Genomic DNA, 65,905 nt, shown 5'->3' with positions numbered 1-65,905 from the left:
TGCCCGGTATACCCTACACTGATGTTTTTTAAGGTTAAGTGCCACTGCCCGGCATACATTTGCCCGGTATACCCTACACTGATGTTTTTTTAAGGTCAAGTGCCACTTCCCGGTTTATACACGGAATTCTTTTCACGATCTCCCCCCCCCCTCACGCTCCTCCAACACGTATAGAATTGCTGGAACAGCAACCGATAATTGTCAACAGTACTGAGGTACTTGAAAATTTGAAAACTTGACTTGAAAACTTTAAAAACTTGAAACTTGAAAATTTGACTTCCAATGTTGGCCCTAAAATAAGGCGATATTTTGCTAAACTAAAGCTCTCACCAGCAACGTTTTCCCGATATTGAGCTCATTTTCCCCTTTCTAAATTTTTTAAGTCCGTTTGTATTGTGGAATCGTCCTGTCCCTAGTCGCTTGTAGAATATTCTGTCGTTCTCTACGTCTACTCTAATAAATAACAAATCTGACTCCAACTTTTAGTAAAAAATAACATTTTATTCAGATAATAATCACCGATTCCACAATACTTGTACCATAAAATAATCTTTGTGAAACGGCTAATAAATTTAGATACTAATTTAAATAAGTTTATTTTAAATTTCAGCTCATTAAGGTAATAGAATAAAATTGCCAAAAGAAGCAAAATTACAAAAAGAAACAACTCTTTTAGTTTTAAACTCTTAACTTTGAAGACAATCAAAATCAGCATAAAAATTAGAATTAAAAAAAGATATTTCAGGTAAATACCTTCAGGAATACAAATATATTTTGCACGAAAACGATGCGTTTAAGACTTTTATAAATTTTATCCTGATGACAACCAAAAATATAGTGGCATTAATGTAAAAAAACTGTACCGGTTAATAAAAATGCATCGACAACTTATTAGACTGTTCCGTTTTTATTTTACAAAAAGACTTATAGCTCGTATTTGAAATAGTTCATTAAAGTAACAATAATTTCTGATTTAATAACGTTCTCATTTCTGATCGGCTGGTTGATACATTTGATAGATTATCATATTTAGTTAGACATACTCCGAAACTTTTAGCAGTGTCTTCATTGCTTATCTGAAATAAATGGACATTTATCTTGTAAATAAATTCCTCCTGAAGAAGGTAAGTCAAGCGCTAGCAAAAATTAAATAAATCTTTTTCCCTAAAATCACTTTTCAAGGAATATATTCAAATTTTTAAACTTCTTTTTAGAAATGTCAACGAATTCTTTAATAGAATACCGGGTGTAAAATTTTTTTACATTCCACCTTGCGTGATACTCTTTTTTCTTCGTCAATCTGTGTGTACTCAAGTTTTGCGTGGAATATTAATACATTTATGAATATTTATTAAATTCTGAATGATGGCTATTTGATGAACCCTGGTTATACATAAATCTTTATAATGGATTTCAATTACTTCATACATAATTCGTTTCTTCATTGATTTTTGCGATCTTCTTTCATTTTTATTAAAGAATAATAAAAATAATCTCATTTTAATTAATTTTAAAAGAAATTCTGCATCAATGACAAATTTTGTAACTAAGTCGAATCATGTTAAAATGTTTTTTGAAACAGTTTAGAAATGCCCTCCTGCACTTTCATTACTGTATTAAATTAATGAAACAATTTTGCATGTTTGGTTACTTACATATATTTATTTCTCATATGATGAATAATCTAAATAAGATTTTCGATCTGTTTTTTGTGGGAGTGTTCAAAAACGTTATATATCATGTGAGGTGGCGTAAATGTTGTGACAAGCTCTTCAAGGGAAATTCGGGCGTATCACCAGTTTTATTATAACGCAGGAACACGTGACCGTAAATGTCGTCGTGCGCAGTGAAAGGCGCTTCCCTATTATGACCATACTAGAAAATAGTTCATGATAGGGAAGTGCCTCTATCTGCGCATGATGGCATTTCTGGTCATGGGTTTCTAAGGCGATTTTATTCCTGATTATGTGCCCTAACTCGCTTAGAAGTTTGTCGCAATATTTATGCGAAACCATGTGTATAATGCGTTTAAACGTGTACATTTTATTTTTTATTATAACAGTCGTTGAACAGCCGACCTAATTTTATGGGTTTACGACTACTAATGCTCAACTCCGTAGCCTTGTAATTTTGAACCCAATCCAAAAGACAAGGGAACTCCCGGATCGAGTATTGGGAGAAATTTGACTTCGTGGAGGACTTTTTGATGGAGCTAACCCACATTTGCGTTACATGGAGAGGAAGATCAAAGAACCTCCCACGGTTAGCCTAACGGCATCGGGACTCTTACCTATGATCCGTCTACCAGTGAGGATATTTCATGTCAGCACTGTGGTCGATGCAAGCCGGATGTGGAATTCGTATCGACTGGGTTTCGAACCCGGATTGCCTCATTGGAAGGCAAACGCTCCATCCCTTGAGCCATCGCGGCTCAAACTTGTACATTTGGTCCCTGCAGGTGGCCAGACGACCCGCGAAGCGGGTTTGCGACTTTTCACGACTACTGCATAGCATCTCCCTTTACTTCCAGAGATCGTCAGGACCCAGGACCCTCGGACGCGGAAACCACACAGCCGTTACCCAGAAGACGCGTTTGCGGTCCTGCGAACCTTGTACACTTTGATAATACTGCTGCTTAGAAAGAAAGAGCGCAGATTTGAAATCAGCGACGTGAAAATATCCAAGATCCTTTAAAAAGTCGCAACTCATAATTTTAAACATAAACGTTGATATGGTACTCTATACTGTAGTACCAATTATTAGTGACGGCCTTTATCGAGCAATAGCATATATGATACTCAAGTTATAACTCGAGAGGTGTGTGAAGAAGTAGTACAGCACATAATGGAGCTTTGGAATGAGTTTTCTATGTCACGAAAGAAATGGAAATAATTTTAGTATGTCTGCTGCCAATTATGCTTAAATGTTCTGGTTGTTGATGGTTTATGTGATTTTTAATGGCTGCCGGAGAGATTTGATATTATTACTAAAATTTAATACATACTGAGAGCTTTGACAATATCACAGACATCTCTTGAAAATAGTTGAAATTGAAATCAAAGTGCTACACACGGAAATTTTTCCTAAATCTTTTAATTTGAATTAGCAGCTCTTTTAACACGTTGAGCGCAGCGGCAGCCATCGGTGGCTGACACTGGACTTTCCATTTAGGCCGCATCAGCCACCGGTGGCTGACACTGAAATTTCATTTAGGCTGCGTCAACCACCGGTGGCTGACACTAACCTTTCACATAGGCCGCGAAAAANCCGGTGGCTGACACTGACCTTTCACATAGGCCGCGGAAAACAGCTGGCTGACAGCGTATAACATGATATAGAACTATAAAATTTACACTCTTTTATGGAGATGCAGAAAATTTATTCAAAATTTACTTAATTATTGTGATTCTTGGTTTAATAAATTCAATTTACAAGGCTTTTATCCACCACTATTTCTAAACAATTCGTAATAATTCACCAATTTTTTTCAGATAAGTCATGCTAAACCTTTTAAAAACTAGCAAAATCTGTCTAATATTTGCAAATTTAGTTTGTAGTTATTTACCGTTGTGGCCTGGCGGGTAAGGCGCGTAAAATTAGCGTGGTGCTCAACGTGTTAACAACGTTAAAAATTATAACTTTTATAAATTGAAGTATCATTCAGCTCGGAAAAAAAATCATGCGAAAAATGTCGTCAATTTCAGGAGAGAAACCTACTAAAAAGAAAAGATATCTCAAGCGCTAACTTTTCAAAGTTACGAAATTAAGATAAAAATATATTGATCTAAAAAATTTTAAAAAATAAAAAATTTTCAATGGGTATGCTCGAAAAAGTAATCAATAAAATATTGCTTATAACTTAAAAAATTCGAATTTATACAATCTCGGTTAATTTTTTTGTTATCATATTCCTTTTATATAAAATTTATCTTAAAATGTGTGGCATGAATTTCTAATAAAAGTTTTAAAGAAAGTCAATGAAAAGTGGGTGGTTTTCGAATAACAATATTAAACTCAAATAAACTATCGACTTTTCAAAATAAACCACAGACCTTTTTCTAATGACATTCTTTATAAGAAATTTTTACAACACATGCTAAGATGATCTTTATATAAAATTAACGTAATACCTGAAAATTTAACAGCGAATATATAAACTCGATTCTTATAAGTTACATCCAATATTTCGTTCATCATATTAAATTTTGTGCCGACCCGTATGCTTTTTAAAACTTTTTAAATTACTTTATTTCATACTTTTCCGTCTTAGCACCTTATATGGTCATGTGCTAAGACCTAACTAATTCTACAACTTTTAGAATTCATATTATGTAATGCAAATTAGGTCTTAGTATAAATCGCTCCTTATTTTTCCTAGCAACACGTTTTAAAAGCACAACTATAAACAAAATAAACACGTTGTTTCCAATAACTTCAGGAATGCTAATTCGGTGAAATAGTACTAATCCACATGCCATTCCCATTGGTGACTATATAGTAAAAAATAACACATTAAAGAACGTACGATCAAATTTTAAACAGAATCGCTCACAATATTCATATGAGAATGGGTGATAATAAACTTAATATGAAAAAAAAAATCATTTATCGAACATTTTTCCCCAACGGAAAAATTAAAAATTTTAAACGATGTTTCTGATCGAGGGCTGAAATTGCTCTTTGTAGTTAATGTCTGGATTTCAAAACCCTAACACTAACGGTTTTGGTGTTATAAAAGATTCAAAATAGCATTCCGGGACAAGGACACTTTACTGAAAACAACAAAACACAAATGAAAGTTGTGAAATAATGAAACAATGTTGGTAGTTTTAAATCAAGCAAATTGTGAAGGGTTGCAAGTTGCCGTATCTTAGTGCAGTATCTCAAATAAGTTCTAAAGAGCCTATCCGGTTATAAATCTTTACTTCAGAAAATCGCCGACTAGATTACTTCCTTTAAAATTAAATCACAGCCAACTGTTTGAAGACCCTCAAGTAAGTCAGAGTATTTCTTTTAAAGACTTGGAAAAGTATACCACAGCCGAGACCTTTCATCTATATTACATGTATCATATTATGAAGTAAAATTGTCCCAAATCAGAACGGAGCATTGTTACCAATGAGCATGAATGTGTATTATAAGGGCTGAATATCGTTTTTTCATGTATTCTACGAACTACGAATTCCTATAACAAAATTTTATTAATATACACCGCAGGTATGAACATAATCGACACTATTTCAAAATTCCTTTCATTTTAAAGACAAATTCAATAGGAATCAGGAACAAATTCTCGATTGAATTCAATGCACGAAAGTAATTTAAATTAAATTGTATAATTTTATGTTTGAAATATGAAATTTTATAAAATACTAGCTGACCCGGCAAACGTTGTNTTTAACCACTAAAACTGTGACAAGAGATTTTTATATATATAGATAAGCTTGAATAAATAATGTGATAAAAACTTCTTTCTCCCCAAAACTGATAAACCAACCTTTCTCCGTAGCAAACATTTAAAATATACGACTCTGTCAAATTCGGAGTTCAAAATTAGTATTGATTCAGTGGGATTTTAAAATGAATAATTCCAAATATACATAATATTGGTATATTCCTGAAATAAAATAATAATACAAACAGGGAAAAGTTTGGTAAATCAAATAAAGTATTGATTGGGTTGACATATGTAACCTATATAATAAACGACACTATATATTTTTATTATTTAAATACATATAGGAATTAATTTGTTTTCCTGGATATTGGTCTGTAATAGGTGAGACTTTTGCTTTTTTATTAAAATTGTGGCAGAAGTAAAATTTAATGAAGTAATATTTCTGAATTTTTGCTTAATAAAGCTCATTATTTTTATTTGAAAATTTGCGTATTATTTTATAAGTGATATGCTTAACTGTGAAAGCATCTTAAAACAAGTTAGTTTTGCTCGTCTGTAAAAACATAATCTTTTCGTAACTTTTTTAAATAATTTCTTTTTACTAATCATAAATAAATTTTGTATTATTGAAGATCACATACTAAAGTCATGATTGAATTCATTTTTACCAGAATAATGCTCATTTTTCCTCTATCACTGTTACAAAAAGATTGCCCTATATTTTTTTATTTTCTTTTTAAATTGAAATATTAATGAGAGTGTTAGAAAACTAAGATGATTTTGAGAGCATGATAATTTTGTATGACATTTAATGAATTAATACTTTTATTTCTAAATGTTTCACATTATTTATAACCTTCAAAAATTCTAACTCAATTAGAAAAAACTCAGACATTATTTATTATAAGGATTATTTGAAAAGTGTACTATAATTATTCAAATTTTGGTTCAAACATAGCAAAGGGAAATATCAAACTATTTTATTTTCATTTGCATAGTTAATGTAATAACTATTACCAAAAAGAAATAATTATAAACATATCGTATATAATTATAGTAAAATAACTATTGTGAGTTATTATAAATATTGAATTAAAATATATATTAAATTATAATAAATATTGAATTATAATAAATATTTTTTAACACTGCATTTCAACAAATCTTTTTGTACAAAAATACCTTAGAAGTATTACTTTTCATGATAAAATATTTATTTTAGATACCGATGAGAAAAAGTAAAACTGAAGAAATTCTCGCTCTCTTAAACACAATATATATTATCTTTACAGTTATGGATCAAAATTATTATTAAATATCGGGCATTTTTGTATTTTTATATTTGCTTCGATACCAATGAAAAAAAATAATAAAATTGAAGAAATTCTCGCTCTCTTAAACAAAATATATATTATCTTTTCAGTTATGGATCAAAATTATTATTAAATATCGGACATTTTTGCATTTTTATATTTGCTTCGATACCAATGAAAAAAAATGATAAAATTGAAGAAATTCTCGCTCTCTTAAACAAAATAAATATTATCTTTACAGTTATGGATCAAAATTATTATTAAATATCGGGCATTTTTGTATTTTTATATTTGCTTCGATACCAATGAAAAAAAATAATAAAATTGAAGAAATTCTCGCTCTCTTAAACAAAATGTATATTATCTTTACAGTTATGGATCAAAATTATTATTAAATATCGGGCATTTTTGTATTTTTATATTTGCTTCGATACCAATGAAAAAAAGAATAAAATTGAAGAAATTCTCGCTCTCTTAAACAAAATATATATTACCCTTCAAGTTATGAATCAGAATCGATATAAAATATTGGGCAAAAAATTGAAACAAAACTTATTGATTGTAACTTGTGTATTTCTATGCCATCATATGAGAGAGCCTGTTATCAAAAGCTATTTTCCCTTACAAGTGACCTATAAGTCGGGTTTCAGAGATTCCTAACCTAATAAATTAGGTATTTGCTGAAAGTAATTATAAGGTCCAGTAAGTTGAAGATATCTTTTAAATTTATTAGTCGATTTTAATTTTATTTTCTTCGTTGTTTTAAAAAAGTAACGATATATTTGATTGTTTCTAAAACTTAAAACACTATTTTTATTATTGTTATTAAGAAAGGTTATTTCCTTTAACGGTGTTAGTAGAAACTCTTACAACTCAGCCATTTTTGTAAATCGGAATAAAAAGAAAAAAGTTTGTTCCTATGCACTGAGATGAAAAAAGTTTGAATAAAACTACCAGAATATGGTAAAATCTACCGTGTTTCTGGCTTTATGAGATCATTGAAAAGTTCTGTGATTTTTACTGAAACGTTTGGGCAATAATTTTGATAAAATTAAATACAAAATATGGTTTTATAACAGATGATAAATTTGGTAAAGGTGGTAAAAAGGTGACATGATACCTTAGAGCATAGCATAAAAAAATCTGTTCGGTTAAATTTACTTTTAAGTTTTGTGTCTCTTACTAAATGTGTGTAATAAGAACCATAATTTCGAAAATCAAAATTTCCGGTAAACCGTTACCACGTGAACGGAGCAATTACCAATAAATGGTTTATTTATCGTATTTCATGCAGAATTTTTCTTTTTTACCAGAAATGCCATTCCTTCATAGTACGGTAATTTTACAAGAATTTGTTCCTTTACAAATGAAATCATTTTCAATGTTTTTACTATACAAACGTACAAATAACTCTTATTCAAACACACAATTTCGAATTTTGTTGTGAAAAATAATATTTATACTAATTAATAAATTGTTTTAGTAATAAACTAAATTTTGAGCTTTTTGTGGCTTTTAAACTCTTTTCGAAATAAACTAATAAACTATCATGTTTGTTTAGTAATACACTAACTTGTAAATAAGCTTTTTTAGTTTATTTACAATATCTTAATTTGTTAGTTATGGTTAAGATATTGTTAATAAGACTTCAGCAACATATTAGAGGTTTCATTATTTTCAGATTTGGGAGAACGTGTTTTGAAATTTATAATTTTTGCATAATTTTATGCTTTTATACATTAAACAAATGTGTGGCATAATAGGAAAAAAAGGAATTTTTTTTCAAAACGAAAGAAAAAACAAAAATAAAATTTAACAATAGTTATGTTTTTGATTAAAAAAAAGCTGTATTTTCTACCGAAAATTAAAAAATTTCGTAACACGCACTAGCAATAATTATTTTCAAGATTCTAGAATTTAATTTAAGATCAGTAGGCATAAAACTGTTTGCAAAATCATGCATATTTTTTTTATTAAAAACCGACTGATGAACGATTCTTATAATTTGGTACCTACAATTCCGTTTTAACACCAGGTAACTAAACATGGGTCGACTGTCAGTTTCAGACAGTTTTGTTACTAATCCAGATGGTGACCTAACAGTTTATCACTTTTATGTTTTAATAACAATGTTAAGAGTATTTCGGTTGGTGAAATACTCTTACATTTTTATTGAAGAGTATTAGTATTCACGCAACATAGTTTTTGGCATAAATAAAGGAAATATGTACAAAAAAAATGCTTGGAATGCCTATTCCATGAGTTGAATAATTAGATAATGGCTAACTCTGATTTATCTTTATTTAGGTATTTAATTTATTTTTCTTCAACTATGGTTCTCGACAAACGAACAAAGAAAAAACTACTGCATAAATGATTTATTTTATTTTTTTCCAGCCTAGAAAAATGTAAAAATTTTCAACCATTATGCTCTTTTTTTTTAAATTCATGCTTCTTTTGTATTACAAATGTAAAAATGTAATATCATGCAAAAAAAAAAAATTCTAATGAAAGGTGAATTTTATGTATATGTAACCCATTAATAGAGGATGGAATCTTCAAAATATATAATATATGCTTGATAAATAATAAATAATTCGAAATGTTTAGACTGTTTAAAATAAAATATTAATAACATCGCTTTAAGTAATTTGTTTTTAAATCACTTTTCTGCAAACTATTTGATTAGAAAAATAGTTATCCACTCACCGGAGCCGAGAAACCAAAGTGCAAAATGTAAAAATGCTACATATATTCTCATTTTCTGTTAAATTATGAATGCACTTTTTATAATCGTTAAAAATCCAATAAGTCAGCAATACTATTCAGAAAGATGAAACTTGTCACCCACTTTCTTACTGGGAGAAAGTTTTCCTCCCAAAGATGAAAAACACTCACTGAATTCATCAGATCTTTATCCTAAGGGAAAAAGGCACATTGATCTTTATGTATAGCGGTCAGCGCCCTCTCTTGGCGTTTTTATGCAGTAAAGACTGTTGAAGAGTGAGTTGACTTTAGAAGTAGCTCAGGGCTACTTTAGATGAGAGCATTTGTCGAGAACTTAAAAGCTACCAGTTGCGCATATTTCTTTTCTGCGCCTCTGGAAAACTTGAGGTATTGATTTTAACTGTTTTTAGTTATCAGCTAAACTAAAAATGCATAGTTCTAGTTGTCAGAAATAATAAAATAAACTTTTTTCAATTTTATCTCATAAAGAGTAAATTTAATGGACGTTTATAAATTTTGCATTAACTTATTCGTAATTTAGTAATGCAGTTTTACCAAATTCAAAAGATTTAGAATTTAATTTTCATGACAAGTATTAGTTTAGTGGAGAACGGATAATCATTGTTCCCCTGCCGTCTGGTTAATTATAGGAGGTGTTTGTGGTTTTCCTCACCATGTAAGGCAAGTTCGAGTTAGTTTCGCCTTCAAAGTAATCCACGAGGGTGAATTAGTCCTAATCCAGGAGTTCCTTTGTCTTCTGGTTTCGGCACAACATTACAAGGCTAAGGAATTGAACTCTGATGTAACCACGCTTAAAAGCCGTTGTTAAATTTAAATGAGTATTAGTTCGTATATTCGTTTTCAACAATTCATATATATTAACATTGAAACAATGCGTTTCGGGAAGGCATTCATACTTCTATAGATTATACAGGATCAAGGTAAGTAGACAAAAACGGATTTTAGCTTCTGCAAAATTGAATCCATATTCAACAGTGGATAAAAATCAAAGATTTGGTAATTTTCTAATGGTCAGAGATTTACAAATTGTTTGATTGACAAATTTTTTTTTAACATTTCAGCTTTAAGGGAAAAGAGTTGTGGAATTGCCCGGAATGCATTTCAAGAAAAAAAATAAGACAAGTTTTGATACAACATTGCCACAAATCGGAATATAGATGAGAGTTCCAGGCGTTTCATTTGTTCTATGACTTCTGAATGCAATAATTTTCACCCTTTTTCGCTATTCTCTTCATTGTTTCTGTCCACCAACACAATGAGGTGTTTTACAGACAACGCTAAGCACAACAAAATTACACGAGGAGCTCTGTGTTAGAATAACAATTTAGTGAATTTGAGTAAACGAGCGTTAAAGTTTATGCGTTCACTCAGCATGTTTGTCTTTAACATGTTTGTAAAGACGCAACTCTCAAAATTTTTAAGGATCTTTCGTCAAATATAGTTTTGTTTGAAAAGATTAAATAAACATACATTTAAGCACGCATAAACACACATTTAAGCATTTAAACTTACAATCATAGAATAAAATTTTAACAACCTTAATTTATGACAAACTGGTATCAAATATAATCTAACCTTGTTAGTCAAAAAACAGATCAAAACCGATTCAGAGGCTGCGATAGCTCATCTTTCACGGAGTAGACATTTTACCGATATGTATCGCGTTAATTGGCGAAAATTCGATGATTTTCGAATTTAATTCTCTTTATCGATTCGATTTCGATTCTTTTAAGTGAAACTAATCAAGCATTTGCACAAAATGGAAAATAAAAACAGGAACACTTCTCGTGGTTAGTCCAATGCCAATGGAGCTGTAATATGTTTTTACCAAAATATAATTTGCATCCTGTCTATGCTGGTGGCGAGCGAAATAAAGTCAAACTCTCTGTGATTCGTTCAAAAGTGCCTGTCTCCGCTGAGACCTGCAGATTTTTAAGTTGCCATTAGTTTTACTACACTACTGGCTTTTAAAATTGCTACACCAGGAAGGCGACACACTACGAACGTGAAATTTACAGGACGGATAAAACATGTTGTGGTGTGCAAATGATTAGCTTATCAGCCCATTCATGCAAAGCAGGCGGCGGTAGCGACACCTACAATGTATATAAAAGAAGAGATTTAACAGTAAGTTTCTCATACAGAAATTGAATTTGAGCGTTGTTCTTGGGTAAAAAAAATTTTTATACCTCATGTAAGGAGGAGAAATGCCTACCAGCACGTGTCTGAGTTCGATCGAGGTCGAATTGTGGCCTACCGGAATTGCGGTTCATCATACTGAAGTATTGCTGCTCGTGTTGGTCGAGATCCCAGGACTGTTAGCAGAATATAGAATATATGGGTTCATAAAAGTCATATTTCCATACTCCGTGCAGGATCTCAGTGGCCCCCCATCACTAACAGCCGAAAATACGGGCAGGTTATCCATGTGGCCTTAAGAGATCGTACAGCTACGTCACGAACCCTGAGTCAACAAATGGGGTCATTTGCGCGACAACAAGTGTCTGCACGAACAGTTCTATGACGTTTGAAACAGCATGGACTCTCAGAACGGTGACCATGGCTTCGGCTACCCTTGACACTGTATCAGGAGCGCCTCCAATGGTGTGATCAACGATGAACCTGGAGGCAGGAATGGCATGACGTGGTCAATCCAGGTTATGTATACAGCATCATTTTGGCCCATCCGTATTTGACGACATAGTGGATAACGCCCATTGGCAGTTTGCATTCGACATCGTCATACTGGCTCATCACTGGCTCATCACCTACTAGATGCCGTTGGATACACGTCACGATCACCTCTTGTTCGCATTGCCGGCACTTTGAACATCAGCCGTTACATTTCTGATGTGCTAGAGCCAGTTGCTCTGCCTTATCTTCGAGGCCTCCATAACGCTACGTTCCAGCAGGACAATACACGACCGCATGTTGCCCGCACTGTTCTCACTTTCCTTGACACAGAACATGTTCGCCTGTTGTCCTGGCCAGCGCGTTCTCCTGATCTCTCACCAATTGAAAACGTCTGGGCAATGGTTGCCGTATGACTGGCACGCCACCACTCGTCAGTCACTACGGCCGATGATTTGTGGCGCAATGTTGAAGCTGCATGGAATGCTGTACCCGTACATGCTATCCAATCTCTGTTCGACTCGATGCCTCGGAGAATACCTGCTGTTATTACTGCCAGGGGAGGCTGCTCTGAGCACTGATTCCTCAGGATCTATACATCCAAATATCCTAAAAATTTAATCACTTGTTCTTCCAACTATAATATATGTGCCCAATAAATATCATTCTGTTATTTGCATTCCTTCCTGGTGTAGCAATTTTAATGGCCAGTAGTGTAAATATATGAATATGCTTTAACACTTAATATTTTAAGCGTGCTCACTCATCTTAAAGATTATTAAGGAACTCCTTCTTTTATCAATTCAATTCAAGTTTTAAATTTTATAATTTTTAATTTAAAAATAATAATCGGAAAAATGGAAAAAAATTGGTAATAGGTATTATTGATATTATTTGAATGTTTTAACATGAACTAAATATACTAATAATATAGAAAAAATATAAAATTTATTATCAGAGCAATGTGTCTGAAACCCAATCTAATGCGACCAGAAACAAAACAAAATATATATACGTTGAAGCTATTTAAGGAATATTTTTTTCATAATTTTTTTAATTATTGATTTGTAAAAAAATACATAAATTCCTCCTTAATGCATGCAAGTTGCTGTTTCAAGTTTTTTATTTTTACCCATTTTTTTCTTCCATCTCCTTTACATTTTGTTGTTTGTTTTTTAAAATTTGCCTCGACCCATATCACCATGTCAAATGATACAGCACATACTAAACTTCTGAAAATATTTTATGCTTAATCTAATAACATAAATAGCTGTCCAATATCTAATAACCTAAATGAAATGCATGCCTGATTAATAATCATTTTTAAAAAAATTAGAATTACTGTAGCTTAATTAACTGTGTCGGTTTATGTCTTTCAGTTTTATACATGATTTCAGACCGATTTATTGATTATTTATTTTTTTACCCTGTACAAAGAATGGATTTATAGCTAATATGTGTTATAAATTCTTTCATAATAAACTTGAACTATAATATCTTTCTACAATAAGGTATTAAACTTGTTTGTTTATGAACATCTCTGTTCGTATTATGTACTCAAGAAGGTTTAATTGCTAAATAGTATGGTACTGTAGGATATAAATGCACTTTACTTGGTATTACCATTTATTAAAATTTCAACAAAATTTTACAATATCGACTCACTCCAAAATCTCTAACAATTTCGTGACACGACGTTTTTCGATATTCTATAATTACAAATGTTTTATAAAGTATTCTTGTAATGATGGATGACAAGAGTTGAGTAAATAGACTTCAAGCTACTGATAAATAAAAAACAAAGGAAAACTTTCTATTGTTCTTAGAATTTAAGATAATTCTTCAAAATTAACATATTATCCTACTAAAACACATCCACACAAAAAATAATTTTTAATTTTATTAAGAACAAATACTTAAAATTAAAAAATGGAAGGTTTTTAGCGTTGAATGATTTTATTTTAACACAAAACAGACATAAAGACATCAAAAACTTTCATTTCAAGCATGAAGATTAATCCATCTCAACTAAGACTCATGTCTTAAATTTCTAAAATTGTTTAAAGTACTCTTAATAGAATACCTCGTGTAAAAATCTTTTCCTTCCTAGATGCGTGCACAATTTTTTCATCTTGCTGGTTTGTTCTTGCGCTATATACTTGCGTGGAATATTAATACATTCATGAATATTTATTAAATTTCGAAAGGCTGTTTGATAAACGATGGTTACGCATACACAACGTAATAGCCGCCGAGTTCTTGACAAATTATTTTTCACTCTCTCGATCGATTCTTGAAAACTCTCATCTTATCAAAAAATTTCCACTCGAATGGAGAGATTTTTACAAAAAAAAATTTTTTTTTTCAACAGTACGTAAAATAAATTTCCACCAATTGCTTCAAGTTTGAGGAAAAGTTTGATGTTACTCAAAAGTTGAATATTTTCTTTTATAAGTTAATCCTTACTGGAATTTAAAAAAAAAAAAAATTCTCCAAATTTTAGGTTTTCATTTTAAGGCTTTATGTAATTTTAAAATAAAAGGAGCTATTAGTTTTTTATATTATAATAATAATTTAGTAAATTATAACTTAATTTGTATAGAATTGTTTTTGCTCTATTATTGTTGCTAATTAGGCTGGATTAGAGTCCTTATATTTAATTTATAGTTAGAAAGTTAGGACAATAGCTTCAAAAATTGGGCTTCTTAAAGATTTTTAGAATTGGCTACCACATTCTGAAACGCAATAAGAAATACAAAATCAAAGAAAATACAATAATCGGGAAGGAGTTCAAAATACAAACATTGAGAAAATACTTAAGATCTGAAGTTTCAAAGGAAAACAAAAATAATGATAACTAATCATAATGTAACATAAAATAAAGAACAGTATCTGGAAAATTATTCTTGACTGAAATTGAAATTAAACGAATTGTTGCTATAGTAATAGTTTTTAATGAGTCACAACCGAAAGACTTGAAACTGTGCCAAATTATTGATATACTGTTGCTTTTAATACTATAAATATTAAAATCTTGCTTTATACTTAGTTCGATTGCAAAATGTTTTCTTTAGATATAGCTTTTTAGCAAGAAAGCTAACTCTTTATGAAAAAAAAAGTATTCGGCATATAATGACATATATATATATATGTTATAACTTAATAAGAGGAAGAAATGGAGTTTTCTTAATTTTTCTCAAAATCTAACTATTTCACAAAAGATATGGCCTTACACTTTTTGTGCCATAAATACAAAATAAATTATACATAATTTTTGTTCATAATGGATACTTTGAATAGTCAAAATTAATTTTGAAAACGAGAAAAAAATACATAACTATAATTTTGAAACCTAATCAGCTCTCTAGCTATAGTTAGATATAAGAATTCAGGCTATAGACTGACAAAAAGTCTTAAATAAAATAAAATAAAGTAAAGTAAAATAAAATAAAGTAAATTGGTAAAAAAAAGGAAATATTTTCAGGAGAATTAACATTTTCTAGGTCTTATTAAATTTAAGTTTTTATAATTTTGGTATTCTCTTTAGTATGTTTAAATTACTAGAAAGGATTTGACGTATTTAAAAAATATTAATATGTGATCATTTCACAAAGAAAAATTTCCAAAGAGTTTTAAACAGCTTCTAAAAAGCGGTTAAAAATGTCATTACTTTGATAATACTTTTTCAGCTAGTTCATTCATAATAAATAACTTCGGCTACTCTTGAGCTTCCAATACTACACAGTCCCAAACACCCAACAGCGATTAATATCGCTAACCTATCTCGACAGTCTTTCGCAACAGTAATCAACGATATTATCGGTGAATATCAATAAATTCCATTTGTGTAACGAAAATATTGATCAATGTAAAAACAAAATAAATTAAATTAGAAAATGAAATTTCCGATTTTAAAACTATGATATCACTTACATCCGACAACCTCCATTTGACGTGACATCAAAGTAAATGTATTGAAACGATTTTATTTATTAATACCTCTTTTGATATGATATTTGAAACTTAAAATTAGGTTACCCCCCGTTATTATGTATGCGCAAATATAATAAATATGAACGCTAATTACTGTCACAATACATTTTATAGAGCAATAAGAAAATTAAACTTTATGGTTATCAGTTGATGTATGCACATTTATTTCAAACTGACAATTTGTAAGAATATAAAAAAATAAAATTTCAAGTTAAAGAATATTTACTTTGTATTTTTCAAACAGCAGTTGGAAGTATACTCTGAAAATATACTATTTTTGAGATCCCAAAACTGAAACTTTTCTGCACAAGTCTTGAGTGCTAGATTATGTATCTGTCAGGCAGGCATATCATATTTTATTCAGAAGTCATCACAAAACAACAAAGGCAAGTTTCTTCTCTCTTTTATAGTTCAATAAAAATACGAATTCTTCTTGCACATTATATTTTAATAACATGTGTGGTTGTTTTTATAAACTGTTTAAATATTAATTTCAATAAATTGTTTAAAAAAATGTAAAGCGTGTAAAGTAGATAAATAATTAAATTTATAATTTAATGTTCTATAAAAGTATGAGTAGAATGTCAGCACTGTAATTATAAAATTTCGAATTTTTAAATTAAAACGCAACTCATTTTAAAGAGCTTCGAAATTTTTCATTGATTAAATTATTTGAAATAAACATGCATCATGAAGCAGTCTAAAATAGGTAGGCGGTGTGGAATGAGTATTAGGAAATGAAAACAAGATGAGGTGGGGTTTGAACCCCGCCTGATTCGAATGCCCAATCCAGAAGCCGATAAATCAATCAATTGTCGTTTGCACTATGGGACGATTCCAATTTCCATCCCAATTCTTCTACCTGTAACTGATTGATCATCGATGGGCATCCTGTGGACTGATCTCATTGACAAACCAGTAGGCAAACGAACCCTTTGCTTTTGGGATAACAGCACACAACACAAATGCTGGTTAGCTGCATCAAAAAGTCTGCAATGCCCCGAAATTTTATTCTCTGCACTGTAAAAAAATCCGGATCAAATTACGGTAAAAAAATCGGCACTCAGAGTGCCGGTACTTTTTACCTCGAAATTCGTTGTTCGCGAAACATATTACGGAACAAAAAATCTTATAAACCGTAATTTTTATAGTAATAACTACCGTAAAATCACTGAATCACTCGAATTTAATAACATTTACTGTGTAATATTTTACGATAAAAATGAATTTTACAGAGGATGCATCCAAACTGCTGGTACTTTTTACCGTAATTTGATCTAGAACTTTTACAGAGTACTGGATTCGGTTCAAAATTATAAGACTTTGAAGTTGAATATTGATATCCGTAATCTCTATATGGATTGGCTGTTTAGCTTGAATCCATATCCGACCGAGGATATAAACTGCGAAGTATAATAGTTAAAATAAACATTTTACCATTGTTAACCCTTGTGTGATATCCGACAACAACAGGTTTGTAAAAACTCTGAGTTAATTTATTCCAAAATATCACATAACTTGTTTTTCAACTGTTTCAAACTTTAAGAGATAACTTCAAGAGGTTAAGTTGCTCCGGGTTATGATTTTTTCTGTGACAGTTAAGAAATGATTCCTATGAAATTTTTTATTTTGGCTGTAATGAAGTGGTGAACGCCGCTTTGTCCAGTAATCGGCTATGACGTTTTTGAAATTTTCAATAGTTATAATAGTGCGGAAAATTCTTTTGAAATGCAAAAATTTCTGTCAAATGGCAGCACAAAACTTATTTAGTATAATTATAATACTTTAAATGAAATGAATGATTTTAAATCTAAAGTTTCATGCCTCAATTAAAAAATTCTATAAAATAATTTAAGTTACGATTGCAAACTTCTTTCTTCAAATGCATTGAATTTCTATCTTTAGTAATTCTGATTCAATAAATCAAATTGAAGTTTTCAATTGTTATTATCATATTTATGGATTTATGGTTTTTACACGGAGAGAAAAATTCTGGTAAAATTAACGTCTGTACAGTACCGAAATGACGTTCCTGATTTTAAATAAATAAAGAAATATACAATTTTAGTTCAAAAAACAAATTATAAAGGTATTTAAACCATTCAATTAGTAATTTTTCTGTTTACATGGTAATTTTTTACCAAAAATTCGGAATTTCAAAATTGTAGTTTTTATTACAACGCATTTAATAAAAAATACAAAACTGAAAAGTAAATTTAACCGAATAAATGGTTTTTATACCATGCTTTAAGGTACCATAGTAAAATTACCAAATTTTATCACAGAATATAAAACCATATTTTATAGTTAATTTTACCAAAACTATTACCAAAGCGTTTCGAGAAAAATTATCGAAAATTTTGATGTTTCCATGAACCAGAAACACAGTAAATCTTACTATATTTTCTATAAGTTTCGATCAGATTTTTTTTCTTTGTGCAAACGTAAAATAAGCATTTTAAGTAGGTTTTCTATTCTATTTCTTACAATCATCTATATAATAATGCAAACAAAACAGATTCTCTCAGGAAAATTCTAAAAATATAACCTGATATTTTTTTTTGTTTGTTCATAAAAAATGTCACTTTTTCATACATTTTTTGAAAAGTAATGTGGCAAGGGAATTGCTGTTTTAAAACTCATCTGACTAAGTTATGAAAAAAATATTTAAAAATAAAGATAATTCATTTGAAAATTACTTAATTTATTAATGTGTTATTTTTACCGAATTATATAGTTTATTTTACCAAACACATCATTTTAAGTGATAAATGATATCATGTTTCGTTGATTTATTTAACTAAATTAACGAACGTTTCATAGGTTTAATTAAAGAAATATAAATTCATAGAAAATTTGCTGCTGATGAACCCTTTGCTTACTGTTAAAAAACATAAAGTCATATAATCGTTTGAAGTACAATAATTCATTAGTCACACTCATCCATCAAATAAAGCAGCTAAATTATTTCAAAAGTTTTAATGAGAGCATTTCGAGAAAAAGCATAAAATTTCAAATTATTTTTAATCAAGCACAAATTTAATGAAAGCAAATAAAAAAAACTACATTTTAGACCGAAGCTCCTATTATTATCACCAATTAGCAAAAGTAAAGTTAGTTAAATTGCAATAATCCTGTTACCCAAGTTTCAAAGCAACATAAAGTAAACTTAGTGACAAAATAGATATAAAACAAACGTAATGAACTAAAAACATTTGATTTATGAAGCCTGTAGTTACCTGAGGCCAATGCATTCTTAATAGACGCAATTAGGCATTCTTCTTTAATTATAATGACAGACTTCAAACAATCCAGAAAATCTGAAAAATATATAATTAAAGTTTTAATGAATATTGTCTCTTTTTTTAACAAAAATGTCTTTTAGTTATGAAAGGACAAAATCAGGTCTATGTGAAACTAAATTCAAAACTTCCAGATTTTTCTAATAAAATATTAAAAGTAGTATAAATGAGTGTGTCTGATGAGTAAACAATTTTTTTGGCTAATTAGTAACGAAGAGATTTTAAATTTTCATTAATGAAATGTGAAACAAAAGCTTCGGATGTCAATATGTATAGCTATTTCTTTTCGCAATTCTTCTTAAAATAAATCTCTTTTAAACCTGTTAACATAATCCAAAATAATGAAAGAAGTCATTTTTTGATGTGTTTGAATAATGTAGATCTAAAAAAGACTAGCACTAACAATGTGACAATAAACAGACATCGTATCGTAAGGATTTGCGATACTAAAACAAAGCACATTCTTCAGCGGGAGCAAAAAAGGAATTGAAGTAGAGAGCCAGATTGCGTAAGATAAGAAAAATATGTTGTGAGGTTGAGTGAAAACTTCAGGTTCTAATTTCTGCATGTTGTAAAACCTGGAGTTTATTGCGACACTATTTAAGTCCCGCATATTCATTATTAAATTTCCTTTTCCATGCATGCATAATAAAGGGAGTTCTTTCACCAAATTAGTGTTCCACTCCAATATTATGTCCCCAGCTGCTTCAGAGCCAGCCTAACGTTTGGATGATTCGAAAACCGGGTTGTGTATTGTATGCATGAATCAGAATGATTCGCAGGCTGTCAGCCCACTGCTCAACAACCACACCAAAGTTTGTGCTCGGAGAAAAAAAAGTATGATTAAATTGCCAGAATATGGAAAAATTTACTGTGTTTTTGGCACAATGGGAACATCAAAAAGCTCGGTCATTTTTTCAACGTGTTATGGTAATTATTTTAGTAAAAATAAATAAAATATTGTTTTATAATATGTGATGCAATTTGGTAAATGTAGTAAAATTTAGGAATTTTTAGTGATAGTTTAAAGCAAGGTATAAAAACCATTTATTCAATAAAATGTGTTTTTTTATACTTTACTAATTGTGTGGTAATAAGAACTATAATTTTGAAAACCAGAATTTCCGATACACTGTTACCATATGAGCGAGAAAACTACAAAATGAATGGCTTAAATACAGTATATTTTTATTTGTAGTAATAATATTATGGGTTTTTAACCATAAATGTCATTACCATACAGTGCCATGCATTTTACCACAATTTTTTCCAAGCGTTAAATTAAACCCAAAAATTTATCGTCAAAATAATTTTTTTAAGAAAAAAGTATTCCGTCTTTTCGGATTTTGAGTATTTTAGTACCTTATTGATTTGATAATGCTTTCGTTATCGGGCAAAAGTGATATCACATTTTTCAGATTTTTATGTTTTAGTTAAAAGAATGAAAAGTAATCCACGGTTTGAAACAATTTCTGACGGAAATAAAGAGGCAAAACGCAAAAGTGATTATTATAAGTACACTGTTAACAATAATGACTGAAGACTGAAATTGAATATCGGTACATTGCAAAAAATTCTGGATATAATTATAATAAGAAGTACCAAAACTCGGGATGCCAGAACTTTTTACTTTTTACGTTAAAGATTTACGGGTCAAAAAATCTAATGCAGCGTAATTTTTACGGTATTATTTACTGTAAATTACTGTAATTAAATATATATTACTGTAAAAATTACGCTATAAAATTTTACGGAAAAATAAATTTTGAAAGTATGCTACACTTTTTACTGTAATTTGGACTGAAATTTCTTATAGTGTACCTTAACTCTCAGGCTTTGACTTGTTGCTGGTTTTAACTTTAAATTTTTAAATTTTTTGAGCGCATGTAACTTTTTTGTATTACCACTTATTGGTTTTATTTTCATGAGTCCCTATTGATTCATGGTTTTAACTACCTTGATCACTTTGTACCCCTTTTGGCTTGTTATTGCTCTTTTAACTTGTCGTTGTTATATATTTTTAACTTTCCCTTTGTGGCTGTGTATTGCCAATGTTTTATTTCTTGTGAATGTTTTGGGTGCTTCTTATAGCGGCGAGGCACGGCCATAATAAGGGTCTGTAGACCTAATATAAGGATCTTTTGATTCGGCTGCCTCTTGCTCAAAACACAACCAGGTTTTACTTACTTTATCGCTATGCATTGTTCTTTATCTTTCTTGTGTATTCTAAATTTTGCATCTGATGGCCCTTTGCCATCTATCCACTTGATGTAAATTTTGTGTTTTTAATGCCTCTCCCGTATGCCCATAGATGGGCGGGTCGGGGACATACAATAAAAAGAAATTATAGTGTACCTTAAACCGCAATGCGAAGCAAATAGTTGTAGTTCTAATGAGGTATTAAACTGAACCATGTTTCCATTCAAGTTGTACCATACCATCATGTAACCAAAAATAAGATAAATGATAGCTTAACTCATCTTAGCACCATAGTATTTAGATTAAATATTCTAACTGTAGCAAATTTTAACGATGTTATAATTCAACAAGCTGAAGTTTTTTAATTGCGCATGTGCAGATTTAAAATTGTATCGACAAGACTCTTCTAAAACTGAAATGGTAACCAAAACTAAAAACTATGAACACATTCATTTATGATTCACCTATATTGCAAGATGTTCAATATTCTAAATTTAGAAAAGAAACTGACAACTGTTCATGCAATGATGAAGCGCAGTTAAAAAAATAAAAATTATAAATATTAAACTTTCAATTCGTACATTGCAGAATACATTTGAGATACACATTGAATTATGCTAACAGAATAGTTGAAAATTTCAAGGAAATGTAATGAGCTGAATGTCATTTTGGAATCAGAATTTTTAGAAAATCAACTATAGCACCAAAACACTGTTGAAAATGTTCTTTAGTCGGTTTCAAATCATTTTGCTTTAAGAATTTCCAAACATTGTTAATTGAGGCATGGTCTAAACAACGAAAATATCAAAATTTACCATGTGTCTGGCTCTATGGGAACGCAAAAGCATGGTCAATTGCTTTGGTTATAGCTTTTGGTAAAATTGACAATACAATAAGATTTTATTCCCATGCTATTTGATAGTAAACAGGGGAAATTTGATATCTTTACTATGATACCTTATGGCATAAAATCCATTTATTTTGTCAAATTTACTTTTTAGTTTTGTGAATTTCGCGAAATATGTGGTAATAAGAACTATATTGTTCTTCTTTCGAATCCCCATTTCTAGCCTAGCTTGACAAGGTCCATGAGTTTGCTCACCTTCAAAAAGTCTAAAACAAGTAAGGGTCTTTCTATAAGGTGTTGTTTTAAAAGACAGTCCAGTAGATGTTCAGGAGATGCCTGGGCCGAAGAGCACTTGGTACAGAGGGCAAAACACTTTTCTCCTCCAGAGTACCTCAGTGATTTCAGGTGTCCACAGCGGAGACGTGGAATGGTGGTTTGAAACAGAAGGTCTTTGTCAGCTGTCAAACAGCTACCCGGTCTGGTACCCTGGTACCAATTGTGACTGGGTGGAGTGAGCCATGCTGATTTATTTTTGGCTTTAGCAATGGAGAAGAGCTCTGAGGAGGTAAGAGACACTGGAGGCGCAGTTTCCTCAGCTGCACCTGCCTCGGCAAAACTATCTGCCATTTCATTGCCTGATATATCTACGTGTGAGGGTATCCATTGTACGTGAATTCGACAATGCTTGGAGAGGTTTAAAAGTTTATAAAGGGTGTTAGTGCTAGTATTGTCCGTCACTCTGTGCCAGCTAGACAAGTGCTAAACAGCGCCTTCTACTGTCGGTAAGGATCCAAATCTCTTTCGGAATTGAAAAAGACAGTATTGAGGCAAGTCCCTCATCAATGGCGATAAGCTCTCTCCTAAAAGCGGAACAGTGGTCGGGATTCCTTTTCTGGATCTTAATTTCGCTCATCTGAGTTTTGATGAATATCCCACTCCCGGTGTGATTGTCTTCGTTCTTGCTTCAATCTGTATATAATTGAACAGCCTCCGTTGGGATAGTGTAGATTTTATCAAGTGCTGCTTGTCCAAGAACAGCAGGGTGATCATTTTTCTTGTTGACAGCAACCGGGAGGTCGGTGTGGAAAGACACCTTGGAAAGACCTTCTGCAGGATCAATGCTCTGTTTGAGGAAGTGCTNAGTTGACCATATACATTTCAAAATCTAGTCTTGTTTTCTCAACTACATTTTTGTCTCAAATTTAAAGCCTAGCTTGAGCCTATGACTTTATTTATTGTACTTTATTTATTTATTTATTAATTTGCGAGTATATTTAACATATTATATTGTATGGTTTTCGAATGGGGGGGGGCGCTAAAAAGGTATTGTGCCCCGGGCGCGAGTTAAGCTCGCTACGCCACTGCCTCAAACAGTACAATATCTCCAGGACAGGAATAAGAACTATAATTTTAAGAACCAGAATTTTCTGTAAACCATTACTGTATGAACAGAAAAATCACCAAATGAATAGATTTAATCCTATATATTTTTGGTTTTTATTACCAGGATTATGGTTTTTACCAGAAATTTAATTACTATACAGTACCGTAATTTTAACAGACATATTTCTCCGTGCTTCATATTAGCTATTGAACATGATTTATTTTTACTCTGAGAAGACTGAGTCTTATTTTTACTTTGAGATATCTGAGATTTATTTTTATCCTGAAAAATCTGAGACTTATTTACAAGTTTATAAAATTTTTTAAATCATATTGATTTACAAAAATAAAGAATATGCATTCACAAGATATTTGTATCGCCGTTTCTAAACTATTCTTCAATCTATTGGACCCAAGATGGATAGTAAAGCGTTTCCTTTAAATTATTTTAATTCATAAATTTATTTAGCAACACAATTGGAATATGTTCTAAGGCGAAATGTAAATGTTTTGGCAGTCGCCAATTAAGGCTTTTGTGAAATACGAGAACTCATATGCCAAGATTCTAATAACGACTCAATAATGATTTAAGCTCACTATAAATTTCATAACAATTGAGAGATCATTTTAACAAGAGATGTAATCCTATTCAATAGAAAGATAGTTACAATTCATTTAAATGTAAATTTATTCTAAAGATTCATTTAATTTTCACCATACACAGAATAGTCAGAATTCTAGAATTATATTAAAATTGTTGCATTTGCATGACAAGCTGTTCAAGTTTAATTAAACTAAGTTACTAAGTTGAGAAACTAATTTTAACCATTGAACTCGATGATTTAAACTTTTCTACCATTTTTAATTAAAAAATATTTAAAAATGTAGTTAGATTTTATATTTTTAATTCATAGCGCAATAAATAAATGCAAAAAGTATAAGAAGAAAAAAGAGAAAAATTAAGAAAATTAAGAACTACTTTTATTTTCGGGCAAATCCTTGGTAACTAATAAATCAAAGTTCAATACTGCGGTAAGAACGTGGTATAAAACAAAATTTATAAACACGCAATATTTTTTTTTCACTTTATTTTAACAATTTTCATCTTCTATCCATCCAAAATTTACAATGATTTTAAACTTTTGAGACTCATTTTTAACAGAATTTTTACAGATCACAACATTTAACCCCCTAACGATTGGTTAATTTTCAAGAAAACGGTCATAAAAGTGCCTATTTTTAATCCCAGAAAATTATATGAAAAATATGTGTATGAACAAAATATTTATATATTCATTTTTAATTTCTTATTTGTTTTTACCTTGAAATTTTAAAAAATTAAATTTTTAGGAAAAACCAATAATAAGATATTGTTGGCAATAATAAGACTTAGTTGGTTTTGCAGCAAGCAAGGAAAATTTTAAAAATATGTGTTTTAAACATTAAAAAAGAATTTTATTAAACTTACGTATAAAATAAATAAAGGTTAGTAATTTTTTCTCGTGTGATAAATTTCAAAGCATGAGATACAGAGGCCAACGTCACAATCTGGACACTAGTACCGAGTTTCCTTCCTACGTCTCTTATTGTTTTCATCTCTTTTCTACAATTGTTTTCATCTCTTTTCTATAATTACCTTAAAAAAATCCTGGTACTGCCATCTGGTGTGTAAAATGAGAAATAAAGTGTTTTCCGGGCAAAAGAAATGAGTTAGTTTTATTCTTATTGGCGTGTTACTATTGAACACTCCAGCCTGAAAATTTCACGGGAGCGAGAAATAGAGGGCGAACCCCCCCCCCCTTGTCNAGGGCGCTGCGCGCGCCACGCACGCGCGATGGCTCTGAAACTTTATTAATTTGCATAATATCCTATAATTGACATTTGCTGCGAATTTCATTTGATTCTGATGATTCCTTCATGGTGTTGCATTTTCTACAAACAGCAGTTTATATATTCATTTTTAATTTCTTATTTGTTTTTACCTTGAAATTTTAAAAAATTAAATTTTTAGGAAAAACCAATAATAAGATATTGTTGGCAATAATAAGACTTAGTTGGTTTTGCAGCAAGCAAGGAAAATTTTAAAAATATGTGTTTTAAACATTAAAAAAGAATTTTATTAAACTTACGTATAATATAAATAAAGGTTAGTAATTTTTTCTCGTGGGATAAATTTCAAAGCATGAGATACAGAGGCCAACGTCACAATCTGGACACTAGTACCGAGTTTCCTTCCTACGTCTCTTATTGTTTTCATCTCTTTTCTACAATTACCTTAAAAAAATCCTGGTACTGCCATCTGGTGTGTAAAATGAGAAATAAAGTGTTTTCCGGGCAAAAGAAATTAATTAGTTTTATTCTTATTGCCGTGTTACTATTGAACACTCCAGCCTGAAAATTTCACGGGAGCGAGAAGGAAGGGGTCGATATAAAAATAAATTTTAATGAACAAAAATTTGTTGAAAGCATTTTATTACGGATATAATCAAAGAGTTTTTCACGTCACATACTTTTCGATTTGTAGCTATACTAAATGTGTGCTTAACCTATTGAGACAGACACAGTCCAAAAACAAAGTCCAAAAATTATTATTTTTCTTGAGAACATAAATTATATTTTTTAATACTTTGAATCTTTCGGGTTGATATAAGATATTTCGATGTTTATGCTTTCTTCACAAAAAACATAATTAAAATATACGTGAAAGGCATTGGTGTAATACTTGTTTCCCGTTTACAATAATGTTTTCTTAATATTATGGCTTGAGCTTAGCATTGTTTTTTTATTTATTGTACGTGCAAGTACTTAAAGCATTTCAGTCGGTAAAGGTGAAGAGTGGAAGGTTGTTTGTTCAATCCCGGCAGCTGATTAAAAAACAGGCGTGTATGCGAGTCAAATACGTAAATGGATCAAATATAAACGATACTTTTTTAATAGCAGCCATTATTCTCATTGTGATTGCATCAATAGAACTTTATCTAGAGTCTAAAACTGTTTGACAGTGCACTTATCAGTATGTATAGCACTTATCAGTAACTTGAAGTATGAACGAACTTATACATTTGCACAATGCTTAATAATGCTTAATAGCTTAATAATAGCTTAATAATAGCTAATAAAGTATTCACAAATGTTTTTTATAGAACTCACAGGGTGTTGTGTACATCAATTTCTTCCATGAACGATGAACAATTAACGCAAGTTAATATTATTGCAAACTTTTAGAGAAAGTCAAAGCAGTCCTAAAGACGGGGCATGCTGAACCGCAAAGTGCTCTGGACAATGCGACACTTCATCAAGCCACAGTAACACAACAAAAGTTACAAACATTCATTACTCTGAGAACCATCTGAACATCCTCCATATGATATTGTGGACCTGGCACCTTCTGACTACCATTTGTTGGGACCCCACGAAAAAGCTTACGGGGAAGAAAGATTTTCAACCAATGAAAAGGTAAAAGATTTTAGGCTCAACTGTTTCATTACACGGTTGACTTCCTTTGATGCCATCGGAATTTTAAAAAAAACTTCCAAACTGTTAGAAAAAGTGTGAAGTTCACGGAAATGATTTAGAAAAATAACATTTTTGTAATTCTTGAAAGCAGGATTTTAATATTTAGTCATTAAAAAAATCTCATTTATATTTCATCCACTCTTGTATTATTAAACGACATTAAATCTCTCGTGGATGATCATACCTCATCATAAAAAAAAATAATAAAGTCATTTTCAAATTTTTCTGCAGTTGCTGATTTACAAAAGCAAATTCAACTTTAACTTTTGATTCAGATTATTAAGTAAGCTACTCTTCATTAAAAACAAAAATGTATTGAAGGTATAATTCATTTCATCCTTTCACCCGTCTTCTCTCTGCATTACATAACAACTGATTTCATAGGATGTATACTTATAACCAAACTTCTTAGTTTTCCCAAACAACTCCAACTTTGCCACCTGAGCCTCTTTTTATTTATGTATCAATATAAGTTTTACTCGAATGTTAAGGCTGGAAACCAAGAATCTTGATTATGCCCAAATCTATATTTCTCGCTTCTCAATTCAGTTTTTCAAAAATAGAGTTGTTCTTCAAGTGTTTCATTCTGCAGCTTTGGAATAGTTAGTCGATAAAACAACCTATCTGCATTAATCGAGCACCGAAAACTCTAGAAAGAAATAGGCGTCATTTCTTTTTTTCAGTGACATTATTTGTAATGCTATCTAATTTAGGGAGAGAGGTTGTGTTATATAAATTGCTATACTTTTCTTAAATATTTCTTACCAACAAAATTCAACTATCTAACTGGCAAAGAATTCAAACGCTTTCCAATTGAAGAAAGAAAGAAGGATACCTTTTATTAACTTTTAATTTCAATCACCCCTTTTGTACAATTTGAAATGAATCAAGTTATACATTTCTTTAAATAAATCAAGTTGTATATCTAACTTAAAAGAAACAATTTTATTTTTATCTTTATAATTAATCAAACCATTATATGAATTATTTTATTTATGTATCTTTAAATTTATTAAGATTATTTAAGGGAATTAATTTTTTTAATTAATGAAATTTCCTAAAAAGAATCAATTTTCTTTTAATAAATTAATTTTAGAAAACCTTCCAGTGTAATCAGATTTTTTTTAAAAACTGAACACTATAAAACTTTTTAATCAATAGTTCTTTACTTTCGTATTACTTTAAATGAATAAAGTTCTATAAATCTAAAAGACTAAAATACACTTAATTGCAATTCGATGAATCACGCTTTGAAGCTTCATTCTATATGAAGTTTTGAAGCATCATATGAATCAAGCTTTGATAGTCTAGATCAACAAAATTAAATAAACTTTTAATGCAACCATGTCTCCTATATTTTTGATTAAAATCAAACTTTTTTTAAAAAAAATCGTTTGATATCAATAGTATCTATTTTTTTAAAAAAAATCTTAAACTTTATAAAGCTGTATGCGCAACCTAACTGTTTAATTAAATATTTCAATAAATGAAAGTCCATTTCCGAAAACCAATTTCTGAACTTTTACATATAATGATCTTTACTTATTGATAATTTAAAAAACCATTACTTCATACACTCAAATTACTATGCATTGAAGTACAAAAACATTTTTTTAATAAAATTTTATTTTTCATACGAATAAACAAGTATAATTATCAAACACTTTTTATGTGAAAGATTTTTTTCCAGAAAAAGATAAGAAGTTATTACTGAACAATAAATTACTCTTTAGATTTTAAATGACATACATCTAAATTAAAAAAGTGCAATTAAATTTATCTCCGGAAACTTTAATGAAAAATGAGGTCAGCATTCAGAAAAACTTTTCTTTTCGTTGAAGAAAGATTTTAACAAAAACCTTAAAAAATGAAATGATTACTATATTTTGTTACATAAAACACGAATGTTTAGTCTAGAAGTTAAATTACTTTTGTCAAATTCCAAAAAATCTTTTCTATTTACACAGGTAAAGTTAATCTTACTTTTCATACGTCAGAAAATCTCAGTTTTAATTATATGCTTTTTAAAGCAGTTTAATTTTGAGACGACAACTTCAGTAAAAGAATGAATGTTTCTAAACTCTTAAGAAAGGTTTTTAAATATAAATTAACTCACTTTTCAAGTGTTTCTTATTCATGAAGAAAATAGTATTTGAATAAGTTTTAAATATTCCTGTTCTTACTCTTGATCTTGCATTTCATTCTATTTTTCTTTAAAAAAGATATTTTTATATGCAAATAAACAAAAAAAATTCTTTCTCAGGTAGGGATAGCCTTTTCGATAGGCCGTTGGTTTCAAGAGGTTGTGGGTTCTTTCAAAGCCGGTTGAAGACTTTCCGTGCAGTTAATGGTGACTGGAGCATGTTAAACCTATCGGGTCGCAAAGTTCTCCCATGTTCCCATAATCATACCTCTGTGGATACTGAATTGGAGATTGATCGTTCTCTGATTCAAGGTCAAAATTACAATCTGTGAATCAATGAACCGATCTATGAATGATCTATAAACGGGCTGTGAAGTGCGTGTGTGTGGCTGACATCGTCACCAAGTACAGGCCTGTTGGTATTGGCAAGTGGTATTAGAAACAGCAACAAAAGCAAGATTTTTTATCGAAAGGAATATAGATTATATATTATATAAAAACTTCTAAAAGCAGAAGTTAATTATTTATTAAGTGTCTTATCTATAGTAAAACTTAGTAAGTAACTAGATATTTTATTTTATCATAATTGATTAACCGACGTAGAATTTTTTAAACAGAAAACAAAGAATTCTATAAATATCTTTGTGAGACACTTCATAATTTAACTCGCATTCTCATCACAAAAAGTGAAAACATTTAACAGCTTATACATAGGTAAAGCTGCACTGTAAAAAATTCCAGAACAAATTATTGTATAAAGTACCGGTACTTTGAGTGCAGCAGCCATAAAATCCAATTTTAACTTAAAATATATTACCGTAATTTTTACATTAATATTTAAATAATTAGAGTGATTAAGTGATTTTGCGGTAACTATTACTGAAAAAATTGCGGTATATCAGATTTTTTTTGTTCCGTTACATGTTCAGGTAAAAATGGTACCTGCACTCTGAGTGCCGGTACTTTTTAGCGTAGTTTTTAATACTGTAGTAAGAGGAATATGAAGTTATTTCAGCCTCACAAAACAAACAATTCATTAAACAATGAAACAGCTATTGGAGCTCGCTCCAATTCCTTTAACTTTTGAAAAGTACACAATTTCTTAAATGTCGAATTTTCAAACTCTCTAGTTCATAAATTTCACGCAATGTCATTATTTTTTACTTAATATTTTCATCAATATCGAATCTCTCTATCAGAACTATCGGAACAGTCTATTAGCAATACAAACTACGACAAAAAAAAAATTTCAATCTTAATAATACCAAAGAAATTTTCGAAACTTAGGTAATATTCTTACAGAATCTGGTTTGATCTTTCTGATAAAAAGAAGTAACCATCAAATTAACAATTTCTAAATATATATTTCTAATAAATTTTTATTATGATAAAAAAAATGTAATAGAAAATACTATCGGTGTGAAAATATTTGTATGAAAAGGAAAATTTTGTTAACAAAACATTTTAATTCAATTGTTTGTTTTTAACAAAGCGAGAAAAGTTGAAAAGCTCTTCTCTTAAGATTAAAACTGATTCAACTTCTTTTGTTTTTATTAGAATGCTATCGTCAGAACATTTTACAGCGAGTTTTAAAAAACTCCAAGTCACGGAGCTAACCCAATATATGCAAAATCAGAATATTTTCTTTCTCTGATAAATTGTATGACTTCCTGCTTCAAAAATTCTAAATGCATACCTGAATTTATTGCGTTTCTGAAGAATAATATGAAATCTCTGCCGTCAAATAATCACTTTTAACTCAGAAGACACTATTTTTTTTAGCTATTCGACGAAAGTTATTCAAGCCTTCTACATTAGATAAGTTTTGCAAAGTCACTGCAACACCGCAGTGTCAAAAAATGTGAAAAATTAAGTATTATTCAATGATTTTCGTCCATGGGGAAAATTCTCAAAAAACGGGTAATTAATGAAAAATTTAAGAATTTTTGATTAAAAAATATTTAAGGTATTTGTCCGTTTCGTAACCCTGTTAATTCCTTATATCTCAGTAGTATTTACAATTTAGACGTTAAGTTTTGCTTCAGTTTAAGGGCATTCAAACTATACACTGTAAAACATTTCTGATAAAATTACGTTAAACAGTATTGGCAAAATGAATGAAAGTGTGTTTTATTGTAAAGTTCATTTTTACCTTAAAAAATTTATGGAACAGAATTAATCCAATAAACTCCGATTTTTACTGAATCAATGTAACTAAATAAATATTACTGCAAAAATTATGGTATAAGATACAGGCACCTTGAATTTCGGCATTTTTAACAGTCGTTTTATCACGAATTTCTAACAGTGTAACTCTCTTATTTTTCTCGGAGAAACATTTTCGAAAAATAACCTTATAGAGGAAAATGATTGACAATGATACTTTAAATTACGAAATTATGATAAACATAATTTTATCAAGAATTTATTAATTTCATTAACACTGCTGTCATCGCCAAAAGCATTAAAGGAATTAAGTAGTCGGAACTAGAAATAGAACCTAAATTTGTAATAATGAGACGTTTGTTTTCGTTGAACCTTTAAAATAATGAAACTTTTTACCGCTATTGAACAAACGTTATTTTTAATGAAAAATATACAAAAACGTAGATTTTTCGAAGTCTGTCGGCAAATGTTGATTGAAAAAACGGAATTTTGTAAAACTATTCTTTCAGTTCGAAACATTTATCAAAATTACAGTTTGAAATAGCATAAAATATTCATATTTAACTTAAAATACCTAATGGAGAATACTAACTTTTATTACAGAATAGCGTTTAACTTAACAGAAAACTTAAATTCATAAAAGCACGAGCTTTTTTTTACTTTATATTAGAAGCCTGTTTTTATTTAACACCTTCAATGAATGATATGCAAAACTTTGTTTCGTTTTACACCGATACTCAAATCAGACTAGCTATAATTAACTAGTTTTCACAAACTTTGAAGTACTCCATTTTTACAAAAAAAAACATTTCACGCAAAATCACAAGGATATGATTAACATAATTTAATCAACAAGGATAAATTTGATTTAGTAATTCTAGAGATTTTCTTTTGGTGTTTTGTTTAGTTTGGACACTTTTAAAATAAAATTCCTTTTCCCTTTTTACTATTTTGTGAAATAAACTTTAGTTACAGGAGTCAGTAATAATCCAAAATGTAGACAGAATTGTTAAAAAAAAATACGAATTTTATTGAAGTGAGATGTTTTCAATTATGACTACTATATATAGAGCATGATATATTAAAATATACAACAATAATAATATTGTGTTCGTAATAAATTAAGAGTATTTCTTTGCAGTAAGTTTACATCAAAGACTTGTTTAAAACAAATGACAAAATTTAAAACAATGAATAACGCTATCAGAATATTCCATTTCGTTTTTCACTCATCCCGCTAGAGCAGTTCGTCGTAGAATGTTCTAATGTTGACAGGGACCTTCCTCGTGCTTTATACTAAGTATGCCAAGTTTCATCGCTTTCTGTCGGATGATTTAGGAGCCTATAAAGGACATATATATATATATATATATATATATATATATATATATATATATATATATATATATATATATATATATATATATATATATATATATATATATATATATATATATATATATATATATATATATATATATATATATATATATATATATATATATATATATATATATATATATATATATATATATATATATATATATATATATATATATATATATATATATATATATATATATATATATATATATATATATATATATATATATATATATATATATATATATATATATATATATATATATATATATATATATATATATATATATATATATATATATATATATATATATATATATATATATATATATATATATATATATATATATATATATATATATATATATATATATATATATATATATATATATATATATATATATATATATATATATATATATATATATATATATATATATATATATATATATATATATATATATATATATATATATATATATATATATATATATATATATATATATATATATATATATATATATATATATATATATATATATATATATATATATATATATATATATATATATATATATATATATATATATATATATATANTAGTTATATATATATATATATATAAAAATATATATATTTGAACTTCATAAGGATTTTGGAGCATTACGATTTCTCTATTTGACCTTTAGTTTACTGTTAAAATATTTATAAGTAGTGGTGGAAAAAATTTCTTTTAATTCTAATTCTTTAAAGTATTAATACACATTCTTAGCTACCACTAGAAAAAATATTTTCTGAAGCTACGGAAAACCAGTTGTAGAATTCTTAACAAAACCAATTAGCCAATTACCACAATACCAGTAGTACATATTACCGTCAGTGATACATATGAATTAAGCGTCATCTGTGAAAGGCAATTTTTTACGGTTTTCTTAAACGAATTTCACATTAATCTTTATTCCATGAGATTGGTTCACAGCTTATAGCACATAGCTAATTTTATTATATTTCAATTAATACACATTATCAGAATTAATTGAGCATTAGTGTCAATAATATGCAAATTTTTTACGGTTACCCAAAACGCGAATAAGTACCTTTTCTACTTATTTTTGCATTTTAGTTCTGAAGTTACTTTTTTTATTTCAATTAATACATATTACCAACATTAACTAAGCATCATTGCTGTCAATGATAGTGACCGGTTAAAAGTATTAAATAAAAAATTTTATATGTGCTACATGCCAATAGCATCTATCTTTTTTTAATGATTTCGAAGTAAATTTGGCATTAAATTTTATGTTTCTGTTAGATCTGGATTTTTCCAATTTCATTTCAGTTTTTTTTTTTAACAAAATTAAAATAGAAAAAAGCATGTTCTGACCTGAAATATTTTTAAGTATGTTTTTATAATCAAAATAATTAAAGTTCTTAATGCATTATTCTAAATGTAAATGTCTACAATCATGAGAAGTATTAAATTTTTTTTCAAAATGAAGATTTAATTTGAAATTACTTTTTTTCAATTGAGACGTTGAATTTTCTTTAAAACATAAAAGGACAAGACGAATTAAGATTTTTAGCTATTATTATTATATAAATAGAATTAATAGAATAATCAGAAACTAGAGTTTTATGGGGAGGATGAAAAAAGACGCATGATAAATTTTTAAGTAACTTATTTAAATAAACATCTTATTTCAAATCACATTTTCATAACATTTATTCAAATAAGTAATACATAAATAAGGAATACAATTTAAAAAAATATATCTATATATTATTTATTACTAGATAGAAATAGTTTTTACACATTTTTGGTTCTTTAATAATAAAATAATGAAAAGTAAGCAAATGGAGAGGAATTAAGTAAACTTATAATTGCATTAGATTCAAGCTTATCTAAAATTGATCCTAATACGGGACAGCCTATTACTTTCAGTCTTCTTTGAGGAATTTTTAAGAAATTTAGAACATTGAAAATTGTTGGAATACCACCCGGTCTTAATTTATTGTTACCATCTTTTCTATTTATTTCTAGTTGAGATTCTTCAAAATGAACCTGCAAAAAGAGTTAGAATACTTTTTATTTTTATTTTCATACATTAGTTAAATTACATTAAAACAAATTAGAGTTTAAAATTTTTAAGAGTTCTCCCATGAAATTTTCTATCACAGAAATTAATTATTTCAGCAATTTAACACAAGAATTACGAAGGAAAAAAAACATTGGTATATCCAAAAATACATGAAACATCGCATATGAAATAGACTTCTTATGATAAATGTAAAAAAATCGTTTGAAAGTTAGGCGATATATTACCATAAATAACTAAAAAACTTAATTAGCGAAGATTAAAAAAGTAGCTACTTGATCTTAGCAAAATAAAAAGGAATACAATGAAAAACAGGTAAATATTTGTTTTTAACAAAAAGAAATACTTAAAAGTGAATACTAAAATTCTGAAATAAGTTTGGCTCATCTCTTGCCTTTATTTGTTTGTTTTATTGCACATAAACACTTAAAATTGTTAAATAAATCAATGAATGTTGTTTAAAAGTCATATTTTAAATAAACATATACTTAATAAATACAATTTTCAATGAAAATTCCTATATTTGGTACATAGTTAAAGCTGTATAATTCAAGTAACCCTGAAAGTTATTCACATATGCAAGCACTCAAAAACAAATTCCAACAACTTAATATCGTTTATATACTACATATATAAGTAAATAAATCTAATAAGCTATAAATAAATGAGTATTTACCTCTCATAAGCGAGTTCCACATCCAGGCTGCCAGTTGTATCTTCTGCAATTTATTATGCATTTCTTCTTTCTTTTCAAATTTGAAGGAAATCTGAACATTCGAAAACCTTTTTTTTTTAACTATTTGTTCAATTTATCCCCGCACAACTACCCATATCAATAGATACAGGTATCCAAATAGTCTTTAAACTCTCACGCTAATACTAACATAACGTTAACTTGCGAACTTGTCTGCTCCATAGTTCAGCTCTCACAGAATAGGAGCCTTAATCTGACATAACAAATATAAAATAATTAAATATTTAAATACGTGCAAAAACCATTTTTTTTATCAAACAGAGCTATAAGGTAGTAATTATCACTGATGTATCTTTAAAATATGTGAAAAACTGATTCTTTAAATTTAAAACAATAGCTAACGCTTAACCAATCAGAAAACTCCATTTCGTTTTTCGCTTCAGACCCGGCAAACGTTGTTTTGCCATATGAATTATTTCTAGAGTATGAAAATATATCATATTTATTGTAAGTGTGTGCGTATGTGGTATATGAGTGGAAGAGGCAAGGAGAGCTGTGAACGATGATGGAATGTGAAAATAACAACACACCAAATAATAGTTTTTTTTAAATTTATTGTAACTTCTTTTTATAAATTATATATACAACGAATTATGAAAATATTAGTCAACAATATTTATCTCTTAGTGCAATGGAGTGTACAATATTTTTTGTCATTCCATCTTCAGCTAACGAAAAATAAACTGGATGCTTTGCCCACTCTAGAGCATGCCACGTAAAATTGTCCGTGTGAAAAGCATGGTGTGCTCAAATCTAAGCCACAAACAGACATTGTTTGGCCTTGACATTTATTAATAGTCATTGCAAATGCCAATCTAATGGGGAACTGAATGCGTTTAAATTGAATTGGCACATCTGTGGGTATAATAGGGATTCGTGGAAGCAATATACTTTCACCCCGGAATTTGCCATTTAAAATAATGAATTTGATAACGTTGTTCATTAATTTTTTAACGACTAATCGCGTACCGTTGCACAGTCGTGGTGGTTTCAAATTACGAAGTAAAATAACCTGAGATCCAACTTTGAGTACTAAATTATGCGGTGGTATGCCTGGTAAATCCAATGAGTTTAAAAACTCTATTGGAAAATTTGAAGCTTCAAAGGGATCGCAAAATGCATCAACGGATTTATATGTCATCAAGTTACCTAGCAATAACTGTTGTATATTCAGATTCAATTCGCTTACGTCCACATTTTTTGCTGCTAGAATCGCCCTTTCTACCAGCCACTCATGATGAATATATTGCGTGTGTACATCGGGAAATATTAAGTTAATGAGAGCATCTTGTGAATCAATGATTGTGCAGAGATCGTCCGGTAATTTTACGCATCCAGTCTCATCCTTAGTAACTTTTCCATCACCGATGTCTAACAATTGTTTTGAGAATGTTTCAGCAGATGGATTCTGAAGCATTTGGACTCGCATGTTTGCTTTTAGTTGAACTTTTTCAGCATTACGCCACAGTGGAGATGATTTCAAGCAAGCATTGATCTCATCAGCGTACGTTGAACGCGGAATGACGGGAAGTGTTTGTCTGAAATCAACTGAAAGGAGTAACGGAGTGCAGCCAAATAATTTGTCATTGTCTTTTATATCTTTCAATGTCCTGTTCAACGCCTCAAGCGAATGTTTGTGTGACATAGTTCACTCATCCCAGATGATAATTTTACCGTGTTTCAATACTGTAGCCATAGACAATTGCTTTTTTATGTTGCACACTGCGTCTGGATTGTTTTGAATATTTGGTGGCAGCTTAAATACTGAATGAGCTTTTCTGTCTCCATCCAATAAAGTTGATGATGCAACGGCCAACGCGATGCCATTATTTGATCGTATTTCAGCCAGAATTAGCGAAATAATAAATGTTTTGCCAGTTCCACCTGGTGCATCAAAAAAAATCCACCTTGTCCTGCCGAAACGCGAGCATAATGCTGTCATATATGTTCCTTTGTTCCTCATTCATCAGTGGAACATTGCGAGTGACAATCGCTGCTATTTCTACAGTATTGTATTGAAACTCGCGATTCATGTCATTGTTTAATAAATCAGATGCACTTCGATTTGGCGAAAGCATACCGAAACGACTGAGAGGCAAGTTGGCAGTAATAATGCAAAGATCCTCAATATCAATCAGTGCTTCATTGTACATAGCATCGCTGAATGCTATCGTTAGATCGTTGCAACGTGTGCGATGTTGATACAGTATATCATCAGTCATCGAATCTTTGTAATTATCCCATAACGTTTCTATTCGGGCCGGGAAACATGTAGTTAATACTATAGCGAATAGGAGACGAATTTGCTTTGCAGTACAGTTCAATGCTGCTTCAGCAAGCATACATTCCCCCTGGCTGTCGTCTTCCAGAAAGCCGAGTGTAAGGCATTCATCTTTATACGTTGTATGCTGATGTTCATCGACTTTACATACATCTTGAAATGACAATGAGTCGGTGACATTAACCAACAACAGTCAAAGATAAAAGAACTCAGTCTGCCTTGGATTGACAGTAAATATTCTCCCCAAGGCGCTTGATTTGAATAAACCGGGGCATGCATCAACCGGTGTGCCTTGCTTGCGGGGTGTCCATTTTTTTGTTTGAGACCATGTGAAATAGTGTGGTACTTCTGAGTAAAGTAAAGTCCGTGCGAAGACACAGAAAGCATCAACACGATAACACATATCAAAAAATTCTGTGAGTGTAGTTTTTGGAGGATTTACAGCTCGGTCAATCGCTGTCTCGTTCGTGAAATATGCACGCTGACCGTTTTCAAGATGGACGGCTAAATAAATAACGGTTGGATCCCGTTCATGAATTAGGAAACCAAAGATGCGCCAAACAGCTTCATTGGAGCTGATGTCCCAGCCAATTTGGTACAGCGTTATTTTATCGCTGTTATTCACTGGAAGAGCAGTCACATTGGTATTTTCAACTCGAAATACTGCCATTTTACTGCCTTTCTTCACATACTTACAAATATATTTGATGCTCTATCTTTTAAAGGTGAGCATAAGTATTAGAGTTTAGTATGACTTGTTGCAACATGCGTGAATATTATTATATTTCTATGTCTAGTTTGGATCCGAACACGATTAAATAAAGATATATTTAAAATATGCGTTAAATTTGTCCAAAAAATGGAAACAAATTTGTTATAAAGCTATTCTCAGACCTACTGAATATACATATAAAATTTCATCAAAATCGGTCTGGCCGTTTCGGAGGAGTTTAACCACTAAAACTGTGACAAGATATATATATATATATAGATATTATCTCTAGAAGTTGTTTGTCTCATGCAATTAAGAAATAATAGTTCTAGGTATTTAATTTTATGTTTGAGCAGATATTCCTTTTGAAAATAAAATAGTTAATATTTTATTAAATTTTTAGGTTTTTGCTGCAGAAGAGAATTGTGCTATCACAAAAATGGATTCAAAAAATTTGGCTATGGTTATGGCCCCAAACTGCCTGCGCTGCACATCTGAAGACCCCTCTGTTATTTTCGAAAACACCCGAAAAGAAATGGCGTTTATCCAAACGCTGATACAACACTTAAACACGAGCTACATGGAAGGCATTATGTAAAAAGAAGGAAAAGAAAAGAAAACTGTTGTCACTGTTAAAACCTGCAATAAAATGAACTTTCCAAAACATTTAAAACTGTTATCAAAACCTTAATTTCTTGTTGTGAAATGAAGAAAAAAAAATAGTTGCTATCTGATTGAAAAAGATGATTTTATCAACAAACATATATATATACATATATATCTAGTGAAGGTGCTATTTTATTGGTTTGTGAATCAATAGTATATACATGATAGTAAAAGGTAATGCAAGTTTAAGATATATTTTATAAAAAATTGTGATAAAGTTACTTTTCTTTAAAAGGTTTTGAATGTAAAGGTTTGGTTGAAAAGGAGTTTTTATAATACTTCGCCGTTCGACTCAAGGACAAGTAATTACTATTTCAATGTTTTTCACTGACAAGCCTAATGTGGGAAAATTTACTTTATTGATGTTGGTGCTTCCACAAGCAGTTCATATAAATACAAGAATGCCAAACTATTGAGGTGGAGTCGAGAGCCGATAAACTTGTCATAGGGGGGCTATAGACAAATATCGGGTTAGAGACAAATAGATACATTTTATCAATAAAATTAAAATAAAAACAGTAGAGCATCATTTATGGNTATATATATCCAACCAGAGCTTGAATATTAACAAATTGTACGAGAGACTTAATAAACAAGAGAAGAAGAAAATTCTGTAACAAAATAATTTTATGAGATTATTCCTATAGTGAGCCACATTTTTAATAGTTAATCTCTGGTGGAAAAAAAATTCTCAATTGTTGAAAATTTAGTCGTTATAACCACTTAATATTTTAGAAGCACGCCTCAAAACTCTCTGAATTTTATTGTTCTAACATGGCCACCCATCCAAAATTTCAACTAAAATTAGTTTAATTTTACAAATAACAGAAAAGAACAATTTCTAAAGATCGAGCATTAAAGGCAGGATTAGTTGGCGAAAGGTAAATAATCTGAAGCACAGAATGAAATGGTTATATATACTTTTCCTGTTTAAATCAGTGGTTTGAAAAGGATTCAAGAATTTCTAGTTACCATGGAGATTCGTTTTGTGTGAAACAGCAGTTCCCGACATTGTCATCAATGAAAACGGTTTACCCTTCCTTTCATAGAGCATTATAACAAAATAAAGAAACGGAATTTCCTTACATGCTCTTTGAATGCTTTCTATAATCTTCTAACAAATATACCGGAATGAAACTTTCTAGAGCTGCAATTGAAGAAAACTTAGATTTAGAATAAATATTCTACATTGACTTACATTCTTTCTTGGCTATTTATTTAATTTTGTTGTTCTCCAATCTAAAATTTTTTATTTTCATTCACATTTTTATAAGAATTAGATGAAATTTTAACAACTTACAAATGTATCCTGTTTGCACAATTTTAAATCTAATAGGTTGCTAAAATTTATGACTCATAAATATCTTACAATTATAACTTATAACCACCAAATTATATTACAAAAATGAACTTTAAGTTAGAAAATTAGCCACTTTTTAAAATCGCTAGCTTAATTTTTCTGTGTTTGTTTGTTTCTCGTTAAAATATTTTTAAGAAATCAAGGAATAACGAGAGACTTTTCAAGATCAAGGTATTTCAAGGCGGTAGTTGTTTATGTAATTAACATCTAAGATAATTCAACCTATTTCTATTAAAATTATTTTTAGCTTAAAATTGGGGAAAATAAATTAAAAACGATTCCAAAAATTAAGTCATTATTTGAATCGTTTGCTCAAGAATTTCGCTTGTGTTTGTGCTTGTTTGATTTTAAAATACTTTTTTTAATAAAAGAACAAATATCGAAGCATTTCATAAGTAAAAAAGGGTTTTAAGGGAATAGTTGTTCTGAGAAAGTAACGCTCAAACACTTCTTGCAGAAATATTTATTATGAAAATTTTAGAAAAGGAAATTAAAAATTAGATATCTTTAGGTTTCGAGAATTGTGCTGGTTTTCACACTAGAATACCATTTCTTAATCAATCAACAAATATCAAGACGCTTTAAAGAGACTTTTACAGTAACAACTGGTTGAGATAATTAAGTTAAAAAATAGCTCTCTGAAAACCTTTAAAGCAAAATTTGAAAATATTTTATTTTAAAATATTTGAAAAAAACTACAAATTGTGTTTTTCCATGTTTCTCCACGGAATTCAATCTCCGGTTTCCAAATGATGGCACTGGATATTCGTAATAAAAATTACTTTTCCAAGAATTTTTGTGCAATCTAGAAATCAATTTTAAAACGATCACATTTGCAACATTTCAATGAAAACATTTCAAAACTGCTCTAATAAAATAATGTTTGTTTTCAAAATTACTTTCGCTGCAGAAACGTTTTTGATAAAAATTACGTTTTTACTTCATAAAAAAATCTTCTGAAGTTTCAATAAAATATTTTATGTGGTGTGAGTTTTGAATTTAAAAGAAATGTTGAGTATTTAATTCACCGTTTCATCATTTTAGCAACCCATATTAATTTCCCTTTCTTTCAATTATAAAATTGAAAATAAGAATAATGAGGGCTGTAATTAAGATGTATTCCTTTTCTCTTTCAATGAAGCGCGTAGCAAAATAAACTAAGTTATCTTGCCTAATTAATTCATAAGTTTTGAAGATATTTAAACAGAGTTTTCGTTGATCTAATTATGAAGAAAATTATTCCTATAATTGTGTTGAGATGCATTCATTATGTCTTATTTAATATTTTTGCATGAGAAAGAGTCAATGCGCATTTTCTTCAATTAGTATCGTTATTTGCTTTTGAATCGACTATTTTATCTTGTTTTATTTCATTTTAGTCAAAATACTCTAGTTATTTACATTTTATGAAATTGAAAACTTATCAATCAGTTTAAACTAATAAATATTTTAAACAAAAACCAAAATATTTTATAGAAGCAATACTTGAATTATGTATGTGCACTTTTATATCTTAAGAAATAGAAAGAAAAATTATATTAAAATATTTTTAGGGAAGAATAATTTATCAACTTTTGCTTGATTTGATGAATTTTGTTTTAAATTTAAATTATAAATTCATTGATTAATTTTTACTTGAGTTTCGATTAAGATTTCCCTTGAAAAATTCTATTTATTTATATTTATTACATATTTATAATATATATATTTTTTGCATATTTTTATATTTATATATTTTTTGCATATTTTTATATTTATATATATTTATATACATTTATATATATATTTATTATCTATATTTATTACTAAAAAGTGAATGAAAGTCTATAGCTAAACACATATCTACAAGAAGTAACTCACTCTACACCTAGACAGAAGAAAAACATAAAATAAGAAATAATAGAGAAAAACAAAATTATCCCATCGAAATAAAGCCACTTCTGATTACAGCCCAAATATTACTACATATTTTTTATCTGTCTTAAAATATGTGATGTTGCACACCATTTATCAATTCTAAGAGGACATCACATATTATTTCAAGTTTCAATGATGACAGTCTTCAATTCTGCCACCAACTGAAACTGCTCCTTTTTTATATAAATAGCCCTACTAAGGATAGCCCTTCACATTTTCTTAGGGAGTGTCATGAGAAAGGGCAGATCATTTATGACATGCACCCTATTATCCAAAAACTACAACTTTTAATGGTTTTACAACGTAAAGGAATGAATTCTTCTGCTGGAAACTCCTACTTGGCTCGACAATTCCCGTTTTTTCTCCTCTACTGCTTCGTTTTATACGGCCCGCTGGAGTAAAAAATCAGCGCTCATTGCAAACTATTCACAAGCAAAGGAGAGTAGAAACAGAAAACATTTTTGTGTGCCCTTACAATAGGATGAGAAAAGAAGTTGATTCTTTCGACATTATACAGCAAGGTGGAGGGTAATTAACTGTGTGGGAAGGCTTCAAATATTTATCAACCTTAACCTCTTCCTCACATTGCATAGAGGATGCCAGTGATCAAAAATTCTAGAAATCTATTTATTGCCGTTTACAAGGAAAAATAGTGTCCCAAGTCGGATTTCCCAACAGGACATTTACTTTTCAAAATTTTAGCAGCGTCGGTTTTTGTATAAAAGAAAGAAAGGTAAGTGTCATGAATGAACTGCCTTTTTACGTGTTGTGCATCCCCAAGAAAACTTGAGATCTATCCTCAGTAAGACTGTATGTACCAAAAAAAGCAGTTTTAGTTTGTGGAAGAATTGAAGTCTGCAATTATTGAAACTTAATATAGTAATATTGATGCTAAGTAGATCAGAGAAATATTGATACTAATGTCCTTCAGAAATTAGTAAATTGTACGCAACATCAAATGTTTCAAGCCTTGTTTAGACATGACGGGTATTTTAGAAATAATCAGAAGTGGCTTTATTTCGATGGCACCCTTTTTTTCTGTTTTTGATTATCCGATGTTCTTTTTTTCATGTTCAGATGGAGTTAGTCTCTTCCTGTAAACATGTGTTTAAGTATTTAGATATAGATTTTCATAATACATATGTTTGGTTTTCTTCACATCTAGTTACGGCGAAAAATCAAGGTGGCTTCATTTAGTTGGGACACATTGTAATTTCAAAAACAAATAATGTCAATAGATTTGACAAATATAATTTACTAGGGTTAAGTAACAGCATGGTTCTATTATGTCTAGTGGTTGTATAATTAGGTACTTGCGAGTATAGAAGAAGTGAAATGATTATGTCAAGCCATGTGATTTAAATCAAATTTAATAGGATACTTGTAAGCAACGTCACGCGTGTGCGTCAAACCTGATTGGCTTTTGAATCGCAAGTGCTATGACTTACCTGCGATGGCTTCAACAGCAGGTATCCAATTGTGTTTCTAACATTTATTTTAAAAGTTGTTTATCTATTGAAAATACTTGAAAACTAACTAAATCTGAGAGCCATTGACATCATTGTGTTTTCATGGTCTATATATTATTTATTAGAGGAAATATTTTATCGAAAACTTTTGGTAACTAATTATTCTGGAAAAAGTATTCTACAGATTCTTTGATAGATGCTCAGTTTTGAAAAGAAGAAGAAAAAAAATTATCCTTCTATTATTTCTGTTTTACTGAAGTTATTATATAATGCTACCAAATACTACGACACATTTCAAATAAGACAATAGCGGGAGAAGATAAGATTGCAGTAATCTCTAAGAATGGTGATCGTGACACTGCAAAAAAGGTTTCTCAAAATTGCGCAAAACTGTTTCGGTTTAGATAAAGTCTAACTAAATGGAGGCGACTTTTAAAGTCACATGAATTCGTTATGCTTAAAATTGAAGCATTCAATTTCTGAACAAAAGGCGTCGTCTCAAAAATAACACATCATATACTCAATTTTAACAAAAATGCTTAAAAATTCAAATGAAATTGTTCAATGTTGAAATGTTCAAATGTAATGTTGGAATGTTCAAATGAATACTAAATGTTCAAATGACATAACAAAAAATGTTTAAATACTTTCTGAAATGTTAACTCTCACTCAAATTTTTATGTTTTTTTCTTCTTAATGATGGTTAAGAGCCTCAGTTCATCAACCCCCATGATTGCTTCTCATTCATCAATGCTTTTTTTTTTTTAAAGTTTATACTTTTTAAAAAGCGAATAATAATAATAAAAAATTTGTTTTGTTTACAAGATGTATAAATATTCTAATTTAATTTTAACGATCACCTGGTTTGAAAAATCTACTATACTTGAAGAAAAAAATATTTAAACTTAGAAATTACAGAAGGTGTGACACATTAAAAAAAACAATGAGAATATATTTAATATATTATCAATATGTAACGATAACGTTGTAACATGCAACAGTTCAAATTGCAGAATCTTCTTATCGTTTACGATTTTTTTTCAATTTTTAAAAATTTTATATAAATGCTTGTATAAATGTTTTATATAAATGTTATATAAATGTTATATATATGTTTTGTATAAAAGTTTTATATAAATGATTGTCGATTGCTGATTTGTAACTGGATGAATCTAATCTTTTTCTCTTTTTTTATTTACTCAATTTTTTGTTACTTTTGACATCCATCAAGTCAAGAGGGAGCTTATAAAATAGATATCTCGAGACAAATAGATTTTTCTACAACAATGGATAAATAGTCATTAATTAAGGAAAAAAATACTAAAAATACTAGCAAAAGCACATAGAATCACAATTATAAAAAAACAAAACAAAAGTATTCCTCTTAAGTTTATAAACATAAGTGGCCCATTCAGCATGTCAAATTTCAAACCTGTAGTTGCATTTCTGCGGCCCACAGAGTGGCTCGTATTTTTTTTCATCAAGTTTAAGAGGTAATAATTTTCGAACTAGTTATCAAATGTCAAATATTTTTGAAAAAAAAACATGTTTAAAAAATTTTAATCTGAGTTCCTTTTTCCTAATTTTGCTTCAAATGTTTTTTTTAACCATCTATGTTGCAGCATAACGATACTGTCACCATTTATGTGGGTAAAATATATATCATGCAAACATTCCATATATTAAAAATATATTTTACTCGAAAAACTGGCATCAGTAATGCTCCAAACAGAACTTTATAAAACAGAAACAAAAAAGTTTTCTTTTTATAAAAAAAAAATCAATTCCTTTTTCAACGTTTAAGAATACTCAAAGTGTACATTTCTACCTATTTCAATTTAAACTATAAGAATTAATCGTATCCACTTTCTAAGAGTACCATCAGTTTTGCCTATAAGGGGAGGGGGTACTCTATTCATAAGATAAAGATTCATTCTTATATGTTGCCTTCAATTTGCTAAAAAATAATTATCTATCTAATTGAAGTCCTTACTTTAGGTTTTGAAAATTACAAAATCCTATTTTTACCAAAGATCTTTTATTTTTTATGGATGAAACATCTGCTACTTAAACTATGAAGATCGATATTGGTTTGAAATTAGGAATTTTCTGTCTCACAGCCCCTGGTAATTTAACATTAATTGCATTCTGGGATGGAAGACTAAAATTCAGCTTTAAATCGAATTTTCTTAATTGCAGCCCACATCTTAAATTGTTTTTTTGGTTTTTTTTACTTATTCTGATATACTCAGCAATGGAATTGCATTAAAATTAGTTTTTTTCCCTTGATTATATTTGCCTCTTATTCATTTCAAATTAAATTACCTGTGGAATTAGTTATCCTCTTTTTTCTTAATGAAGGAAATTAATTTATCTATTTATTCTATTTCGCTAAACATTTATAAAATTTAATCAAAACTTTAACGTGAAGAAATCAAATATAAATAATTAGTTTAAAATATAATAAAATATTAAAAAATTAAATAATCGTAGTTTAAAATTTAGCTTTTTCCCAGTGTATTCTTTAAGAGAGAAATTTTTTTAATGAAATGAATCGTAATTAAAATTTGAAAAAGAAAAGATATAAAAATTACTATCCATAAACTAAACAACGCTTTTCAAACAGGCCGAGATATAATACTTGAGAACAAATTTTTTGTTGCATTGTTAAAAATATTTGATCTTGCCTAGTTAGGGTGTTAGAATTTCAAATCTGAAATTAGTTTTGCTCCTAAATCTACAGATTTTTTTAAATGACATTTTAAGCCTATTTCTGATCGAAGTGTGCAAGTTTAAAAACGCTAACAGACGATCACTTAGATGTTGCAACTAATTCCTAAGGGAATTGGGACGCATCATCAGGGTCAAAATTGCATAAAAACCCATACCCAGAAATGTCATCGTACGCGAATAGGAGCGTTTTTATATATGATCTGTTCAGAAACACTCTAAGAAACGGTTCATAATGGGAATGTGCCTTTAGAGACGTGTAATGGCATTTCCGGGCATGGGTTGCTATGCGGTTTTAATCCTGATGGTGTGCCCTAACTTCTCTAGAAGTTTTTGTCGTATTCATGTCACACCTTGCTATATATAACGTTTTGAATCTTGAGTATTTCGACAAAAGTTAGGCTCAAAGTGTCATTTGATTTTCCGAGTCACTGACTTGATTTTCCAATTAACTGACTTGCCACATTAATAACATTCATTAATTCACCCATTTAAGGATTAGGAAATCTTCCTAGCCGAGTGTTCTCGTTTAATGGTGTGCAACGTGGAAGTAGCGAGTCCAATCCTGGGTAATCTCTATGAATGTCACTCTCCAACTTTCACTGTGGGATCTTCGTCTAACAAAGGCTTATAAACCATCTTTATAATCCCAATCCTGCAAATCTATATTTACCGATTCAATTATTCATCATTCTCTGCAGTGAATCCTTCTGGACTCATTTAAAAACACTCCTAATATATTAGAAAGTGAAAAATATTGAATTTATAAGAAAAAAAATAATTTTATTTCATACAGCAACAAACTTTCACTAATAGATATTTTGTTATAAATATTATGTAATATAGATATTATGTAATATACTTTGAAAATCGTATAGTTGGATTAGCAATATCTATTTCCCAGTAAATATCTATAGAAGCGAGAGAAAAAATGTTGAATCGTAAGGTCTACAATATCTCACATTGTTTTAAGTATCTAATTTTTACACGACAAAATACGAAATTTGAACGAATTCGGCGGAATAGTTCCTGGGAAATCGAACTTTAAATATACGACTTTTTAGAAATTCGATTAACTAAAATTAAGTAAACATGTATCGTGTATATATGTATAAATCTTTCTTAATTCTATAAGAAAAGTTAAGATTTTTTTCCATACGAAAAATTAAATTTTTTTTATTTTTTACAGATTAGTCGATCTTTAGTTGTTATTTTAACTGATTCACTCACACCTTTAAACCCTCCACATATTCAAAAAAAGAAAGAAAAATTTCCTTTTATATTTGTTATCAATTAATCTTTCGTTATTATATTTTGAAAATTTTAGGCTCTCTAAGTATTTTATATTTTTAATTACAATTTTCATATTTAATTGAACTATTTTGCAAAAAAATATAATAAATACGTGATCTTTATTTCTTCAATAAAATATTTAATAAATGCTCATAGTAACATAGTGATTTAAAACTATAAACTTAATTTTGATGCCATAGGAAATTATTACTTTTAAAACTTGACATTTCTTTCATGTTCAAGAAAATTCTTAAGTGAGCATGTCAACTCTTAATTATGATCTTTAATATTTCATCCGGAGTGAAAAAAATTTTAGACAGTTTTATTTAATCCTATTGAGCTCATTCTTGAGAAATATTTTTTAAAAAAAATATTTCCATTGAGACTTTTTTTAATGACTTAAAACAAATCTGAAAATTCATTTTTGTTTGATTGATGCTTCGGCTTTAGTTTTATAAGAGAAAAATATGAAATAAAATTCGGAGTTCAATTTAACAATCAAGATTAGTGAATATCCAACGTTGGAAGACAATAAAATTTTATTTTTAATGCAAATCTCAAGTGCTGGAATTAAATATCTTCATTTTTTAACAGTTCACGTTTGCAAAAAGCTGGTTTTAAACAGTTTACTATGGAGTTAAGCATTGGTACAATTTTCTTCGATATATAGTGCATTAAATGCCATTTAATTTCACCTAACAAAATCCTCTACAAAGTTCAATTCGCCTCGACATTTCACTTAAAATGTTGCGTCATCTAAGTGCTCAAATCAACAAAAAAAAATTTAAATATTAATAACTAAATTAATTTTAATTTATTTAATAACACTTATTTTATTTGATCAAAAAATTTATTAAATTATGAATTTTATGTTTTGAAATAAATACTAAATACTAAATTTCATTAGTAATTCTCAATTTATTTGATTAACAGTTTAAATATTAATAATTAATTATAATATCTAAAAAATGTTAAATCAATGATATTCGCTTCCTATAAGATATTTTTCAAAGTGTCATGAATTAAAATGAATGCGTTCTGTAAAGCCTTCTGAAAATATAATTTTTAAAGAAAATTGATATTACTTATGAAAATTTTTATAGAATGTCGAAAATGAAATATACATTCCTTCATTTTTTTAAACCGAGAAGCGTCAACCAAAGAAATATATTTTAAAGTGTGATTTTTTATATATATAATAGAATTAGTTTTTTTTTATTATTATTTTTTTATTTTTAGGAAGGTAAGCTTCACAAAAAAATGACCTTACGTATGGTTTTTGTCATTTTTTGTTACATCTTTGCCAGTCTTTTTATATTTTGTGTATAAAAAAAAAATTTATAACTTAAATGACATTATTTTTTTATTTTATGTAAAATATACAGGAGAATATTAAATTCGGTAATCATATTATAAACTATATTTAATAAAAAACTATGAAGAAATCGATCTCAAAACTTTATTCATTAAAATTATTGTTATATAATCAAAAAAAAATACAGGTAGAAAAGCTTTCATATTAAACAAACAAAGAGCAACAATTTTAATTTTTTTCAATGATATTTAAAAAAAATATAAAAATTGATATGAAAATATTGAACAAATATTTAAAAGTATAAAAAATTTTCGTTGCATTAGTTGCAGAAAGGCTTTTTCTGTTTAAAGAGGAATATAGATAATACAAGAAATCACCTCACATTTAAAAATCTAATCTCTACTAGCACCTTTTATTCTTTTATGACTTTTTATTGATTCATAAAAAATATTTTAGTTTCAATTTCGAAAATCAAAGACTTTTTCCAGATAATATTATTTTAAAATTGAGCAAACATTTTATATCGTACAAAATTTAATTTTAAAATGAACAAATATCGTTAGGGAATTTATTTTCATCAAATATATTTATATTTAAATAAATTACTCGTTCATTTTGCATATTTGTGAATGCATGAATATGTAAGTAACATTTACCAATTCTGTTACATTTAGAAAAACCTCATCCATCGGAACCACGTTTTCAATTGTATCAAAATTGAGAACGATTTCAATTCCCAAATGAAAAGATTCGATTTATCATTTAAGCTTTTGAATTGACTTTTACAGGAAAACCCGCGTATTCAATTTGGAGAAGCATATTCTAATACCCTTAAGAAATCTCACTTGCATTGCGGGTATACAATCTCAGATTTCTTTCTTTTTTTAAAAGAAACTTTTGTTATTTTGGCCCCAAAAAATACATCGATAGTTTCTGTAAAAGGATTGTGAAAGAATCAATGCATCTAATGAAGACAAAAAGTTACCTTAAACCAATAAACCAATAAAAAATAATAAAAATTATGAATTATGAATTGATTAGATATAAAGACAAGTAAATAAACATTAATTAAGTATAATAAGCAAATAGTGAAGACTAGTAAGAAAATCAATGTTCATAAGGACTAAGAAATGAATAGATACTTATAACATTAATAAGTTAAGGGAAATAACACGAGGTAATAACTAAAAAAGACCACTTGTTATTAATGTAAGTAAATAATGAATCGATAAAATATGTAGAAATTCAAAAATCAAAATTTATAGAGATTTAGAAATACTGTAAGACTAGTAAACCCCAACAAAGAAAAATACTAAAAAATTCTTTTAAGTTATTTTAGTATTGATTTATAAGTAAAAAAAACTTATCAGTATTATATATCTGTAATATATAAATAAAGCAAGAAAATATATGAGTTAATGCACTGTATGGTAATGAGATTTCTGATTGGAAAAAAAGGCAGGTATTAAAGGCCAAAGTATGCGGCATTTAAAACCTTAAGTTGATAATTTATTCGTTTAACGGTTTATTGGAAATTATGCTTTTCAAAATTATAGTTCTTATTACCACACATTTAGTAAAAAAATACTAAACTGAAGAATATGTTTAACTAAATAAATGGTTTTTATGATATGCTCTAATTTATCGTGATAAAATTATTAAATTTCACCACATTTATCAAATTTTATCGCATATTATAAAACCATATTTTTGTTAATTTTGCCAAAATCATTACCAAAGCGCTTCATTAAAAATTACCGAGTTTTTGGTGTTCCCATAGAGCCTGAGGCACACTAAATTTTACCATATTCTGATAGTTTTAACCATACTTTCTTCTCAATTAATTAACGTAATTATAACGTAAATTATTAACGTAAAAAGGGGTCAATTTATATAGCAGAAGATAAAAAATAATGGATTTGTCTTAATTAAAATCACCCATCATCTGCCATAACAAAATCATACGCTGCTTTTAGTATCTAGATTTTAGCAATTGATTATTTGAGAAAAAAACAAGTTGTCATTCAATTTGAAAATTATGGAAAGCATATATAGTTAAAGTTACGTAGATTAAATTTATTATTTTGCTTTTATAAAACAAAAATATACATATTTTTGTATTAATAATGAAACATTATTTAAACAAACAAATAATTAAATCATTAATTTGTTCATATATTTTGTATCAGGACGGTGTTCTTTTCTTTAATTGAATACAAAATTTTAATTTGACTGGAATCACCCATTAACTAAAAGCTTGTGGAAAATCCACTTCTGAAAACATTACGTAATTAAAGAAAAAAAGTTTTGATACTAATAAATGTTAACTTTCTTAGCTTAACATTTTCGGCAGCATCTATCGCGCGATACGATAGTACTCAATTCGATTAAGTGAATTTTACTACGGATTTTCTTTATTTGTTTTACTCTGATTTAAAAAGAGGAAAGAAAAAAATTTTAGACTAATAAGGTGAAATGAAATGGTGAAGTTACACTATGCTTGTATTTTGTTAAAAAATGTTGTAATTTTTTAATCCAGAGCTATTAAAAATATTTTTCTTCAATTCCAGAGTTCAAATATTGGTTTTCAACTCTACATCAAGAAACAACTGTGCAGTTAGTGTGTGGAAAGTAAAAAAAAAAATATTAAAAAATGCTTCACTTTTATCTGATAGTTACTTAAAACTTTTTAAGTTTGACTTCCTATCCTTAAAAAAATTAAATTTAAAAAATCAATTTAAAAAATTAAATTAAAAAAAATTTTTTATGAAGAAAACTAAACACGAGAAAAATATAAGTAAAGTAAAGTGAGAAAATAATTTAATGTGTTAGAGAAGTTATGTTTAATTACTAGGCTTCATTTAAATTAAATAATCTAGAGTAAAGTCGTCATCAATGAATTGCTTTAGTTGAAGAAATGATTAAACATCAGGCATTTTATTTTAAAGCAATCATCAGTAACTATTTATTATTAAAATACTATTTTATATATATATATATATAGTAGTACGAGTTAGGGCGCAGGTGGTACGAATTAGGTACCCGATTTCCAAAATCGGATCACTTGCAAGTCTTGCGATTGAAACCAATTTTAGGTTCTAACTTAAATATTATTACTAAAAAAGATAATAAAAGTAGATAAATCGCTTTTTTATTATTAAATATATAAGTATTAAATATTTAATAATGAAAAAGTTCAAATAAGTGATATAAGATAATTAATAATGATTAAGTGATAAAGATAATTGATAGATAAGTTCAAATAAGTGATATAAGTTCTANATATACAATAGAGAGCGTTGTCATTTGAGAAGAACGGCAGCTTGAAGAACAACGCCTTCAGTTGCTCTAGATATTTCCTCAGTGTAGCATTATTTTCTGAATCAAATTACTTTAAACATTAAAGTATGTAAAATATACAGAATCATATAATCTTATGTAATTTAATTTCGAAAAACAAGTTTTTCCACAACAATCTTTATAAAAAGGTTTAATTTTTCAATAAAAAAAATAATTACTTATAAACTAAAAATCGTAAAATAGAGACTGTTTTTATTAATAAAAATTGGCCCTAGAAACTTCTAATATGGAAATGAAACATTTTCATATTGAGTTGATTTTTTTTCTTTTAATCTCTTAATCAGAACTATCATCCAATTTGAAAAAATTGTAATTTAGAAGTAAATATTTAATTATAAAATCATAACACTTACCTGCTTCATTTATATGCTTGATGTAAAAAAAAAAAAAACTCTAAATATACATAGATTATCACTTCATAACTTTGAGATGACATATCTTACCATAAAATTTTACAATAGTAAGGTCTCGATATGAATTTCAATATCTAGCTTAAAAACAGAATAGTTGGATTCTAGTTGAAATTGATGATTCAAAATTAAAAAATACTTACCAAAAAAATATTAAAAATGTATTAATACAAATATACTATTTCAAGTAAACCTGGTCATCTCTTACTGTTTTTTCCGAACTATGTATATTCAGAAATATATAGTATTCAATAAGGAAGAAGAATGTTCAAGAACTGTTACAGTTCTTGAATCACATTTATTCATTGAAATGAAGTAGGACTTAAATTTCTTCATTTAAATTTACAATGAATTGAACACTAAAATTTAATTTTATACTTATAAATATCCGTAATAGTATGCGATCACGAAATCGAAAGTTCTCAGTTCACCAAAATGATGTTGGAAGTTCGTTAAAAAAGGAAAGCATTGAAGAAAAAAATGTTGTTTGCGTCCTGTTTCAGAAAGATTTATAGAAGTTCTAGATTGCTTTTTTAAATTCTTCAGCTTTCTTCTTAGAGAAATTTTATTTCCTATTTGTTGATGGAAAAAACACGTCCTACCTATGCACTTATTCTAATGAAACTGAATGGAAACTTTAGCCTGAAAATTTCCGCCCCGCTAGATGCGATCGCGAATTAGAAATTTCTCTGAAAAATTGAATAAATAACAATCAATTCACTATATTTGACTTTCAAACTGCTATCTCGAAGAAAAATTGCTTATTGACAGTTTTCACCTAATACGGTTAAATAAAAAAAAATTCTGCTCCAACAGCGAAGAATCCTTCAGCGAATGAGAATCGAACAATATATATTAAGAGCAGTGATTACTAAATACACCATACGTAAACATCATAACAACCTAAAATAAAAATAAAATGTTCCGAAATAATTAAAACGAGTAATTGCATGACATATGAATGCAAGAATTCTTTTATGTAAGTTACAACCTAAACCTCAAATTATAACTTAAATAAAATTTCTTTTAATATCCAAAGATCACGTGATTCATTCGATTAAAATTAACTCAGGAAACTATACCACATCTAGAAAATAATTAATTGCTTTTACATTCGTCAGGAAAAAAATACTAGTTAATCTAGCATCATTAGTATATCCAGATACGATAAGTACCATTTTGTATATTCATAATTAGTCCAACTTCGAAACTCGTTTATTTTAGACTAGCTTTATGAATTAATTAAACAGTCTAATGCATTCTTATTCAATTACTTATTCACCTAAGAAGGAAAAGGTTAATGAATACTTTGTTCTATCTAACCGTAACTTTAATCGTGGTTACTTTAACTCGATTTAAGGAATTGAGTGTTCAAACTAAAGGAGAAAAAGAAGATTTTTGAAAATTATTAAAAAAAATATGCAAATGAATATGTGTTTAATCCTTTATGGTAATATCTTAATAGGTTTTAGCAATAAAGAAGATTTAAAAGTAGACAGAGTTTTTGAATTGAATGTTTTTGCAGCAATATAATTTTTTTATAGAAAAAGATTAAGGCTTTTAAGAAAAATGAGTCTTCAATGAAATATTGAAACAAAAAAGCTGTATTTAATGAGCAATTTATAAACATTAAATATTTTATGTTTTAAAAGACTTTTTTTGAAAGTAATCAAAGCAATATCATGTTAAAAACTGCTTCAAACCATTTAAAAACTATAATTTTAAGATGTAATCTAAGTATTTCATTCATGGATTACTTTGTAAAGATTTCTAATAATTATAAAGGAATGAATAAAGTAAACGTTCTAAACTTTATATATTGTAAAAGCTTTCCTCAAATCCATGTTTAAATAATCTAAGTTATTTTAAATATATTTTCTTTGTAAAGAAAGTTTACCTCAACAAAAGATTTCTTTTTAAGCATTAAAAAGGGGAAAGGTTAAGTTTTAAATTTAATTAATAGAAAACTATTCATAAAATCCAGTCTTGATACACCAAAAGAGATAGTTTAAAAATAAATTGTTTCAAACTATTATCATTACTGAAAAATTAAAATGCAAAAATGCTTTTTTTTTAGTTAAGGCAATTATGTACGTAACGTGTGATGCAATTTTTTAATACTTATAATTTGCATTGAAAGTATAAAAAAGGAGTTTTCAACTAAACAAATATGCCTTCAAATCAATAAATGTTTACCTGTTTCTGAATATATATACCAGTCCAAGAAGACATTCCGAAAACCGCAACATCAGCTGAAAGTTGATAGGAAGAAAAAAAATTTCTTCGATTCAAAAACACATTTTGAAAAATCACAACATCAGATGAAATTTGATCTTGTTTCTTTGTTAAGAGGAATCACAAATTAACACCGACAGTGAAGGAGAAATTGAAGCTTATTTTTCTTTGAGTTCTGAGTAGGAGTGTGGGAATGTCGAACATCTAAGTAAATCATCGTAAACCATTCGGGGTGTGAGAACAATTATTCCTGGACGATAAAATGCAACGCTTTCAGGAAGGGATGAGGGTTTTCCCAAGTCACAGCCGGTCTCCGCTAAGCTTAGTTTCTGGGATAGAACTGCGTAAGTTTCCTCCAAAGGTTTCCTCAGCAAGCAACTATGCTGCCGACTTGTAATAACAGCTGGTCTCCGCTAAGCTTAATTTCTGAGATCGAAATGCATAAGTTTCCTCCGCTAAGGAATTATCCTGGCGTCTTGTAATAACAGGGCTACATCTCTGTTATCATTGGTGTATTCATATTAAGAAATGCAGTCAAAACCATAATAAGTCATCAAAAGGTTTATTAAAAGATATGCTGGTGGTTATAACAGTTCACATCCGCCCTCCCCAAGGAAGGGGGTGTGGACGGAACTCCGGATGGTTCCGTCAGATGTTTTGTGGAACGCGTTATTCAGCAAGAGACATACGAAAACAATTGCTCCCGCATTAAATAGAACAGAGATTGGTGTAGTTAGGTTACAGTCGTACATGCCATTGTAAATCTACGCACTATGGAAAATCATTTAATGCTTTCTAATATGGGAGTGAAAGAGGGACAAGATTCTAAAAATAACTCCTCCTTTCAAATATAAATCTAATTATTATTCAATGGTATGTTTACAGCCTTGAATTCCCAAAGTAGAATAGCTCTACGCTTACTCTTTAACAAAGACATTTTCTGAAACCGAAAGAGTTTTAATTCTTTTATTAATACAAAAGTATTTATTATTTTTGTATTATATATATATATATATANAGAATATATATATATATATAATAAATAAATACAAGAAAACACGAAGAAAGTTAAGAAAAACAATAAGTTTCATTTATTGCGCTTAAGCTGCAAGTAAACAGAACTCATTAGATAAGATCAAAATGAAGAATAAAACAAAGAAAAATTATAGACATATGAAGAAGAAAGAAGAAGAAAAAAAAAAGGGGGGGAAATAATAAGTAAAAAAATAACAAACAACAGTTTATTAAAAAAAAAGGAAAGGTTAATTAAAAAACCGGAAAAAAGATATAATCCTTTCTTCAGCCCACACGGTTTTGCGGATATAGTCGTGTGGGCTGAAGAAAAGATTATATCTTTTTTCCGGTTTTTTAACTAACCTTTCATTTTTTTTTTTTTTTTAAATAAACTGTTGTTTGTTATTTTTTTACTTATTATTTCCCCCCCCCCTTTTTTTCATATGTCTATAATTTTTTTTTGTTTTATTCTTCATTTTGAACTTCCTAAATTAATATAATATAAAATGTATTATTATAAAAATATGTTTAATAAAAGCTCAGCGGTAACAAATAAAAAAGGCCGACAGTCACTAATGGATAACGTAACAGAAAAAGTGTAGTAGAACGCAACAGAAAAAAAAGTCCCATAATACATGGATTAGACACATAAAAGGAATTATTTTAGCATTCATATTAAGATTCCTCAAACGAAAACATTATTTCACTGCGAATAAATTTCTTCAATTATTTATATTTAATAAGTAGTTTAAGTGTTTCCAAACCATACTTGAACATTTGCAGAATTTGAAAATTTTGTTTTATTTCTCACATCTGTAGTGAGGAAATTGCAAAGAAATGTGTGCTTTGTAATAGTAATAACAATAAAAAAGTAATAATGTGGAGAATTCTCAAAACTATGTTCAGTTTTATTATCTTTAAAAGAAAACTAATTGAAAAATACCAAAGTTCTTAAATTTTATGGCAATCTTTATAATGTAAAGCAATGCAATTTTTCATTTAACTTTCATTAGAAAAAACAATATAAGAGTTATTCACGAAACATTTTCATGAAGAATAAATTCCAACTTCACTTAATATGTTTTAAAATCGAAGTTTTCAACCAATAAATTCATAAAATCCCACGGATTACACATCTACCAGACAAGTGAAACAAATTCATTTACTAAATTTTATAATTTTTAACCTGTTCGTACTTTGTGACAAATTGAAGTATAATCAATTTAATTTTGATTTCGGCTGAAACAGACAAAATATGATGATAGTGATATATGAAAGTGAAAAAAATGTGAGTGACAGCACTTTCGTTGTTTCGCTCAGAAGAGTATTACTGATCAAAATAAATGAACAAGCAAAAATTTTTAAAAAAAATACTGACAATACAAACGAGATAAAAAAGAAGTTATTTCATTCTTAATGTGAAGCTTTATATTATTTTTGTTTAAGTGACTGATGTCACTTTAACACAAGTGTTGTGAGAATTATTTGTAGCAGTTAATATCGAAGTATCCTTCAAATGATTCTTCTTGTTCTTTAAATTTCTGCTCTTTGAAGAATAAGTCTCTTTGGTGTTTAATTATTTAGATCTTAAACAATAAACATTGTAATTAATTAAGCATCATAATTTTTTACTTTTTTGCGAGCATTAGGTGTGAATTTTACTCGGCGAACTATCATCTAAAATGCTTTCTACAACTAGCATTGAACAGACGATCTATTTTTGTGTTTACGACGTTTAATGTTCCATTTCACATTCTTGTAAGTTTGAACTAAAACCGGAACACAAGGGAATTCTTGGATCAAGTACTGTTACCAACTTTCATGAAGGATAATATGATGTAACTAATATGCATTTGGGTTACAAACCACGAAACCCTCTCTCAGTTAGCCTGACGGGAAGGGAATTCTAATCCTTGTTACGTCTACCACTGAGAATATTTTAAGACAGCACTGTGCTCGGTGTGACCCGAGAGCCTAATTCGTATTAAACAGCTATCCCTGGGATTTGAACCTGGGTCACTTCATTGAGCGGCTAGCGCTCTATTTACAGAGCCACCGTGGCTCTATCTGAAAGAGCTTTTATTTTACTTTTTATAACCAGTGTTCTATTGCAGATTCAGTTCTGAGTTTGCGACTATCAATATTCAATTAAGTAGCCTTGTAATTTTTAACCCAACCAAGTCAAGGGGATCAAGTAATGGGACAAATTATTTTTCGTGGAGGACTTTTTGATAGAACTAACCAGCATTTGGGTTACATTTAGAAAAGACCGTGAAGACCTCCCACTGTTAGCACTACGGCAAAGGGATTCTACCACACTATCTGTCTACCACTGTGGATATTTTATGTCAGTGCGAGTCAGAAGCAGAATTCATAATAACTTGCCACTGCTGGGATTTGAACATGGGTCAACTCATGAAGATACGAAAACTTTTTGAAGTACTTATCCTTTTTTTTCATCGAATATTCATTCTAAACTGAATTATATGGGTTCAGCCAGGCCCTCAGTTGGACTGCAAGGCAAGCATTAAAGATCCCTATTTCAAAATATTATTAAAATGAGTCAAATTCTTCTAGTTCTTCCTGACTCTTTCTTCTGTAAGGTATTGAATAGAACTTTTGATAGTATACCAACCTAAACTTCCAGCTTAAATAACTTCAAAGCACATTTTGTTTTTATCAAAACTTGCTTATAAAAAATTGAAATTGAAAACATATAAAAATCTATAAAAATGTCAAAACGTAGTTGACAAAGTCTTCAAACAAATTGCAATTACAAATTTTAGTTCAGTAGTTGTACTGTATTTTCATCCTACAATATTGACTAAAGCACCAAGAATTCTTAAAAGTTTAAGAATATTAACCGAAGTTTCGTCTATTTCCGAAGCATGTATTGCAGGATCAGAGTTCATGTAAAAGTTAAAAACAATTTAGTATTAAAGAATGCCGGACTCACCCAAAATATGGTATAAATAAATGAAAAAAAATATGATTATTCGATATATTTTTTCAAAAAAATATAAGTAGTAATTTGAGCATTAGCAAGATATAATAATTATTATAAAATAATATACGTTGATTTTCCAAGGAAATAAATATTTTTCCTTATTTTTCCTTATTACTTAGAAATATTTTTCCTTATTTTTCCTTATTACACTGTAAAAAATTCAAAGTAATACAGAAAGATCCATTTTTACCAGAACATGTTACGAAACAAAAAATCCGTAATTTTTACAGTAATAATTACCATAAAATAACTGAATCACTCCAATTAAATAAGCATTACTGCAAAAATTACGATAAAAATGAATGTATGATGCTCCCTAAGTGCTGATACTTACTATCGTAATTTGATACGGAATTTTTTACAGTGCATCCTGCTAACTTCGAGTACTCCACATATGTATGGAAATGCAGAGTAATTACTACATCAAAATAAATATTCAAATTCAAATGCACTAAAAATCTAATAAGGAAGTGACGTTTTTTATTTTTATTTTTTGAGGAAATAAATCCCGTTGCCATGTTAGCAAGCTAATAACACGGCAAACTAACTTTCGCTGATACGAACACATCAAGTATGAAATATATGAACACATAAATATGAAATCATATTTAATTATATCAATTCAATCTTGAAGTGGTTCTCCTCAAGCCATCAGAAAAGGAATACCTGAAAAGAAAACCCGAGTAAATAAAATTTAAAAAAAAACGATGCATTGAGAAGAAAACTAGTTTCACTTTCTTCAAGGTCCTGTATCGCTTCCTTTCAACTCTCAAAATACCTTATTTAAATGATCTACATTGTTCAGGGTTATGACCTTACGAAATGGCTTCGGAAACATATTAGTCGGAAACATAAACGGATAATTGATTTTGATATAGGAGGAAATAACATTGAATATTAATAGATAGGAAGTTCATATTAGAGGCGTTTTGAAGGTCTTCAATGTTTATTGTTAGTATTTAGATAGTATAAATACATTTTATTTTCGACATGTCGGTTCACTGCGACGCTTCAAACAAACAACATGAAACTGGTAAGACCATAAATTGTTTCGATTTTAGTTTAGTATAAGATTTAAATAAATCTCTTAGATCAAATATTTCGTAGTGTAAGATTTCACAAAGGTGTTCTTGTTAGTAAAAAAAAAAGACAATAAAAGCAAATTGGTAAAATTTGAGCAGTGATTAAAAGAACCAAATTGCGTTGTATAAGAATTAAATAAAATCAAAAAGCAAAAATATTCTTAATCCATTCTAAAAAGGCAACAATTATCTGCCTCTTATATTTTTCTTAATTCAAAAACCCATTTTAAAAAAAAAAAATTTAATTTCATAGTTTTTCCATTTATCACGACAAAATTCATTGAAACAAATGAGTTAATTTTACTTGAACTCAAATTAAGTTTTCTGTTCTAGGTATAAAAAAATTGAGCAATCTTTATTTAAATAAAAATACGTATTAATATAGTTATGTTAAGTAATATAATTATGTTAAGAAATATAATTACTTTTTAAAAGCTTTAAATTAAGTATTTGTGTGTTTTTTGCAAGTGAAACATTGATTTCTCCAAAAATTCTCCATTGCAATTTTTTCAGAATATATGCTGACATTTTAAAAGAAAGCCTAATTCAATTTTATAAATTGCACTTGAAAATAAATTTTAAAAAACAACATTGATCAAACTTTATTTGCTTATTAATACTCTTATTGCAGAAAATTAATACAAAAACGTCAAACAAATATTTTTTACGGTCTGAAATATTTTTTTTCCATCATGGAACATCAGCGTGTTGACGTTGCTGCAATCATTATAAATTATTGCGCACAATGTTTCATTCATCACTTTGAAATATTAAGAGAAAAAAATCTGGAAAATTCTGATTACTTTTTTCATTTACTACAAAAATGTTACGATTCTAAGATCATATTACAGAAACATACCTGAAAGCATACTTAACTTACTTGATGTCTTTGTAATATTTAAATTATTTCTCCGTTGAAAATGTCATTTTGTTTGTTGTGTGTCGTTTTAATTCTCAGTTCTTTTTTTTATTTTAGTTAGCTTGTTTTGTTAACCGAGTAATTTGCATAGTTAACTCGACCCGAAAAAAATATGTATTAAATTCCTAACATATCTAACGAACAAATTTTTACAAATGAGGAAAAGGAACTAATAAAAAATCATATTATGTAATTCGAAATTTAATTTCTCGTCAGATTTATAAAACCATATAAAAACCATATTATAAGATTCTCAACAATTTTTCCAAATTCTTATATTCTTTGTGTTTAATAATCTTGCAAAAATTACTTCTCAATTCCATACTTTAAAATCCAACTAAATATAGCTACTGTGACTCAATATGGCTTATGACATCCTTGTTTCAGCGTAGCATATATATTATATTGCTAAATTAGCAGATTTCTGTTTTATTTAACCAGAACTATTATACATGTGTCATTTATACATGCTTGTTGAGGGTGAATATGAGAAGGTAATGTTTTCAAGCTCATTTTATTAAGCAAAAAAATAAAGATTTTGGTAAACAAGGAATAAATCTCACGACATTAATTAAATTCTATCAAAATTACTTATAATCTCAATTAACTATGAAAAAATTGAAAAATGAACTATATATTGATTATATAAACAAAAGTATTAAATGGACTACACTGTAAAAAATTATAGATCAAGTTACGGTAAAAACCACCAGTACTCAGGATGCTGGTACTTTTTACTGTAAAATCCATTTTTCCGGAACATGTTAAGGAACAAAAAATCTGGGGTACCTTATTTTTACACTAATAACTACCATAAAATCACTGAATCGCTCTAATTAAATAAATATTTTGCGGTAATAATGGATTTTAAGTATATTGCACCAAACGTGCCAGTATTTTACACCGTAATTTGATACCGATTTTTTTAAAAAGTATGAATGCCTCATGTTTGTCATCAATGCTTTTTTACAATGTATGAATATTTACAGTAAAAGTAATGTTTTTTCTTTGAAATCTCTAATTTTGTTAAAAAATGAATTCCTATCTTACTAGCAGAATTTGTTTAAACCTAACTCCTAAGATTATAAATAAGTGTTTTTGAAAAGCGACGTAGTTCATCCAATAGTAATAAACAAAAGTGGACAAAAATGCATCTCTCAAAAAAATTAATTCAATTTTGAATCATAATTTCGGTGCTTTAAACCGTTATTTTGTTCTGATTTGCTGCAACCTTAATAAAATGCTGAGCTATACAGTATTGCCATTTAAATTAAAACATAGTATCACGTGTCAAATTTAAGACGGATAAAATTAGCGATAATGCGGTCTATTTTGGTACTTTAATAAACGAAAAAAAAATTAAGTAAAATTATTATTTGGTATTGTATGGTAAGGACATTTCTCGTAAAAAAAAAATTCAAAACAAATTGATTAATAAAATTAAAATATACGATATTTAAACCAATTATTTGGTAATTTTTTAATTCATTTTGTAAAGTTTTTCTGGGAATTCTGGCTTTTAAAATTACAGGTATTATTACCACACAAAACTGAAAAGTAAATTTAATCGAATAAATCGTCTCTATGCCATGCTCTAAGGCAAACGGCGCGTGTGGGTAGTCATTGCATGCGTTGCTATGGCGACCGCTGCTGTTTAATAATTTGAAAACGATATTATTTTTAGAATCCTTTTTTTTTTTCATTAAGCTCATTATGCATTGAGATTTGATGAGTTAATTCTTGAAATGAGGGACCCTTCGAAATACTTCTCGAGTTGTATCATTTGCAATGCTTATTTAAGAATCAAAAATCTAGTTTACTGGAACATGATAAAACTGTACGTTTTATCATGTTCTGGTGGTATTTATCAAATTTTTTTTCTTAGAGCCTATAGAAATGCATCAAAATGGTTCCATGCGTTCCGAAATTACTTAAAGTGTAGCAAAACAATTAAAAAAAAATACAAAAAATGCTTCAAAATAACATACGTATTACGCGTTAAAAGTAATCAGAAATTGCCTCCTTTGATTTGACATTCATTTATAGCCAGTTCAATAAGTAAGATGAATCATTTTTCTCTTACAGTTGATGACTCTCATTTTCGCTGGATGCGCCTTCATTATTATTGAAGGTTTGCCGGTGACGAGTGAAGATGTGAAAGAACAGGCCGAACAAGATTACAACCATCATCAGGAACTCATTAAAAATTCTAACCAAGACTTGGAAGACAAGGTTCATAGAGACCGAGGATATGCTTACGAGAAGGCTTACGCTTATTCCAGGGAAACAGCTTACCTCGACTTTTATGACGATAAAGGAACGCTGAACGCCGAAGATATCGTTAAGAAGTTTTCAGGAGAATCTTGAGTCTTGCTGCTCTTCGTGCAATTCTGTGATATTTTCAGAAGTTGTTTTTACTTCAAATGCAACAAAAATGTTCATATTACTTTTGAAAAGAAAAGTAATAATCGCTATTTTTATGACTGTGCTTTAAAAAAAAGGTATCGATTGGACATTATTCGATTTGACTCGATGGAATATGACTTAAAAATTTGCTGTTTTAAAATTATGTTTTAATTGATTGTTTTAAAATTGTGCTAAATAACAATCTTATAATATTGATATAGAAACGGAAAACACCTCTGTCGTTTAAAAGTTGATGAACTGTTTGCAAAATAATTATTACTTAGAGTTCTTCTTTAGATAATCAATATTAATTTAAAACATTTCGTAGTATGCGTGTATACAAAAATATTCCCATTGGTATGCAATGGCCGCTTTAAATTATTATTTTTAAGTTGTTTCTTACTTTGAAAGAGCAGTTTAAGTATTTTTGTACAACGTGAACGTATTTTATAGCACGAAACTTATCTAGTCCATATGTGTTATAATTTAGAGACCTTCTGAAATATATATAATCAGTTGTAAAAGCTTAAACTTCTTTTCATAGAAGGCAAAAAATGTTTTTTGTTTGAATAATTTTACTTTGTAACAAATTCTATTTATTATTTTTGTTTTTAGACGTAAAATCAATATTTCATGTACTGAAAAATGAATATTTTATTTCAAACTATTTCATTACAAAAGACATAATAGCTTCTATATTTAATGATAAGGTTACAAGCTAAAAATATAAAAATTTTAATTTATGATATTACATACATTAATTTAATATCTTATTCGAAAACATATGAGAAAAGAAAAGACATTTGTATATAATGTATTTTTTTATTGCATAAGTAAGAAATGTGTTATAAATAAATAGTTTTGCTTTTGCTTGAGATTCAAAGTGTATTTTTTTAAATGCCATATTCTAAAATGATTTGGTCGAAAGTGAATTTTTTTTTTTAAAAAAATGCACTTATTCTACACAATTTTCCCATTATTTTTAAATTTCAAACTCGTTATTTGTATCTTGAATATAATAAATAAATTTTCCAATATCAATGGAAACTAATCCCACCTACATTATAATTTTGAAGTTATTGAAATCTCCTTACAACAAAGAATAATTACTTTTCAAAAGTACAAATCAATATTTAAATCTTGTTAACCCCTTTATCTTTATTCACTTCAATTTAAGAAGCTGTTAATAAGCATAACAGTGCAAATAAAAGTAAATATAGTGGGCGAAAAATTATTTTAATGAACAGATTTTAATGTATTTCTAAGCTTTAATTTACATCAAATTAAATTAAATATTTTATATATAACTAAGAGAACTTCGAACAGACATAAATACTGAGTGTTTGGAGCTCTTTGGTTTTCTCAACTTTTACATAAGTCTTATTTTTAAATACATTGCTTATGTTTGCTTATGTTTTTTTAATTTATAAAATTAATGTGCAATATATATGCATTCACAGCTAGGGAGGAGGCTACAAAAAATTGGAAAGAATTGTCCAAGCTGAACACCCTGCTATAACTAATAACGTAACAGAAAAAAAAACAGGGATTTTAAATTTTCTAAAGCTGAAAACATCATGCCAATCACCAGCGACAGAAGAATTTATGGCATACATGAGCTCAAATGTCGAAACGGGACGCATATAAATTTTGAATCGATATCCAATAGTAAAAAAATTATTTGTGAAATATAATACTGCAGTACCTTCTAGTGGAGCGCTTATTCTGCGTGGCTAAGCACGTTCTGAGAAATTCTCGCGGCAGACTTTCGAAATGATGACACCACTTTCGAAATGCAATTATTTTGCAAAATGAATAAAAATATTAAGTAGCAAGTTATTTTCATTCATTTTCGAG

The 65,905-nt window shown here is 28.8% G+C and overlaps 4 protein-coding genes across 4 annotated transcripts in view; 1 reads left to right on the top strand and 3 right to left on the bottom strand.

Moving 5' to 3' along the window:
* Nucleotides 1–9,632, bottom strand: part of LOC107442656 (limbic system-associated membrane protein) — a 54,307-nt gene extending 44,675 nt beyond the window's left edge. The window contains exon 1 of the mRNA XM_071180292.1: nt 9,421–9,632. Within this exon, the coding sequence (XP_071036393.1) occupies nt 9,421–9,472 (52 nt within the window). The 5' untranslated portion in view covers nt 9,473–9,632. The remainder of the gene's footprint in view (nt 1–9,420) is intronic.
* A 26,904-nt stretch (nt 9,633–36,536) lies between these two features.
* On the bottom strand, nt 36,537–37,517 carry LOC139425481 (ATP-dependent DNA helicase PIF1-like). Its single transcript, XM_071180421.1, has one exon. The coding sequence runs from the start codon at nt 37,515–37,517 to the stop codon at nt 36,537–36,539; it is 981 nt and encodes a 326-aa protein (XP_071036522.1).
* Nucleotides 37,518–37,764: 247 nt separating this feature from the next.
* Nucleotides 37,765–38,823, bottom strand: LOC139425480 (uncharacterized). Its single transcript, XM_071180420.1, has 2 exons — nt 38,421–38,823; nt 37,765–38,306 (listed from the first exon to the last, which is right to left on the bottom strand). Exons 1-2 carry the CDS (start codon nt 38,821–38,823, stop codon nt 37,765–37,767), a joined length of 945 nt encoding a protein of 314 aa, XP_071036521.1.
* A 21,657-nt stretch (nt 38,824–60,480) lies between these two features.
* On the top strand, nt 60,481–64,923 carry LOC139425514 (uncharacterized). Its single transcript, XM_071180525.1, has 2 exons — nt 60,481–60,674; nt 63,728–64,923. Exons 1-2 carry the CDS (start codon nt 60,666–60,668, stop codon nt 64,007–64,009), a joined length of 291 nt encoding a protein of 96 aa, XP_071036626.1. The 5' UTR covers nt 60,481–60,665; the 3' UTR covers nt 64,010–64,923.
* Nucleotides 64,924–65,905: the final 982 nt, after the last annotated feature.

This window comes from Parasteatoda tepidariorum, chromosome 4 (assembly GCF_043381705.1).
Source record: "Parasteatoda tepidariorum isolate YZ-2023 chromosome 4, CAS_Ptep_4.0, whole genome shotgun sequence".
Taxonomy (NCBI): domain Eukaryota; kingdom Metazoa; phylum Arthropoda; class Arachnida; order Araneae; family Theridiidae; genus Parasteatoda; species Parasteatoda tepidariorum.
This window is presented reverse-complemented; position numbering and strand designations above follow the sequence as displayed.

Bases quoted from the DNA above. Each gene is read 5' to 3' on its own strand.
- LOC139425480 (XM_071180420.1), bottom strand. From the start codon at position 38,823: ATGGCAGTATTTCGAGTTGAAAATACCAATGTGACTGCTCTTCCAGTG. The intron at 38,307-38,420 runs GTTTATTCAAAT...TGTCATTTCAAG, and splicing joins ACCGGTTGATGCATGCCCCG to ATGTATGTAAAGTCGATGAA.
- LOC139425481 (XM_071180421.1), bottom strand. From the start codon at position 37,517: ATGTCACACAAACATTCGCTTGAGGCGTTGAACAGGACATTGAAAGAT.